We start from the raw sequence: 67,553 nt of genomic DNA, 5'->3' as shown, positions 1-67,553 counted from the left end.
TTCTCGTCCTCGGTGTTGCGCCGGTCCTTGGGTATCGGGGGCGGGGGCAGGGGGTGCGCGGCTATGGGCACCCAACCGACGGCCGCGGCCCGCGCGAACGGCAGCCACGCGGCGACCGAGGCCATTCTTTGTTTTTCTTTTTATTTCCTCTCTCTCACTCTATATATATATATATATGTATATATCGATATACCGCGTGTGTAGAGTTGCTTTTTTGCCTTTGATAAACTTTACGTCTTCGCCGGAAGCCGTCCTTGGGGAGAGCTCTGTGGACGACGTTGCCCCACCTCACGCGTGGCTTCTCCGTCCCTTGGCCGCGAGGGCGCCTCCAACGACCGGGATGTCCCGTCCGCGGCGGCGACGGCGATGACGGCGATGACGGCTGCGTCGGGCCATCATCATCACCATCGTCATCATCAGCATCATCGTCGTTAAGGTGGCGACGCGCGCGACCACGGGAGGAGTTGTTTGATTGTCGTGATCGTCCAACAAACAAATAATCAGGGAGGGAGGGGGGGGGTACGATGGGCCACACCGGGCTCTTACTCGCGCTCGAGTTTACCCCTTCGGGGGCACGATTGGCCGCTCCTTGTCGGGGGCTGGGGACGCGGGCGGTACTGGTGCCCCGACGGGGGGGTCTCGGCAGCGGCAGGAGCTCGCGGGCAGCGTGGTCGTCGAGTCTCGGAGGTACGGCTGCTTATACTGCCGGCACTCCTCCTCCATCCTCCTTGGATCCAACTCGGAGGAGCGGCCCGGCCGGAGGAGCAACGATCATATTTTTAACCAAAACCCGCTACTCCTCCACCGTGTACGTCTTTTGTGGTCTTTCACTCGTAGCTCCCGATAAACGGCCAATGATGCGACGCGATGACCTGCGTGCCCTCGGCAAACAACATCGTCCAATGTCCTATTTTGGCAATTCCCCACCACCACCACCACCTTCCTCCACTTCCTGCTGCGCTTTTTTTCTTCCTTCGCTCTCGTGCACCTATTGGGTATGTGCAACGTGCACCATCGCAACTCGATCCCGAGGGATGATCGCGCAAGGTGATATTATGCACGTCAATATACAGTACCAAGACGCCCCACTGTACACAAATATGCACAAAAGGAACACTATGTACTCTCTCGTGGGTATACAGAGTGTTTCTTTCTTTTTTTTTTTTTTTTTTTTTCACCACTCGATGGTCATATCTTGAGTCGTGCACGCGTATACACACGCACTCGCGCCCCAAAAGGGGGACCCCAGCTGCGGGGGTGTAGCAAGATATAATATATGCGAGGAGAAGAGGATACTCTCTCTCTCTCTCTCTCTCTCCTTTATCTCGATGTGCGGGCGAAGCGTACGGTGTGCGTGCGGGTTAACAATAACCCACGATGATCCGCAGGGCGCACCGGTACAACGAGCAATGACAGCCGTGATATGACGTGTACTCGTATATAGTCGTATGTATATATATATATATGTACGGGGGTGTGTGTGGGTGTGGGTGTGTGTGTGTGTGGACACACGCGCGCGCGCGCGCTGGCGACCCGCTCGATGAGTTGGGCTACTCGCGACTGCCCGGCGGCCCGTCTCCGCCGAGCTTTCACGGGGGCTTGCGGGAGAAAAGAGCTTGCACGAGGAACAAGGAGAGAGCCATAGCTCCCTCTACTACGCGTTTATATATATACATGTACATGCGCATCAACGCTTCGTCACTGCCGTGTACTCTATATATACATACATGGCGCGAAAGCTGCTCTCTATGTATGTATATACCCGCGCGCGCATATCGTATGTGTATATGTAAGGTGTGGTATATGTGGCTCTATATGTATACGGTCGTCGACGACGCTCCCCCTTTTTCGCTTGGGACGTGCAGCCAAAACGATCTGCTCCCATTCGTTCCCTTTCCTTATCATTTCTCCATCCCCCTCGCCCCGATGCTCGTGCTCTTCCTGACTTTTGTCCCAATGATCGATGCGCTTACACGTATACACGTATACCGCGCAGTAGGTGGGAGCGACAATGTCTCTCCATATTTGCGGCAAACGCCGAGAGAGAGAGAGTCCTTATTGTGTACGTACATCCACTCGAAATACCATTGGGTCCTCTCGTGCGTGAGAGATATCCAACGCGGCTACATAAATGTATATTATATACTGGACCCTGCACCATCTGTATATTGGAGAGGGAGAGAGCGATTGCGCCCAAATTGATTTTTACGAGGAAAGAACGGCCAGCAACCACCCCAAGAGCCATCACGCTCGCTCTCTGCCGGCTCTCTCTCTCTCTCTTTTACCCCGTGCGCGCCCTCCCCCGCCCCCCATGTATATGTATATATACCTCCCTCGCTGATCCTCGACCGTGTGTATATTATATCTCTCGCCGCGCGTTGCCCGGGCAACCGTTATACGGTGACGTCAGAGGGGATAAATATACATGTCTATAGCTGCCCTCCTGATGCGCGCCCACCCCCTTGAGCTTGGTTTTTTTTTTTTCGCGACTGTTTTTTCGTCCGATGTCTTTTGGGCGAGCTTTTAAGGAAAAACAACAACAATGCATCTTCTGCGGTGGGCTCTCGTCGTTCCGACGGCGGTCGAGCCGAGCTGTTGATTCGTTAAAAACGCGCCTAAAGCTCTCGTTTGCAAGTTTTTCCCATGGTTTTTTGAATTAAAAGAGCACCGATGTTGGGTAAACCTGTGATGAAAGCAAAGTGATGTCCCATGCCCCCCCCCCGAAAATCATTGAGCGTTTTCGCAAATGAAATATATATGATATATCTGGAAAACCTATTTGGTTGCGCTACCATCTACGAGGCGTTAAACAAAAGATTGTCGCTCGTGCAGACTGTACGAGAGGAGGAAAAAAAAAAAAAAATTTCCATTATGCAATTTCACCAACTCTGCTCTTATCCGAGGAATAATCGAGCAAGTTGGCCCGATAACGAGAGCCGATCATCCGATTGCACGCCCAATGAGCTAATATATATATACATATGTACGTATACAATGGTAGTAGGGGCACCCTGAATAAATACTCGCTTCGGTGATCCGCGATGCCTATAAAACACCTGGTGTACAGTGGGAGAGGTCCCCAACTCGAGTAACACGGCAATTGAAATTCTTTTCAAGGCAAACCCCAAAAAAAAAAGAAACACCTGCCATGTACCGAGGTGTTTTGTTCCTCGCGCTGGTGGCGCTGGCCCGCGCCGAGGAGCGAGTCAATTTCCAAAACTACAAGGTCTTCGAGGTGACGCCGCAAAACGACGAGCAGCTCGATCTTCTCAAGGAGCTGGAACTCAATTACAACGACGTAAGTCCTACTCTCACCCCTTGTGGCACTTTGCCACCATGAAAACGTATTTACGTGAAAGCCAACCCCCTTTAGTACGAGTATTGGCGGCCTCCGAGCGCATTGTCCCAGCCAGCCGAGGTGATGGTCGGCCCGAGTCGCGAGCCCGACTTGGTCCGGCTCCTCAGGGGCAACAACGTCACCCACCAGCTGCTCGTCGACGACCTCCAAGCTCTGATAGACCAGCAAAATCCCGCGACGACCTTCGCCTCGTCGAAACGCAGGTTCACCTGGGACAGGTACCACACCCTCGAGGAGATATACGCGTGGCTGGACACCCTGCCGCTCAAGTACCCCAACACGGCCCAGGTGGTTTACGGGGGTAGCACCTACGAGGGCCGTCGGATCAAGGGAGTCAAGCTCACCTTCGACGTCCAAATCAAGCCGGGGATTTTCGTCGACGGTGGTACGCACGCCCGCGAATGGATAGCCCCGGCCACGGTGACTTACCTGATAAACGAGCTGCTGACCAGCGACGAGCCGGAGGTACGGGCCCTCGCCAACGACTACTACTGGACCTTCTTCCCCGTCGTCAACCCCGACGGATACGTCTACACCCACACCACGGTAAACCCTCTTTTGTTGTTACATGCGTATCTGGAATTGGTAGGGGGTATATGCAATGTGTGTCTCGTTTTCAGAACCGACTGTGGCGCAAGACCATGTCCAGGAACTCCACGGTGTGCAGGGGCGTCGACGCCAACCGCAACTGGGACTACAAGTGGATGAGTGAGTTGGCGAGCCATTGAAAAAAAAAAAAAAATAAATAAATAAAAAATAACAACGAAAATTGCTGGGCTTGAAAATATGGTCATCTGGTACTTTTTACTCTCCAGCCTTGGCCAAATGAGTAAAAAGTCCATTATATAGCGCAGTAAATTGTTATTGTATTTTGTTCTTTTCTCTCGGTGCGTGCACATACTGTATGAACTTTTGTTCGAATAGAGGGAGGTGCGAGCCAGATCTCGTGTATGCCCAACTACGCCGGTAGGAGGCCGTTCTCGGAGATCGAGACGAAATCGCTGTCGGACTACATGAGGTACATCCGCAGGGACCTGTTCGCTTATGTATCGTTCCACAGTTTTTCCCAGCTGCTCCTCTTCCCCTACGGCCACACCACTGCCCACCTGGAGAACTACGACGAGCTGGTGAGCTGTTGGTTCCCACCCTTTGAAAAAACAAAAAAAAAAAAAAAAAGCTCCGCAGTGACGGTGTCGAATTTGGGTTTTTTCAGAGCGCGATCGCCAAGGCGGCGGTCGCGGCGTTGGCCAAGAGCCACGGGACCAAGTACAGGTACGGGGGAATCGCGGAGACGCTGTACGTGGCCACGGGCTCGTCGGTCGACTGGGCCAAGGCCGTGCTAGGACTGCCCATCACCTACACGTACGAGTTGCGGGGGAGGTCGCCCATACCGGGCTTCCTCCTACCCGCCAAGCAGATCGTGCCCAACGGCGAGGAGGTCCTCGATTCTTTGGTCGCCATGTTCGGGGAGGCCAGGAAGTTTGGGTACCCCTAGGATTGCGCTTTATTAATAATTTATGACTTTGAATGTTGAAAACAAACAAAAAAACAAACAAATGACTTTTTGAACCTATACAAATTTCGTCTTGGTTAATTTATACCCAACTGCGTAGCGATGGTCATCAAATGCATCTCATTGCTTATGGGGGAGTCGTTGATACACGTTTATTGGAGAAATGGGACGAAAAAAAAAAAGAAAGTACGTGTGAAACTAATTACATGCTAGCTTTTCCAGGTTGTCGATGATTGCGTACACTTATTGTATTGCTAAGTTGAACACCATGTCTTTCAAGTATAGAGACGGGCATGATCATTAAATACCAGAGTGTGTTTTGACTGAAGTTAATGGAGTAGCAGGCGAAATCAAAAATCTTTGCGTTACAAAAAAAAAAAAAAAAAAACTCCTTCGTACTTTGCGTCTATTTCAAGTGGAAGATTAAAATCCAACGATTTCGTGTCGTACGTAATATAAATTCTTATCTGTGAATAACGCCATTCGTGTACGAAAATTAAAAAAAAATTTTATCTGCCATAGTTAGAACCCCTAGATGAAGTTGGTGTAGTTTTTTATTGACTTTTTCAATACACAACGCGTGTGTACATAAGTCTGATAAAAAAAAACGGTTGAATTAGGTTGTCATGATTTCTATAAATTACGCAAGTGCGTGATGCTCTCGAGAGACTGGAATTAAGATTTAATATTATATTTGTTGTGTGATAAAATTGCGAAACCACGGTTTCCGAGTATTTTCATAAAATATATACCTTCAAGTAAAATATGTACCTTCAAGTTAATTTGAATTTCATATTTTTAATTTCAACGATTTAAAATTGTATCTAATGTTCATTAAATCTTTTTGTTTGCTGACCAAAATAAATTTTCGTTATTAAAGTACATTATGTTGTTGGACTTGATATTCTTTGTAACTAGTTATTTTACATGTATGTTTGATAAAGCCTCGGGTGGTTATTTTAATCATCAGTGACAATTGATTTTTATAAATTTCGGCAAGTTCAAGTGCCAAATGTATGTTATGCTTAACGGTATTCAAACACGGTATTGTTTGCACACTTGTTGGTACGGTAAATATTTGAGTATAGATTCAATCGGTGTAATTTTCTTGATACCCTCGATTTTTGTACCAATAGACACATTTGAGTAAACAAGTATTTTGTTGGGTGCCTATATTCACAGCGGAGTAGTGGCAAGATTTACTTGCTTTGATTTAATTAGGGTAATCAAATTTGATATCAAAAAAAAAGGCCGTGTTAGATAACACTTTACGTGTGAACTCTAAGCCTCGTGTTGGATTAAAAAAAAAAATACATTATTAGATATGGGGACACCTTTTGGGTGATGAAAAAAAAAAAAAAAAAAAAAAAAAAAATTGGTAACGATGGATATTTTATGTAAACTATTAGTTAATTAGTAAACTTATTTGATTACTGACAAGTGTTATAATGTCTGCGTGTTGATGCTATACTATTCTGTGTAAATACATGACTTTGTATATCTATTAAATTATCTTCAATGCGGGAGTATTAAAAAAAAAGTTATCTCTGCTCGAGTTCTTATCGACGAGATCTATATACTTATACGCCACTAAAGATATTATTTGATTTTAAATATGATAAAACTCGTGTAAATTGTGTAATTCTAAAGCCGCAAGAACAAATACTATTTTTTTTTTTTTTTTTTTTATGTTAAGGTTGTAATTTTTTTCTTTATAAAAAGTGCTTGGACGCAATTGTGCTAAACTTGAACCTAGTTGTTAAACAAATTATTCGATGTTTTTAAAAAATAAAAATAAAATCTTTATATATAATTAGCGTTCGTTGAATGAAGAGACATTACTGTGGTCACTAAAACTTGGTGGTTGAATTCATAAATTTTGGCGTAATCTCGTAGTTTTTTTACTATTGAAAGATGCTCGATTAGTATTGTCAAATTTGTTAAAAAAGCATAAAAAACGACTCGAACGAGGTCGCGCGTATCGGATAAGGTATTTTAAACTGATTGAATAACGGGTAATCGAACGATGCGAATGACATTCTTATCGATTTCACCGAACAGGTACACACCGGTAAACACGTAGTGCACTGATTACACTACAATTTAAAACGACGATTGCGAAAGTGTATGTATCATCAACGGAAAAGAACGAAAAGTGTACGTGGGTGGGATTGCTTTGATAAATACGAGCGCGCGGTGTGCCCAGTGCTCACATTCGTCTAGTTTCGGCCCGAGGTAAGTACCCTAAATTGTCTCCTTAAAAAAATACAAAACACATCAAGTTGAAATTTTTTTTTTTTTTTTCTATTATGTAATAAAACGGCGTCGATGAATTATCGATTGTTTAACCATATCTACGAAACTATACATATACACTCGAGTAATACTTTTCTAAAATCATCGAAACAATACACAATAACCCAGAAAAAACGAGACATTTCTATTATACAGATATTGACGCGAAATGTAAAATCGAGAAAAATCAAGTCATCAGTCGGAGTCAATAATATCTCGCAAATAGAGAGTAATTTTTTTTTTATAGTTGTATTCATGCAACGTTACCCACTATTTGGAAAATTATAGAATAGTAAGAGTTTATTGACTCGTATAAGTTCATTTTAATCGTTATCAATCGTTTTTGTACAATAGATCATTAGTCAACAATCAACAACAGATCTGGTTAAACAATTTTTCAACTAATTCAGCAACTAGTACGCATTTTGCCAATATCGCGTGAAAATTGATACCTTTTGTTGTTGTTTTTTCCTTTGTACAGAAAATGCTGAGAGCAGCAACGATCTTTGCCCTCGTGGCCCTCGTGGCGGCCGAGCAGGCCAGCTACGAGAACTTCAAGGTCCTCCGAATCACCCCGAGGAACAACCGGCAGCTGGAACTCCTCGGCGAGCTCGAAAACCACGAGAAATCGGTGTGTATACACATTATTTCCTACACCCCCGTTAATGAGATGAAAAAAAAAAAAAAAGAAAGAAAAAAAAAATACTCACTCTCGGCTATCAGTTGGAGTTCTGGCGGGGCCCCAGCTACGTGGACCACCCGGTGGACCTGATGGTCCCGCCGAGCAAAGGCTCCCAGATCACCGAGTACCTGGACGTCCACGAGCTCGAGCACGAGGTATACATAGACAACGTGCAGAGTCTGATAGACGGCGAGAAGCTCCGGTCGATCGGTCGCTACTCAACCGCGAGTGGGTACGACTTTGAGAGCTACAAGACCATCGAGGAGATCCACGGGTACCTGGCACACCTCGCCGACAAGCACCCCGACAAGGTGGAGCCGATAGTGGCCGGCAAGAGCTACGAGGGCCGGGAGCTAAGGGGCGTGATGATCAGCCACGGGCCCAACAGATCGGCCATATTCATCGAGGCCGGGATCCACGCGAGGGAGTGGATCACACCGGCAACCGCCACCTACGTCGCCAACGCCCTGCTCAACAGCCAGGACCCCGACGTCAGGGGGCTCGCCGAAGCCTACGACTGGTAACAACCTATACATACAACGTCCATTTTTTACCCCCAAGTTAATAACATAACAAGCGTGTGTGTGTGTGTGTGTGTGTGCAGGTACATCGTGCCCTCCGTCAATCCCGATGGATACGTCTACACCCACAAATACGTAAGCTCTCACTCCTACTTACCCCATTCTCTTGTGTACATGTGATTTTAAAATGCATTGTGGCTGTAGGATCGGCTGTGGCGGAAGACGCGCTCGGGGAAGAGCGACTTTTGCAAGGGAGTCGACGCTAACCGGAACTGGGACTACAAGTGGATGGGTAAGCCGTAAACAATAAAAAAAAAAAAAAAAAAAAAAAAAAAAAAGAAAAATATATGAAGACTATATGCGTGGTTGGTTACAGTGGCGGGTGCTAGTAATCAGGCGTGCAAGGAAACGTACGCGGGTAAGCACCCCTTCTCGGAGATCGAGATGAAAACCCTGTCCGAGTACCTAAAGTCCGTGAGCCACAGGGTATTTGCGTACATATCGTTCCACAGTTACTCCCAGCTGCTCCTCTTCCCCTACGGACACACCACTGCCCACCTGGAGAACTACGACGAGCTGGTGAGTTTTCTGCAATTCTCTAGTCCTAGTGTGCGACTGTCTCGTTTATGATTGTGGTGTGTTTTCAGTACGCCATCAGCGCCAAGGCGGTCAATTCTCTTTCCAGGAGGTACGGCACCAAGTACTCCTACGGCAACATCGCCGAGACCATATGTACGTGTTTTCTCTTCGTCTACTCTTGACTGACCATGTTCGTGTGCGTGTGTGTATAATATGTGTATTTACTCGGTTCCAGACAAAGCTAGCGGCAGCTCGATAGACTACGCGAAGGGTGCCCTCAAGATACCTCTGGCCTTTACGTACGAGTTCCGGGACAAGGGGCGTCATGGTTTCTTACTCCCGGCGGATCAGATCGTGCCCAACAGCGAGGAGGTGCTCGACTCGCTCGTCGCCATGTTCAACGAGGCCAAGAAAATCGGCTACCCCAAGCCTTAAATTATTTTTGTTGTTGTTGTTTTTTTTTTTTTATTTACTCGTGTTATGAATATTTAAGCTAAATACAGTAATTTAAAGTCTACTGTGGTGCCATTTTTCCGATCGGTGCCTGTATTTTGATCCAACCATATCCTGCAATAATCCGATTGTGCGTTTATGATCGTTTTCGTGTGCTGGTAATACTCTGAAAAATAAGTGTATATATAATACGTGGTTGTTTGGGGGCATGTCATGTGACGTTCACTTGAAATTTTACTTACCGATTGCTATACATTTTTCGATCATTACATTGTTTTTGTTTCGTAGCTGCTCAGCGAGCAAAAAAAAAAAAAAAACTCTTGCCTGGATACAAAGACAACGTTCATCTTTTCTCAAGGTGCTTTGTCTCCTTCTGATATTTGAGCCGTACTTTGACATTTTCTGAAAATAGTCTGTAAATAAGTGTTTTTACCATTTTCCTATCTAAATCTCAGGCCACCTCGCAATATGCTGTAGTCAATAGCAACGATATACACCAAGTTGGCTGTGACGAATATGTTTTACAATATTGTAGAGCGAACAAAAAAAAAAAAAGGAAAAAAGAAGAAGAAATGCAGTCACGTACAACGAAGACTCGGGACAAAAGTAAAACAGCCGCAACGAGGAGTAGAGTCAAGTGGCTGTTGTGTTTTCTTCTCGCGATTTTCGTCCCCTTTTACCAACGTCGCTAATGAACACGCCGACGTTCTCACCCCTTTCTAGTTTTGCGACAATGTTCGTGATGACGTTTTTTTTTTTTTTTTTTTTTTTTTTTCATTTTTTTTTGGTGTCGTCGCGTCGAGGCACAAGTACCTCAGACGAGGGCAGCGTGTAGGGGAGTTGAAAACGTCGTCGTTTCAGTGCACGCTCCACAAGATGACGACCAAAAAATGGATCTCGATACGAAATCAAGCCAAACAAATTATCACAGAGTTGGCTGGATCTGCAGTTTTGCTCCAGTAGATACTGGAATCTTGCAAACTTTCCAGGAGCAGTCGTCTCGCGGAAGAGGAAAACTTTTTTGATTGAGCGTCGAGTCACCGCCTAATACCCATTTTCCTTCGATTTCCTCGCGGACCGACTTCCACCACACGCGTTTCTTCGTCCAACTTCATTTTGGCCTACATTTTTTTTTCGCCCACCTCGATTCCATACTTTTGAGAGTGGAACTGAAGTTTTTTTTTTTTTTTTCTCTCTCGTGGTAAATGATACAACTCGGCGATGGTGGACAGCACAAGGATACCCGTTTGACCTACAATGTGCCCGGTGGCACCTCGATCGCTCTATCGATTTCGCGGGCAATGGTAAGTCCATCCGACGCACGTACACGCACTTGATAAACTTTCAACCACTCGGCTCGCGCGCGTAGAATGGTAATGTATACACTTGCGCAAATCGCTGCTGATAAGCGAATAGGGAAAAAAAAAAAAAAACGATAAAAGTACCTTTCTCGGTGATTTTTTTTTTTTTTTTTTTTTCCATCGCGAGAAGTTTTGTTGGCTGGTTGCTACACGTGTACACAACATTGACGCTGCGCGCGAAAAAAGGGAGCCGATGCTTACAATCCGAGGATTTAGTGTCACCGGAAGTGGCGGGATTTAAAATTCGTATCGCTCGGCGGGTGGGCTACCCGCAGCTATCCGGCGGAAATTTGAAAAGCGAAGCTCCGCGCGCACCGTTTCACATTTTGCGTCTCGTATATGTAGCTTGGTGTCGGTGAAAAATAAATTTTTTCGAAAAACGTGTTTCGTTGATGTGTCGTTTTCAGCCGATCGATTTTGATGATTCCGAACTTACGTAAAAGCTTCGGTTTTATCGATTTTGTTTGTCATTTCAATTTTCCTGGTCAATTCAACGCGCGTGTTTGATCTGCTTGAGGGATAAATTATTCGACCCGCGAGGCCTCAAACAAGACTATATACGCTTGGATACTTTATTTGGACTTGGAACACGTGATCTGGTATATTTGAGGAAAAACAAAGGTGGAGTAAAAGTATACGAAACAACGCAAATATTGGGTAATTTAGACATCATTTGCAGGTGATGGTGAGGAGATTTTTATCGAGAGAGCCATAGGGGAGTATAGGATTAGAAATCGGTAAAGTAACAAAGAAATCAAGTATACTTATAAGTAGATAGTTGGGTTTAGAGGGTAGAAATAAAGACGCATTGCAAATTGAAATTGTACATAAAGACGATTTTTATTTTTAAATACTTCTTGGACACCAATACTTTTTTGTGATGTGTATCTCTCGCACACACACTTTCACACTCCACACCTGACCGTTTCCATCTTTATCTTCTTGCGTGTGCACCATTCAATCGCGCAGCCTATGTTTCCTGTTTTTTTTTTGCTTTTTTTTTAAAAAAAAAGAAAAAAAGCTCATGTTGCATTACAATATTTGCAAACATGTATAAAAAAAATTCAATGAGCAATGCTAAAATCGTTAAAAAAAAATCTTTTTTACATCGTGTCGCTTTTCCAGCTTACGATTTTTTAAAAAAGCTTAAAAGGACGGGTCTGAAATTAAATAACACGAATTCAATTACGTGTATATAATAAAAGTCATTTTTTTTTAATGCACGCGTTAGCTCGACCAAACCATTACAATGTCTCAATCCCGCAAGAATCACTCACACACACGCAATATAATAATCGGCTTTCGCTAATAATCTTTGTGTTTCTGGTTCTTCTCGTCACTTTCATCTCATTTGGAAAAACCGCGATATACATATTAAGAGCGGCGGAACGCAAGCAACAATATATACACATGAAAAAGCGCCATTTTTTTTTGTTATTTTGCTTCATTTAAATTACGTTTGAATCCTCTTCACTTCATTACCATTTTCTTTTTTTTTTCTTTTTTTTTCTTTTTTCTTTTTTTTACTGCGACCGAGCGTCGCGCGAGAGACGTGGGAGATCGTTTATTACTAATATTATTATTATTGTTATTTTTTTTTTTTCATTTTCGCTCTTAACATTGTGCTCTTTTATTCTTTCGGTTTTAAATATATATACGAATTGACTGATTTTTCAAAATCTTCGCATATACAATGATTTTCGGAGGCTTCTTTTCCCCTTGTCACATTATTTCTTATTAGTATTGACACTTTTAGGCGACCTGGAAACTCGGCTTTTTTTTCTTTTCTTTATTGTATACGATATTATTTATGTTATTTAGTTATGTGTAAAAAATTGAAAAATTTGCTTCGAAAAACGGAAAAAGGTTATCATTATTATTATATAAAATGCACCTTGGAAAAATGGCAGCCCTCGCAAATATTTTACACGTGTCTTCATGTTATTCATCGTTATTATTTTAGTTTACTTTTGTGTCGCTTAAGAGCCTACTTACAATCTAAATACGAAAATCTCGGCAACAGTACAATATTGCAACATTGAATCGATTACTTGTTTTTGTTTTTTTTTTCGATACATTAAAAAAATTTTCTCACTCCACTCCACTACCAAAACGTATCGTGATCGGGTACAAAACAAAGACTTGTATGATCGCACTGATATGCAACATTTCACGTTTGCATAAATACATTTGTGACAATTAGGGTTTTACTGAAAAAAAAAAAAACACAAGCGAAATGCAAGTATATGTTAAATTATACAAGTTACATTACCGAAAAATTGTACGATGCAAGAGCCCACAGTTATACAATGATAAAACGTTGTGTATAAAGAACATACGTCTCCCCTGGATCCTCGAGTATCTTCTTCGCACATAAATTTAATTGAATATATATATACACATAAATTTGTTCTCTCTCGCTCATTCGCACACAATACATTTTTCGCACCCAACTCCCGCATCATCTTCACTGCCGTTATCACCTCATTTTAACAAAATTTCCCAGTGCACTCGCGCTCTCTCTCTCTCTCTCGTCGCTTGTTTTTTTTTCTCTTTGTTTTTCATCGTTTTCTTGCTTCTTTGTTTATTTATACAGAGACGGAAAAAAGTGCGTTTTTTGCTCGATTTTTCAAAAGTTATTCAATGGTCGCCTAAAAATTTTCGCTCGTCGAACGAATCCGCTTGATCACGGTTTTTTTTTTTTTTTTTTTTTTTTTTTTTTCACGTCCTTTGGTACTAAACAACCGTTCCACTATGAATTCGTGTATATTTTTCCTTATCAATAATTATTGATTATATCGTTACAGGCTATAAAAAGTTAAAAGTGACAGGTTTTCTTTGTGCGATTGGTATTGTTGAATAAATTTCGTCCATCAAAGTCCGAAAGACTCCGGAGGCCCACATTGCATTGGCATTACTTACAAAACGTGTAATTAGTTTCGTTGTAATGTGATATATTAATGGCAATGAAACGTCAAGTTCGTGTTGCGCGAAAAATAGCAGTCACCTTCAAGTTTTTGGCACCAAAACCGACTCGCTGACATAAAACTGAAAATCGAAACACCAGCAATTCACTAGATGAAAATTTTAGATTGTAAAAACACGCGCGCGCACTCTACGACGCTCGCAAATCTTTCGGACTCATCAAAGACCCAATTCAAAGCGGAACAGCCTCGCACCAAGTTCGCGATCCTCGATTCCCAAAAAACGCCTCCTTCGTCGTTTTCAAAAAGTATTTAGGCCCACACATTGATGCATTTTAAGAAAAAGACGCCGATCTCACGGCCGTTTAGGAATAGAGAAACATACAATACAAATATACGAAGATACGCCTTCATTGTTATCCTCCTCGTATGCGTCTCTTGATTACTTTTTATTTTTTTTTTTTTTTTCTATTTTACTTATTTTTTTTTTTTTTTTTTAGAAAAAACAAGCCAAAGGCCCTCACTACAAGTATCTCTTAGCTTCTCTCGCGAAAAAATGTGTATCACTTGTACAAAAAGCATCTGACTTCGAGGTTCCTCCAAAATCTCGTCGCTTATTTTACGCGCGGGTAGGTTATTTTATTTATTTGCTTAGCTAGTCTCTCGCTTTGCTTAAAGAAGCCGAGTAAAATCACATGGGTTATTTATTATGATCGTTAAATTAAAACGTAGCAGTGAATGATTGATTTTTTAATACAATTTTTTTGTTCAACTCGTCGTGTATTTTGGTATTTTTTCAATAACAAAGAAAAGTCTCGTGCGTTTAAAATGTATTGGAAAATTAAAATAAAATGGATGAAATAACTTAAAATAATATTTTTACAATTGTTAATTAAAATCACTAACGTTGTTCTTTGCTTAAAAAGTATATGTATAAAGTTTTTTTTTTTTTTTTTCTTAAATAAATGTTACCGCCAAAAGTAGCACTAACATATCAGTCGATAAAAAAAGAAATATACACATCATCCACGTGCGACTTATTAATTCGTATGAACAAAATCAATTTGTACAATTCTTAAATATAAAATATATATATATTCATTTATTTGTATTAATTCAAACTAAGGATGCTAAAATAAATTACGGCAGGAAAAAAAACGATTCCCTTGTTTTATTACGCGCTATAAAAAAAAAAAAAAAAAAAAAAAAAAAAAAAAAAAAAAAAAAAAAAAAAAAAAAAAAAAAAAAAACAATCATATAATCCTCGAAAAAATTATTTTATACGACCGTCAATGATAATTACCTAACTAAGGGTTGTTGCTTTGAGATAAAAATTAAAATTACGACAAAAAAAAATAATAACACGTTCATAGAATAAAGATTCCTGCCCGCACACGGTTTCGGGGACGGAAAGAAATAAAAACAAAAAATAAATCAGTTTGCTATGGTCTCGGATTCTTCCCCTCGGATATATCCTTCTCTCCTTAAGCAATCTTACCACGAAGATTCAGCCCAGCTCTGTCGTACGTATGGGTATATATCATATATATACGAAAATGGATGATGTTTGTTGTATCCTCCTTCCCCCCGGAAAATCCTATAGATATATATGAAAAAAAACACCTGCGCGGGACTCGATCCTCTCTTAGGCTCTTGCTTGCTATTATTCTTATTAGTGTGTTACACTTATATTTTATTTGTATTTATTAATCATCCTCCAACAGCTTCCGACACTTAATAAATTGTGTAAACGTTACGTACGAATGTATAAAATCCGCGGAGGTCTACCGGCAGTCGCTGAATATTACACTTACGTCTGGCTCCCTTTATCGTTAATATTGTTCATGAAAAACGTTTTTCTTTTTTTTTATTATTAAATTTTTTTTTTTTTTATTTATTTATTTATTCAATATATGCTTGTGCTTGCTCTTGGTATCATCTTGGTGTAAAACACTGTAGAAACACGAACAAAAAATATCCGCTAGGGAAGTTAATGTGCCTTCCCTATTTTTCAATGGCACGAAGAATTTTCGTGCACCTATATATCGTATTAAACGTGATATACAAATCTTCAAAGTGAGAATGCACCAAAAAAATATTTATTTAAATTCGTTGTAGTCCTTCTTATTATTTATTAACGATTATTTCCTCGAGAATAGGGGAGGGACGAAACTCAATACAACGACATTTAACTAAATATTTTTTGCCATGGCTTCCTTGACTAATTCAAGTACTTGTAAAAGAACACAAAAAGGAGATTAGAAAGGGACGGACCGTCAAATAATAAAATATTAAAAGCGAGAGGGCTGTGGGGGGGGACTAATTGTCGCATCTTCACACGTAACGATTATTATTTTGTTTTCTCTTAATACTCCTTAGGTACGTATGACTTACTAGCGAGTATACAAACGCTTCTTCACTTACGTTCGCTCTTTTTCGTAATAGATGAAGAGTGGGAATGCTCGGATTTAGGATTTTTTTTTTTTTTTTTTTTCGACATGGCACTAACTAACCGTGGAATGATTATGGCGCGATATTCTTTCCGTTTCATCGAAAGTATAACAATTAAGCGTCGCTTCAATCCTACATCTTTTGTTTACTCGTTCCTCTTTCACTTCATCATCTTAAGAAGCTTTCACGTTAAAAATCGTTAGTGTCTCACATTGGATCATTGTAATTTCTCATTTCTTTCATCACGAATATTATTTTTCGTCTCTTCTTCTTTTGGTATAATTCATCGTATTATACACATAAAATACCGAGTGAATGAAGCCAACCAACACAATCCAATCGGTATATGGAGTAGTTATCGGGCACCCATCCAATTAATAACAATTCTATTGACTGAATCACGCCAGCTGATAAATATTTATATACACACATGTATTTGTATATATTTAAAATGCTACCTAAAAATCTTTTACTCTCGACAGACGATGAGCTAAAAGTACACCTGATAAAAATCCACTGTCATCTTTTTCTTCCTCATTGATTATAAAATAAAAAAAAAAAAAAAATGAGGTAAAACTGTTTTTTTGGTACAATAACCCTGCCTTATAAGTCTCACATGGAAAGAAAAAACTTAGCAGGACGGTTAAAAAAATATAATAAAATATTTGTTTCGCACGTGAGATAAAAACATCGAACGAAATACGTTTAAAACATTACAGACTAAGTTTCTGTTCTAACTCAAAACCTTTTGGTTGGGTCATTTTGTAGGGAGATGGTTATACCAAGAAAAACAATATTTGGGTGAAAAAAAAATCAAGTAACCTAAACCATGACGATGGCCTCCTTGCCGCAGAAGAGGAATGGGTACTGATCAATCATCGTCTGGACCACGTCTTCGAGGTAAGGCCTCATCGCCTCGAACTTTCCAAGATCCTCAAAGGTAATTGGTAACAACGTCGGCCACCAGCAAATCGCCAAATTTTTGCTGTCCATACTGTTCAGTTTGCAGTTCTCGGCCACTCTGAAAGATAAAAAAAAAAGTGAAGTGAGAATAAAATCACTTTCCTCGTAAATAAAAATCACTTTTAAAACTGCATGTGTTAAAATACTCACTTGACAAAGTGCTGGAATACAAATTTTAGAACGTCAAAGTTGACAACGTTGAGTTTGTTCAGCATCATGCGTAGAGCCAGCAGCCTGCCGCTTCGATCTAGAAACGCAGCAGTCGCAGAGGAAAGTGGAGAAACAAAACGTTATTTGCGACATCGAAAGCCAACGAGCGCGCCAAGTTCATAATTAAGGTGGTGGATACGTGAATGAAAAAATAAACAACTACACTATTCGATTTTTTTTTTTTTTATATATTTTGATGCATATCTACCGCCTTAAGTACGTGTTTGAAATAACAACTAAATTAAAGAAAACCAACCTTCCATATTCATGCATGTCGCGGACATCGGTTTGCTGATACCACGTGCACCTTTTCATATAAAAAAAAAAGAACAAAACGACAATTGTCAAAATAAATCTTTGCTAGTTGATTTTAATGTATGCATTAAAAAAAAAAAGAAAAAGTGCGAAATTAAACAGCACTCTGCTAATTAAGAAAATAATATCTAAAATATTGCAGCGCAGCCTAGATAATTACTTTGTATAAATAAAAGAATAATCATTCAATAATGAGATGAGTAAAAAAAAAGCGTGCCTTGTAAAAACAACAACTTACCCGATATATCCTCAAGCTGGCTCATACTATCTTTATCGATAAGGGGTGGTAGCCTCTTTGAGAAGAAATCTTTCAGTGCCGTGGCAACGGCGTTAACAGGAATGTCCAAAGAGTGTATGTCTACGTTGCCATCTACGAAATATCACTTTTTAGTATCCATCGACCGGATTACTTTGTATCATTTAAATCAACGAAACGCGAAAATTATTTACCTTCTTCAAACTTTTGGAACAACAATTCGACGTGGGCGCGATTACCAGGCACCCTGTATATACCCTCGGAATCGAGCCCTTCATCCTCGATAAATCTAACGCACTTCTCGAGGAACAACGGAATGGGATTCGTATCACTTTGAGCAAAATCTTCGATCAGCGTTTGAGACATAGGCTGAAGCGCCATGTTAATGTTACCACCGCCCGAGGCCTGCTTAGTCTGCTTCGTTTTTTCTTGCTTCTTTTTCTCACGCTCGCGCTCTTTTTCCGCGTGCTTCTTTAATTTCTCCTCTTTCAGTCTGCGTTTCTCTATTTTCTCGTCTTCTTTGGCCTTTTGTTTGTCCCGTTTCCGCGTCAATTTATCTTGTCCATCCTTGCTCTTGGTAAGTAGACCAAAACTTGGTGAATTGATTTCACGGGGGGACGACACGTCTAAACTAGATTCATCATCGGGTAGGAAGTTGTTCTCGCCCGTGAGGCCTCGCTGTTTTGCTGACATCGTGCTGAACATTTCTTGAGTTACGTGTTTCAGGTTGAATGGATGCTGGAGACTTGAGGCCAAGTGCTGGGGTGGCAGAGAATTACCGAATTTATTTTTGCGTGGATTCGTCGTCGGGGCCACCGGATACTGCTTCGCATGCTGTTTGCTTCGAGATCTAGATTGCTCCTGGTCGCTTGACTCCGAACTGTCTGGAGTTTCACTCGACACTGTAAATTTCAAAATGACAATTTAAATATCTGTAACTTCAAACTATTAAGCGTTTTCAAGTTTACCTCGCTCAGTGGAATCAACTCGCCAGCTTTTATCGTCTTTTACACTGTAATTAAGACCGATAATACCATCGGTAAGTGGCCCGCCTCCTCCTGATATGCCGGACAACGACGGCACCTTGGGAGTCGCGACCGGTATGGCGGTTCGCTTTTTACGCGTGCGTTTGTGCGACGAGATCTTTTTATTGTTTAGTTTTCCCAATGCCTCTGCTATCCTTTGGCGCTCCAATGAACTCCACTCAGAGTCTGAATCACTATAGGCCGTCGAGGGAGAGTCTGAAATAAATTTTCAAACATTAATTACCAGTTTTTTCTTTCAATCATTTGTGCAAAGACACTTACAAGGGTGGCCCTTATCTTTTCTGTGTCGCATTTTTGATTTATTATTCAGAGAATCGTGTACCAGGGTGTACACATAGTCCCCATCGTAGTGGGAATATAGATTTGGTACAACATCTTTGACCTGGACGAGGACAATTATAAAATTTAACACAACACCGTTCATAAAAAAAAAAAAAAAAAAAAAAAAAAAAAAAAACCATTCAAACAAGTTTAAACTCACTTGTGCGTATTCAGAGCCAAGATCAACCATCTCGGGTGTAGCCAAGGGCGCATGTCCCAGACTCATTTTGCCATGCTCATCCTTTTCCCCAATAGCCATACGCGATATCACTTCCGACACGTTGGCGAAATCTTTAGAATTGATTTTACCGGGCTGCTGTTTTATGAGAGTTTGGCTGTTTCCCTTGGGTCTAGACTTAGTCTGGGGTATGTTGCGTCTACCCGTTGTGAAAGCGCGATGAGAGTAACTGTTTGTCACACCGTCCTGTTGCTGCTGCTGGTGCATGAAGGTGTCTTTCACCCAGCCTGAAACCGTGCGAAAGTGCTTCATTGCTTTTCGCATGGCAGGGGAGAAAGAAAAACAAATGTTTGTTGTAGTATCGTTTGACAAGTATTGGCTTTGGCATTTATGTTAAGTGATTTATGATGCATCAAATGGTTTGATTATTGAAATAAAGAATTTTACGCTATGTCGTACCAGACAGCTTGCTAGTGATGTCGCCACCTCGACCGTAGTCCCGATCTCGTTCTTCGCGATGATAGTCAACTTGGCTGTAAATATCGCTATCGTCGCTTGGAGTCGCCCGATTGTCGACAAAATGCTCGTTCAGGCCACCTTCGCCCAATTCACCGTCGGGCGTCAACTGTTCGTACGATTCTGAGCCACTTCTGAAAGTTACCGACATACTACTTCACGTTAGACGAGGGAGATTACAGTAAAGTTCAAAAAGACAGAGGAACCATATTGTCAAAGATAGGAGAGTCCAAGGAAAAATGAAAGTTAAAAGACAAGAGAGTACTAACTTACCCGTCATCGGGTGTTTGCAGGTGGTAGCTTTCGTGCCGAGGTGGTGGCATAGGATGCAGAGCTGAATATTCGAGAGTGCCTTCACCACTGTCATTGAGATTCCCAGGTTCTTCCATATTAAAAGCCTGCTCGATCTCTGGCTTTTTGTCCCACACCTCCTTGAAGAATGGCGTATAGAAGGCCGCTAATAAAAACACATTGATTTTTTTAAATCGAATATTGTCACATGAAATTAGACGGAGTGGAAATGATGTACTTTTTTGTTGGCAGGATGATGACGAGGTCATAAAGTGAGCCTGAAGCTTATCAGCCGTGGCATTTCCTTCGGTAATAAGATGATGGCTTAGGTCATTTGTAAAAAATGCATTAGCACCTCCGCTGTCGGTCACTGCCATTATCTGAATCGGCAGGTTTGGAATGTTGTGCGAAAAAGCGCTGCAAGATGAAATGATGAGCGATATAGAAAAACCAAACTAGGAATCAAAGATAATTAGTCCATGTAATGCGAACGTACTTTAACGTGGCCAAGGAAGCTTTTCTTTTGGTAGAATAAACAAGTATGAAACCGTGCACGAGCTCATCTCTAAAAGCATTTGCCCCGTGAAAACTCGATATCGTGACCTCGACGCGACGCTTCGAGTCACCGAGGAAAGTTTCCAAAACAATAGAGCGCTCGCTACTCAGGAAACAACACTGATGGCTCAACAATGGAGCGAGCACGTTCTCAACCGAATATGGGTCCCCGCAGAACATACACATGATTATTCTGGAAAATTATGAAAAACCATTTTTGTAACATTGTGAAACGAGAGTATTTCGAAAAGTGTAATTTACCTGATATCTGGTTCCAAGCACTCTATGACGCTTTGGTAAATATTAAGAAAACCAGCTCTATGGTTGATCGCTTGGACGAGCTGTTGAAGAGCTTCTTTAACCAACGACGATGGGAATCTCTTATCCTGTTCAAGATCTTCGAGGGCTACGTCAATAAATGGACATTGCAGACTGAAACAAGCATTTATATAGATGTGCAGTCCTCAAAGCCTTAGAATTATTATTATTTTTTTTTTTATTTTACAAGTAGTTACCTGTCGGACAGGTTTTGCCCTTCCTCCCGAAGCCTCATGGCTTCGAGCTCGTCAGTGTGCGAATCCGGAACGAACAGAATAACAATCGGCAAACCCTGGAAGGGTAGTCGATCTTCTTGTTCTAAATTCGAGAGCAACGTCTTCTCCAACGAAGAACGGACGTACTCATACGTCTCTTCGTTCGAGTATATGCAAAAGGAACCATGAGGCAGAAAGTCGGAGGTGGTAAAGGAATTGTGGGGCAGTCCGACGTCGCCGTCGATCACGCGGTAACCTAGTGTGTACAATTGGCAGTCGATTTCCACCTCGTCGTCCTCAGTCTGGGAGCGAATCTCACGAGCGAACTCCTCGCTCAACCCACTACCACCCAATATCACAAGATTAAGTTGGTTGTTTTCTGAACTCAATTGCCACTGACTGCTGTGATTCCACGAGGACGGCCTGTGAGCTTTGGTTCCCAAGATTCGTTCGATCAACGGATCCATGCAATTGGGAAAGGCTGGACAGTGCTCGCGGATAGGACAATGGACAAAGCCTAAATGCTGAAAGAGCATTAACTTTCTGTCTTGATCTAATCTATCCAGGGCTTTGTACCTGAAAATTAAAAAAAAATAATGTCAATCCACACTACTTACCGTTATTCGATGTACTTAAGTGACGATTTACCTGAAATCGTCGATTAGAGCGTCGATAATTTCTTTGATGTCATCTTGTGTGATTGTGCCAGTGGGAGCAATACTTTTGTAATGATAAAACAAATCGGCGTGCTCCAATAATAATTCCTGAAAATTGTGCTTGGCTTTCTCGATAATTTCTTTTTGATGCTGATCATAAATTTCTTGGCAATCGTGTTGTGACAGTGCCTCGAAGCACTCACGTCCCATGAATAGCACCCGCACCTCGGATAATTGCTTGCCAGGAGTAACGTAACCTGTCTCTTCGAGTAGTTGCTTGAACTGTTTTTTCCACCTACGATGAACAAAAATGTCATGCTTTTAAACTATTTTTCGCTGTGAAAGAGCTTTTTAAAATTTTTTTTTTTTTCTCAAAAACATTTACTTGGTTACCCCGTGATTGATTGTCATGTGCATGATTTTTGAATTATAAGTGTATGTACATGTATGTATGTGTGTTATTGCAGTAAATATAAAATTAAACTAAAAAAAAAAAAATTAATTTGTCATACTATGTAACTGATCCAAGCCAAACACATAAGCCCCCAGTGCAGGAAGAAAAGTTTGAAGGTACTAACAACTAATAGCGATAAATTAGCGTGTAGTTACCTTTTTGGAAGTCTTCAAAAGAAAGACGCCACCCAGAATAAAGCAAAAGCATTAGTATGCTGCAAATATAATCCTTTGCCAGCAAAATAACTTTTAATTACATCAAACGAGAAAATTTCGAGGAAAGGTGTACTAATAAATTTAATCGTTTGACTTTCAGCCATAATAAATTCAATAAAACCAATGGTTAGTAAAAGCTACAGCACACCCTAGTATCTACGCGTAAACACTATGTGCGCATTAAAATAAGATTCGCTTCAATTTCTATTGTTTATAGCACCTAGTAAGGAAAAATCAATGACTACTCACTCAAGTCGCCGTTGCTCTTGCTGCAATGCATTTACATGATTCTTAAATACTGTCTCAGCCTCGGGCGTCTCTAATACATCGTACGGTATTTTTGATGTATTGTTCTCGCCAAAATCGTAATCAATCCAAGGTATGTCTTCTGGACACTCATAAAAGTAACGATCAAAGTCAGGATGTTCTTTGATGAACTGTTGGACGTTTGACCATTCCCTGCAACAACAAAAAATTTAATTTTTACACAGGGCTCAAAAAAAAAATCACTCCAAAAAACTATTATTTACTCGTTAATTAAATTTGCAGGATCCGGACTAATCTCGTGCAAAATGTCGGGCAACAATTCAAGGTAGCCTGATATCTTTTTAGCCACTTGCTCATCCTTGAGTTTTTTTATATGCCGGCGGAATAGCCGCTGCGTAGCGTCTATACCGAATAGATCGACGAACGTCGTAAACTCCCTGTGTTGAGCAAGCTTTTTTGACGCCTGGGACCAGATTGCTCGATAATCCTGTACGTGAATGCGTATGAGCCTCTGAAGCGATTCTGTTGATGCATCCATGAGCTCTTTGCGCTGACGTGCTGCTTCAGTGAACGGTAAAATCTGTTGAGAGTACAAACAAAAATCAATACTTCAATTTTTACAATTGGTCGTATACACAAAATGTTTCATTGAGAGTTTGAAACGTACCTTTGTGCGCAACTTTGTTTTATCGACGAACTGAGCTATAGTCATGAAAGCGAGATCTACGTTAATATTCTCGTGCGCGGATGTCTCGACCATCAGAATCGAGCCTTTATATTCCTTCCTCATGACCAGCTTTTCAGCTTCCTTGACGTACTGCTCATTTGCGTCGTCGTTCTTTGTCGTCACCAAAACGATCGGCTTCTTTGTTTTCATGAGGTTGTTCAAAATGTTCACCACATAATCAATCTGTTTTTCCACCGACCTATTGGGCACGGCGCTCACGTCAAACACACACAAGAAGCCGTCGATATTCAATTTGCCATCGGGAAGAACTTTCTGCTCGTATTCTTTCTCGATACCCAACTGATTCTTGCAGATGTACATGAGCTTCTCGGCGCTCGTAATTTTAGTGGCAGCACAGCGCTTGTAATACGGCTCCATCTTCCCACCTTTGAACGGTTGGAATGACGAGTCATCAATGAACTCTGTATGCTCAATGACTTGGAACGAATAATCTGTCGAACCGTCCTCCATTGGCTTCACGACTTCACCCCAATATAAAAAGTGGTCATTGTTCACTACCCGACCACTGAAGTCAGACTGTAAAAAACCAATTTCCATAAGTAAAATGAAGACAATAAAAATTTTTTCAAGTAAATGGATCATCAGAGAGAATTATACCTGTGACAGTACAGATATGTGATCTACACTGTAGTCGTCACTATGTGAGCGCATGAAGCGATTACACAGGCAGGACTTGCCAACGCCTACGGAGCCTTCGTTGCCAGACAATCCGACCACCGCAACGTTGATGCTCTTCAAGTTCTCGTTCTTGCGAGCCATTTTTATCAACTGCTCCTTTCGAGCTAATGCTACTTTCCAATGATCTAAACTCAGGCTCGATGTTCAGTAGACACTTTTGCATTTCACTTCGGTGGCTCCTGGATTTCGCTGACTTTGGATATCATTGCTGCGTTGCTCTAAAACGAAAAACGAAAGAAGAAATTTTTTGTTTTTTTCAAAAGAGCATAATCAAAACGGTTTCCAACCCACCTTTCAGAGCTTTACTGACTTTTTTTGGTAACATTTTGTCTGTCACATAAGGCTGAACTTAATAATGACATCACAGTCAAGTTAAGCTAAACATTTCAGTGGAGTACAAAAATTACTTGTAAAGTACAAATATTACTTTAGAGTTTATATCACATTCAGTTGCAAAGAATATTATTTGATATTCTTGAGCACAGCAATGTTTTTCTTCTAAAATGGCACTGGGTATCTGAAAATAAACAAACGTATGATGTAACAATTTATAATGATACTGCAATGTTACACTAAATTCTATAGACTTATATAGTTGTTTTATCATCAAATCTTTTGTCAAATATTTATTGGCTCGTAAAGGCTATTTTAATGCTTAAAGTCTACTGTGTTGAGTTATAAAATTCGCTAATGATGTCCTGTCTGAGTCAATCAAAATTTAATTTGTGTACAAGAGTAAATGCTTGAAGAAAAAAAATCAATGTACCACAATGTTTAGAATATATTTACACGTGTTAAAAAGTATTGTCAGAAACTATGTTTAACCAGCAGCAATTAGCAAATGCCTCTTAAATGTTCACCTTCACACCTGAAAAATTTCACACTTCAAGCTATATCTACGTCATGAGTCATGCTCTTTAAAACTCAAAACCAACAATGTTGACTATACCTTGCAGATCGTTTTTATATCATCAAAAAAAAAAGTTAAAATATTTTACGAAATTATAAACCATGTTAACAACAGAACATATACCCATGACAGAACTTTCAAGGTGTCATCTCACAAACAAAAAAACAAACAAACACAAAATGGCATCAAAGAAGTGTCATTAAAGTAAAAATTAACTTTTGGAAAATCCTACCTGGTTATTAATCATAAAAATGCCTCTTAATCACCATTCACGAGTACCATGCATGTAATTCATAGAGCAGGACTGAATGAACCTGGTGCATTCGTCGTTGTTCTCTCTGTCGCAATCGCACACATACCACCCCGGTACCCCCCGATCAATCATCTCCACGGCACACGTAAATAGACGCCCCGAAGCACGTCGTCTAGTCCCAAGAAAAACACACACCATTCGCCTGCCCAGGAGTCTGGACTTCTGGAGTTGGCTTGTACTACAAAAAACCTACACGCTCAAAAGACACAGACAGCACCACCCACACACACATCCCCCGCAAAGTCGAGAAAATCCTCCGAGACACACAAAGGATATCTGTACAACTCTCGTCGTCCTCCTCCTCGACTCCTCGGTCCTCACCTTTTGTTCATCAAGATTCCTCAGCGCGCATCAGCACAAAAACTCTCCAGCCCCATCCGCTTGCGCAGCACACAGGCAGTTGGCTCTCATATCCCGGCCAGCAACCCTATATAGGTGCGATGTAACCCCCAAAGGGGTTGAAGACTTCCTGCCAGAGTAGCCTAGCTGTAGCGTCGCGCTTGATACACACATAGACACATTTTCGCGTACGCGCAGATAAATATATACGCGTGACACCGGCGCTTTCACTATCGCACGGGCTCTCTCAGGATGTTATATGCAGCGCAGCAGCCAAGCCCCCCCGGAGAGCTACACCGCGGTTATATACTAAACGGCTCGTCTCTGCGACCTTATGTTGACGATAAGTAAAATGTCACTCCGATGATAAAAAAAAAAAAAAAAAAAAACAACACTCTGACTCACACTGTTTTCAACGTAGGTATACGTAACTTTTTATACATAACATAAAACGATAAGGTCGCTTTCGTTATTCCAATGTTCAATTTTTAGTTGGTTGGTGGATTTTTATGCGAATAAAAAGACTCGGGTAATTCTTTCGCGGATCAAACACTTTACGTGCACCTACCCCCAATCAGCCCCCAATACGTCAAGTCGCGAAGAACAAACACTGACTGTCTCGCCGAGGAGCCATCTTTGATGTGTGCGGGGTATGTACTATATATATATATATATATACACCTCTCCCCCAGCCCCCTAACCGCGACAGCTCGAACTACCGTGGTGTCCTTGTTGCTCCTTCGTGGGTAAGAGGAAAAACACGGGGGGGGGGGAGATTACACACGATTTTCTCTGATATGGGCTCTCTGAAAAACGTTTACTCGAGTGTAATTTTTTATTAACTGTTTGACTTTGTTAATCATAATATGTGAATGCAAATCCTTACTTTTTGGAGTTACATGTTGTTATGTATTCTGCAAACAAACAAAAATTTCTTGCAATTTCATCAAGTTTTGGTACGTATAAAAGTTATGAGAGCATACATTTCATTTGTTAGAATGATGTGATATAAACGGATGAAAAAAATAAATGGGTAAACAAATGAGGCTTTTTTTTGCAGCTGACGAATTTTTAGTTGCCACTCGAATCAAAACAATAATGTTTTTTAAACACTTGGTAAGTATGGTTTTTTTTTTTTTTTCTATAATCACAGTAGTCGGTAGTGGTGTTTATCGCACTGTCCAATGTTTAACGTGGTGCAAATGATTTTTCTCCGCCTGTCCGTTTACCCATTGTTTTAAAACGTTGTTGATGTAAAGAAAAAGCCTCAATGCGATCTCATTCCAAGAAATTGAACAAAAAAAGACATGTAGCTTAATTACGAATAGGTCGAATGTATATATAAATCATCAAAACGTTTATCATAAATGATTGTGCACGTTAATGTGTTTACGTCCAAGTTAAGCCTCCGTCTCCCTAAATATATGTATCGATCCTCCAAAGAATGCGACGTAATTTCCTCTATTGCGTCGCGCACACGTCCCATATACTCGTTGTTCTTCTTCTAGATCTCCGCTCCTCCGCTGTTGTAATATTTCATAACACACACCATATCGAAGTATAACACAATTGGATTGATTTTTCAATGTACATTATTATCAGTAAATAGTAACCATTGTTTATTAAAGTAAGAAAAAAAACTTTAATTTTGCTACTCAGTGACGTGTAAAACAAAGAAAAAAAAAAAAAAAAGAAAGGATATGACATACAGTTTAGGGCGTTTGTCAACAAAACATGAATCGTCCTGGTAAAAATGAACAATATTTATTGTTTCGTGTACAAATGATACATATAAATAAAAGCCTAAGTCTATAGTTACAGATTATCGTGCGTGTGCGCGTGCAAGACGCAAAATAAAGTAAAAAAAGAAATCAATCTCGAAAAATCAATACTCCTCGGCCCCCTCGCCCTCCCCCTCGATCGAATCCATGCCAACTTCCTCGTAGTCCTTCTCGAGGGCGGCCAAATCCTCCCGCGCCTCCGAGAACTCGCCCTCCTCCATACCCTCGCCCACGTACCAGTGGACAAAGGCCCGCTTCGCGTACATCAGGTCGAACTTGTGGTCCAGGCGCGCCCACGCCTCCGCTATCGCCGTCGTGTTGGACAGCATGCAAACGGCCCGCTGCACCTTGGCCAGATCACCGCCCGGCACCACCTGCACAACATTATTCCCCAAAACCATCAAATTCCCTCCTTCCGGTTCCCCGTCTCGTCCTTCCTCCCCCAAAACTTACCGTGGGCGGCTGGTAATTGATCCCGACCTTGAACCCGGTCGGGCACCAATCCACAAACTGTATGGTCCGCTTGGTCTTGATGGTCGCGATGGCCGCGTTGACGTCCTTGGGCACCACGTCGCCCCGGTACAGCATGCAACAGGCCATGTACTTGCCGTGTCTCGGGTCGCACTTGACCATCTGGTTGGCCGGCTCGAAGCACGCGTTGGTTATCTCGGCTACGGACAGTTGCTCGTGGTAGGCCTTCTCCGCGGATATGACCGGGGCGTAGGTGACCAGGGGAAAGTGGATACGGGGGTAGGGGACGAGGTTGGTCTGGAACTCGGTGAGGTCGACGTTGAGGGCACCGTCGAAGCGGAGGGAGGCGGTGATCGACGAGACAATTTGGCCGATCAACCGGTTGAGGTTCGTGTAGGTGGGCCGCTCGATGTCGAGGTTGCGCCGGCATATGTCGTAGATGGCCTCGTTGTCCACCATGAAAGCGCAGTCCGAGTGCTCGAGGGTCGTGTGGGTGGTGAGGATCGAGTTGTACGGCTCGACCACGGCCGTGGACACCTGGGGGGCAGGGTAGATGGCGAACTCGAGTTTCGATTTTTTCCCGTAATCGACGGACAAGCGCTCCATGAGGAGGGAGGTGAAGCCGGAGCCGGTGCCACCTCCGAACGAGTGGAAGATCAAAAATCCTTGGAGACCGGTGCATTGGTCGGCCAGTTTGCGGATGCGATCGAGCACGAGGTCGACGATCTCTTTGCCGATCGTGTAGTGACCGCGGGCGTAGTTGTTGGCCGCGTCCTCCTTGCCGGTGATCAGCTGCTCCGGGTGGAAGAGCTGCCGGTATGTGCCCGTACGTACCTCGTCTAACGGGGTAAACATTATATATATATGTTATATACGTACTTATGGTGGTTGTTGAGAAAATCGGTAAGGCTAATTGGGGTGAAAAACAGTTCTTACCAACGACGGTCGGCTCGAGATCGACGAAAACGGCACGGGGCACGTGCTTGCCGGAACTAAAAACATCACAAAAAGTCGATTTTTTAGTTCCCCTCCTCAAACGATCTCTCGATTATACATTAAAATTCAAATGTACCCGGTCTCGCTGAAGAAGGTGTTGAAGCTGTCGTCGCCGCCGCCGATCAACTTGTCACTGGGCATCATACCGTCCGGCTGGATCCCGTGCTCCAGGCAGTAGAGCTCCCAGCAGGCGTTGCCGATCTGCACGCCGGCCTGGCCCACGTGTACCGATATGCACTCGCGCTGAAAATCGGTATGATATGCATATTTACATGTATAATATCTAGTATCTATTTTAGGTGTGCGCAAGTAAGCACAACACAGTTGAAATTATACTGTACAAATGTATACCGCGTCACGGTGGTGCAGGAAACCTGGTAAAAACGCCGCAAAAAGGAGTAAGAGATAAAAAAAAAAAAAAAAAAACACAGTGCGCGACGTCGACAGGTGCAATATATCATATTACATCTCAAATAAAACTCGTGAATTTTAATTTTTACAGGTGCTCGCGATCGACTTGTGCCGATTTGTATATGTACAAGGTTGAAATTAAATTTTTCAATAAATGTCAATATCGTTGTTTATTGTTAATTTGAAACATCTTTCCTCACTTGTATTTCTTAAAGCTTAAATATGGGTATACCTTGTTGGAAGAGTCTTACTTACCATGTTGAATAGAAGAGAAAAATCGAAGAGTACTCCTGAATATCCAAACGCAAAACTGTGCTCGGAGTCTAAGTACGTATATCTTGATAATATACTCGTATGGAGGAAAAAAAAAAACGCGTCGGTGTATAAGCGCAAGCCGTTTAAGCGAAGCTGGCAATGTTGCTTCTCCAAACGATCCCTGCGTTTTAAGGCGAGTCCGCGCCGAGCGCGGGACCTTTATAGACTCGCCTCCGTCCGACTCGCGCCGGCGCTCTTCTTTACCCCGTCGCAATCCATGTTGCGTATATATTTATACACATGTATGGTTACCTGCGTGTGGAAAGTATTTCGTATGGATGTATTATATTCCCTCCTCCTTTGCTTCGTACGTTATATACTAAACGGAGTCAGCGAACGACCCACGCGTGTATATGCCCACATTTTTTTTTAAAAGGCCAACACAACGCACATTTTGTATACAATAATGCGCGCAGCATCACTCACTACATCTACTGTTGCAGCTATTTCATGTTTTCGCGAAATATCGCTTCACACCGCACTTTTAGACACATGGGAAAACTCAATTTCCTTTCGGCCTTGCATAGGTTGCTATTATGCGCTTGACGATGCGGTTTCCGATCAAGAAATCCAATACCGATCTCTAATTACATGATATCCGTGCAGTACAATGCACACGCCTGCGCGTCAATAACATACAACACAACAACGATGATTGCGTGAATCCATGTGCACGTTCATGTAGATTCATTGTGGAAAATATGATTTTTCCGTAAACGGATACCGATTTTTTTTGTAAAATGGTACCCTTCGAGTATACATGCTTTTTTTCAAGACGGACCAAGTTATTGACGACACGATTTTTTCCATGTCAATTCCCTCTGAAAGCCCATAAACCACGTGCTATTTGATGTTGCATTCGCGAAAATACAAAGGCATCCCATGGGTCTTTCGTTCCAGAAAATCGCACGGCAACAGCCGTAGCGGAGACTCCCATAGCGGGAGCGTGGGTCAGAAATAGTATACACGCGAGTGCGCGGATACTCGGAGGCTGCGGGGAAAAAGAAAACGTCAAGCTTCGCCGTTGTCGCGACACTTCTCCAGCTCGGAGGCCTTCTCCTCGCACGCACACTCCGTCCGGGGACGTACCAATTTTAGAAGAGCCAAGCAATTGTGCTATTATTGTACTTTGGGCTTGCCCATCTGTACTACAAGTATATATACACAATATATTTGCACGTATGTGGATTATTATTCACGTTTTGATGATGGATGTTACTTTTCCGTATATTTTTTTTTTTTCTTTCCTCGTAAAGAATACGTTTTCATCAAAAGCGTCGTACCATTTAAACATCCGCGTGTTTGGTGCAAATTGTCAAATACACTCCCATTAATCCAACACACGGACCCGTCAACAAGGCGTATGTCTTTATTTTATTCTCAAGAGATCCTGAAAAAAAAAAAAAAAGAGGTAAGTTATACGAGCGGTCTCGAGTCGTTTCCCTTGGTCGCGCTAAAACTCGCTCTGGAGGTACATGTATATATGCATTATCCATTCCCGCGCGTAGGTTTGTACACGGCAAAAGCATCATATGGACAAACACCGCGTATATATATATATATATATACTTACACCTATAGGTAGGGCAGCAAAAAAAAAAAAGTGGCAGAACAGCTCGGTGTATAAGAGATCAACGGCCTCGGCTATATACATATACCCGATCCGAGACCGCCTATACAATTATATATATGTTTACCGTATATTTTTATGTGAGACATATATATATAGGCGTGTTTATAATATATACAGGCTGATGCGCCAATTAGTTCCGCCCCGCGTGCCTTTTAGGCTCTAGAATACGCGCCAGCAGCAACGGCACACTTTTTGTTACTGCATATTACGTTACGTATATACATCCGCAGCTTCTCTTCCTACTCGTCGTTCCAGCAGTGGGTACCTATACCTACTTACAAAGTTTTTTTTTGCTATTATATATATTATATATTAGATATACCCATCGTACGTTTTACCAACAAACATTAAATTTAATATCCAGAATATGGTGTACATGTAGGAAGCTCAACCGATCCCGCGGAATCGGCGCGGTTTCTCGTGTCTCGCAAACGATCGACGAAGCATTTTTTGTAACGGGAGTACACGAAAATCCTACGCTCCGAGGAAAAAAAAAAAAAAAAAGAAGTAAAACACCTCTGGCGATGGTGCTCGTAGAGCGTAAAATCGGGATAGCGGACAACCGATCGCGCGTGAAACGAGAGAGGAGGGGAACAACGCGTAATACGCGGAGGCTGACAGCATCGGAGGCGTTCGTCCCATAAATGGACACATGTGTGCCCGTACGCACTACTTTCGCTTCTATATGGTTGACTTGTTCCATCGATGTGCACGTAACGTATAAAAAAAAACAACTACGCTATGTATACTATACACATAAGTGGAGGGGACCTTAATTGTTATGATACAAATACGTTTGAGGCTGTACAATAGAGAAGGTGTGTGTGGGACGCCTTTTTTGATCATCGGCTCGATTTATTAAAATCGCTTACGTGCATCAGGTTTTGTGCAAATGAGGAGACAATATATATATATATGCTACCGATCGTGGAAGGTCGCGTGTATACAATAGCCGCAGCGTCGATGGGTGTGTTGTTGATTCAACTGCTCTTTTGGACGGATGACTGGATCATCGTCGAAATCATTGAAATACACTGGTAGTAACACGTCACTATAGCTCATATTTTTCCATGATAAAAATAATGAGAGGCAGCTGCAATAAGGGGTGAATCGCGGACTTGAAAACAACCAAAGTTATCCCTTCTCAACTAAAAAGGGCCGTCTAAATAATTAAGGAGGGTAAAGTGAAGTATTTTTAAACTTTTGAAAGAACCTCTCCGCTCTCGCTTTTACTGTTTGTCGGTAACGTCGATTTCACTCAAACCAATAGCCAGTGGACTTGTCGATGAAGTAGCGAACGACACTGACCATCATAAGGTTATAGAAAAAAAAGAGAGCTCTCTTTCCTTTTCGTATGGTTAATAAAAAAAATTCGCCAACATTGCCACATAGGTGTATACATTTATACTTATTAGTGAGTATTAGTTCCAAACAACGCTATCGTCGCTAACGCAATGATCGCAACACATTACTCATGTTACATCTCCTATTTCTAACCTAACGAGCAGCATCTGCATGTCACATATATATCACATCAGCAGAGAGAGCCTGTCGGAGCTCAACACACAACTAAACAGCAAAAGCACAAAGGATTGTTTTATATACAGTGTACAGGTCAAACCTAGAGAGCGGCAGTGTCCTCCCGAGAGGAATTTTTAATTTTTCTATCAAGAAGTTTTGACCCCCGGACAAAAAACATGCCACGAGGTAAGTCTCTTATCGCTGTCGCCTTGTAACCATCCTCATACGATACGCGCCCCATCCGCGAGAATGTCTTCGTACTCCTTCTGGCCAACTGCGTCGTGAAAAAACATCTTTGGTAACGCGTCACACGTTTGAGTGGCCTTGAACGCTAGAATCTCTTGTATTTTTTTGGCGGCGAGGTGCGTCATGGGGATACTTTTCCACCCTCGTCGTTGAACATTTTTGCTTTAGTACCTACTTTTTCTATTCCTCTGTTTTGGGTCCTATTTTTGGATTGACTATATATATACATCTGTTTTGTGTTGAGAGCAGAAGTATTTTCAAGGGGAAAGCCAAGTTGAGCTCAGCTGACTTGTATTTTTCAATGTCAACTGTGTTGAACTCTCCCTCACAATGATATCCTCCAACGTTTACATTTGATCATTATCCAATTTGTACAAAGACAGATGATATGCATGTACAAGATTTGGCTGTACATCATAATTGCCACTACTAGTTGGTTGCATTCATTGATCAACATTGAAAGACAGTTGAAACTTTCTCTTATTCTAGCCAGTCGATTTTTTTCAAGTTACCTTACAATATTTATAAGGTGCATTTTATCTGGTTACAAAATTGTTCTTGTTATTTCTAGGTAAATTTGTCAATCACAAAGGCAGGAATCGACATTTTACCAATCCTGAAGAACTAGAGGAGCAACGGAGACAGGAAGAAGAAAAGAAGAAATGGAGGAAAACCCAAGATTTATCAACGAGTGAAGATGAAGAAGAAGATGATAAGGCTGCTGGCGGCAAGAAAGGCTCCGATGACTCTAGTGATGAAAGTGAGAGTGAATCAGAATCGGAAACTGAAGATGTATGCAATTTTCGATTTAATTGTGAATCTTATTAAAATTTGTTACAATTAATCTGATTTTTCTTTAATGGAACTCCACAGGGAAAGAAGAAAGGAGTAGGAAGTTTAATTCAAATCGAAAATCCAAATAGGGTACAAAAAAAAGCAAAAAAGCTTTCGCAGCTAAATGAGGTACTGGCAAATGCTTCAAAGCCTGAATTATCTCGCCGAGAGAGGTATGTATCTTACATAAAATAGAAGCTACGCAACTGTTAAAGTTATGAAAAGTAAAAAAAAAATTTTTTTTTGTGCAGAGAACAATTAGAAAAGCAAAAAGCAGCGGCAAACTATCAAAGGCTGCATGCTGCCGGCAAAACAGACGAGGCAAGAGCGGATCTGGCGCGATTAGCTATAATTAAACAGCAGCGGGAAGAGGCTGCGAAAAGACGAGAGTTAGACAAGAAAACCAAGGAGCTTGCTACTCAGAAGCAAAAAGAAATGACGCAAAAGGCTCTGGGAAAGCGAACTTAGACTCAAACCGTTTGAGACGGTAACCTCCTTGCACTTTTGGATGCCTTGATGATCCAGAAAAAAAAAAAAAAAAAAAAAAAAAAAACAATTTTGTCCCTGGATAGAAAATTCACAATTAACAGTGGTTTATATTTACATAACTCATTACTTGAACGTCGTGACTTTGATTATTGTGTTTGAGATATATATTCTGTACACTTTTCATTTTTGTATGGCTAACCAAAAAGAATAATTTACGCATTCGCATATAGGCAAACGCGAGCAACAAAAAATGTGAAAAGCAACTAGTTTGCTGAAAATAAGTGAAAATTCTGTCAAGAGGAGCAAGATAAAATCGTCTGTGACTGCAATCGTCGGTCTTTATTCAATATATACTATTAATGATAAATTTCTCTGTGAGCGTAAGATAAAAGAAGCTGCTATTTAAAAAATTTCTTTTTATTACGTGATTTCTAATAAAAATATTGAGAGCATTAAAGCAATGGCCTTAATGATTCCTTGATGATGTACAAAAAATTTTAATACATTTATTTCAGAATAAATTTTCAAACTTTTACATTAAAAAATGCCACAATTTCGTTACACATGTATACAAAACACAACTCTGGTTTGAAATTTGTTAATATAAACGTGTCAAGACTATCAGAATTCGTGAAGCTTTAAAGTTATGAATACTTAATTTCCAAATTAATGGTTGACCTTATCCATCTAAAAATTCAACATCAAAATGTGTTGAATAAAAATTATGAAATAATACATTCACAAGTGAACAAACGTTTTGAAGACAAAATAAGCTTTCGTGTTAAAAATTTTAAATCCTTGCATAGTAGTAGAAAGCTTGGTCCGCTTCGTGATTGCGTAACACCGATAACGATAATGAAAAACTGAAAAAGTTCAAGAAAACAGCTTCATTAAATGAAAGAACGAGCAATAACTGCATGCAGATTAATGGATATTGGAAAAACGCGATTCTGGTGTCTGATTGTTCAATTTTTTAAGCAGTACATATTACCTACTACTACCTTCTTATGTATACATTAAGTGGAAGAAAAAAAAACGTTAAATTCAACACTGTTATTCTTATTTACTAGCCAAAATTTGGCTGCCAAATTGAAGTAGTAAAGTAGTATACAAGCTCTGGTATTTCACCCAAATAGAAATATAAAATTGAAAAAAAAAAATGAGATTCCTCAGCACAAAATTTTTGTTTCAAAAGGCAATACGAACTACTAAAAAAATAGAGTATAATTAAACAACCGATCAATAATATGACTAACACACATATGAAAGTGTATCGTGTAATATCTCTGGTGTACAGAGAAACGAAACTGGCATCTATAGGAACCTTCCACCTTCGGTAAGTACCTCTACTTATTATTGATAAAAAAAAAAAAAAAAAAAAAAAAAAAACTATTATTCAACATATTTAATTGTTTAGATTTGATTTATATTGATTTGAGCAAATACAGTAGTGTTGTATCGACATTAATTAATGTTATTTAAGTCATTTAAGTAAAAAAATGTTTTTTCTAAGAAAATCAAACAAATTTTAACCACTGAACTGGCAAAAAGAGGTTTTGCGTAATCCTATAAAAATTTAAACATTATTGTTGTCTCTACCAGCTGTAGATAACTAACTACAACAGGTTGTCGCAATCTTAATGAAGAATTTTCTCAACAAACTATATAGTATTGTACTGTTTGTTTATAAACACGAGTCAGAGCAGACAATTTTCGAAAAGTAGCAGAAGAAAAGCATATAATATATATATAGGAGAGGAGCTCTCTCTCCTCCCTTCACTTCTTTTATGTAAACTTTTGCTCCGAAAAACCCGAAAGAGGAGCAGAGACGGCAAAGAGAAAGAGGGAGAGAGCAAAGGCAGAGAGCGCGGAGACGAAACGGCCGCGGGCCTACCTCAGTGTGTGCAGTGCGTTTCTCGCGTGGCAAGCGCACATTCCTCCGTAGCCGTCGTCGTCTACGTCGATCGTAAGTATATATACTTAGTTTCGTTGCACGTCGTCGTTCTCATCACCAAAAGCCGTCTGTCCGCACGTTTTTCCTCTCACCCTTCGGTGCATGCTTCGAATGCCCTTTTTCACCAACGAGCAGACACGGGAACAACCCCCCCCCCATGTTTTTTTTTTTTTTTTTCACTTTCACACATTCCATCATACATGCCGTTTCACTCGGGGGATGCTTTTGCTGGTGGTTTCATTTTAATTTCTTGAAAAATTGTAAGCTAACGAGAGGACGAGGCCGTTATTTCGGAGCTATACTTAATCTCTTTTCTAAGCCAGTCATCTACGGGGTGCAGTGAGTCAGCGTGGGTCTACTGATGCCCATTGGAGCACCACACATCATTTTCTTTCTCTTTTTCGTTGCTCCGAAATTCCTTGGTGCTCCGCCACACTGCCGTTGGTCAGCTGATCGACTACTCGGTGGTGGAGTGCCTGTGTTGGTGTGTGTGATTTTTGGTATAAGCTTAGCAGTCAAACTCGAGGCGTTCGACGAGTTGTTTATCTCATGTGCAACTTATCTCGAACCACGTAAAAAAAAAACTCCGAAACTGACCGATTGTCCGCGTTTTTCTTCTTACCCAACTCGCGTTAGCTCATCAATTCACTGTCCGGATATGTTAATTATTTTATGCTATTCAATAAGCTGCACTCTCGCTTTCAAACGATGATCCGTACTTGCTGCCTCTTCAGTCAATAAACTGAGATTTCATAATTCCTATCTTGTTTGTCTCGAGCCTCATTATCAAAATTTCACCAGAGCGGCAACTCACGAAAATATTCGGCTCTTTCGAAAACTTCACTCAACTTTCACGATGCAAATCATTATACTTGAAAATGTCCAATGAAAAATACTCAAGCTTGTAACTATCCACAGAAAAACTCGGAAAAAAGGAACAGTAGAAAAAAAACAGTCGAAGGAAACATGCTGTTCGCAAGAGGACTGGCCCGCACGTCGGCCACCCTGAAGCAGCAGAACCAGGAGGTAGCCCAGGCAGCGGCGGTGGCCCTGCAGTGCCTGCAAAGCCGAGGCTACGCGGACCACCAGATCCCGGAGAAGCTCCAGGAAGTGCCGACGTCCGCGAATCCGAGGTTCTTCGACATGGTGGAGTACTTCTTCCACAGGGCCTGTCAAATCGTCGAGGACAAGCTCGTCGAGGACGTTGGCAAGAGGTCCCGGATGACCCTGGAGGATCGGAAAAAAAAGGTCAAGGGCATTTTGAAGATGATGGAGCCGTGCGACCACATCCTCGAGACCACCTTTCCGCTGAGACGCGACTCCGGGGACTACGAGCTCATTACCGGGTACAGGGCTCAGCATTCGACCCACAGAGTGCCTTGTAAAGGAGGTAGGCCAAGTAGATCTTTTTTTTTTTTTCTCCCTAATCCTTGTTTGGCCTCCAAAAGGTATACAGGCAAAGCTACTTTTCCAATTTGTCATGTTTGCTTGGTCTACTTACGTTTCTTCAGCTCCACACTTATAATTCTTCACGAAGCAATGCGACCCTAACTTTTTACAGCATAATAAAAAAAAAAAAAAAAAAAAAAAAAAAAAGTAGATGCAAAATCTAAAATATACCATTTACCGAAAACATGTGAAGACCCACACACTGCTTCAATAACGTTCTCAACTATATTATGTGGAATTCCCGAAGATTCAAATAGCTGATTTCTCGAAACCGAGATATACAAGAAACGTAATTAAATTACCAATGATGTTTTGTCCAACTTGCGCGTGCTGCAATACGATGATTCACCGGAAGAAAGCTGAATAGTATTTTTTCTTCTCGATCACCCATATTAAAAAAAAAGTAACCACTTGGCTCGACAACAGATCAGAAACTAACGAGCATGCAAAAGCGCAGACGATAAAAAAAAAAAAAAATTCGCATCACATTACCTCTATCGAGCGCGCCGCACGCGACTTGAGGACGTGCAAAGCTTCGTCGCTCTTGTCTCGCATCGCTAATTCACGCGAAGGTATACGACGCTTTAAAACAGTTTACATGTGGGTTCGTGCACACTTGCAGCATCGATTAAGCAAAACAAGCGCCTTGAGACGATGTCGATAGCACCTGTACTTAAATTCTTATCTTTGAAGTGCATCGGTGAAAAAAAAAAGAAGTTTAGGGCTAAAATAAAAAAGGGCCGAGAACTCTGGCGCGCCTTACTCGACGAACAAAAGCGCCTCGAAAGCTTTCTCCTCTTTTTTTTTGTGTCGCAATCTGTTAACTATCGCTAAACGCCTTGATCTTGACCTCAATTCGATGCGTGTAGTTGCAGGAGCTTGATTGTAGCAAACATTTTTTTTTTTTTTTCTATACGTAAATCCATAACTCGGCTTACTTAACTGTTATACTTTATCAAATATCACAATGATTACCATACGCTCTATATCAAACGGACATCGCGTCAGCAAGTGGAACTAGGCCATACTCTTTTTTCTTTTGATACCCACAACAATTGAGCGCTTGGTTGGGAGAAGCACGGAGTTTTAAACAAATACGTGACCCTAAACAAGCTTATTCACTGCAGTTGTGACAGACTATTAAAACAAAGCCGTGACGTGTTATCGCGTATGCAAAATCCATGATAAATAACACACGGGCATCGATGCGAAAAACGTGATCGGCAAGTGAGAAGAAGATGGCAAAGACCGATCTTTCAAGAGCACTTCACTCGATCGCACGTCGGCCACTTTGAGTTTGTTATAAATCGTCTCGAGGCTGGTGGATTTTTCTTCCTCTCATTGACATTCGGAGTGGACAATGGGTAACCGATCGCCTATATTTATATATTTATGACCGTATCATAAAGGACATATTCAAAGAAATAACTTGTACAGGTGCAATCGGTCATTCTAGTTTTACAGACCGGATTAGCCTCGGATCGGTTTAAGCAATAAAAAAAAAAGAAAAAAAAAATTCTTACAATCAACTCTGTCAAATAGGTCGAGTTACATCATCGTACCCCTTAAAGTGTAATCCACACTCATGTGGGCGTATTAAAATAAGCTAGTGAATTGACGTAGAGTCAAATAGAGAAGAGAACTAAATGTATAAAAGAGACGAGAAGAAGAAAGAAAAAAAAAACTGTTACAGAGACGTGGCTCGAGCACACGTGGTCCATTTTTCTAGCGCAAACAGCCCCACACTGGGTTCTACGCACTCATACATCTTACACCCATTATTTTGTTTTTCTCTTCCCTCCCTTTTTTTTATCATCGCGACATACGATCGTAATAACTCGCTGCACGCGGTCACGTTGATATTTTTCATGTAAATTGCCATTAGTGACATTAACAACTCACGATTCACGTACATATATTCACATAGACGATGCAATTCGCGTTGATTCAATCAATCAGGGGGTATAAACGCATCCCTTATTTGTACCGTTATTTTATCAAACGGCACAACGGAGCTATTGTTGAAACAACTTCGGAAGAGAGGAAGTTAAAAAAAATAACGTCGCGCGCGATAAGCGAGCTTGTTTACCCGATTACGTCTTTGCCTCCGACTTGGATGAGGTATATATAATATATTGTACACACACTCGCGCGCATACGTAACACGAGAGAGAGAGAGAGAGAGAGAGCGGTGACGAGCCTCCTCACGAACTATTAAATTAATAGTATTAATACGACCACCGCGCGAGTACGCACGTACAGAGCTTTGGTCATAGTGTGTATCCCTCTCTCTCTCTCTCTCTCTGAAATTTGAATTATATCGTCCAAGTGCCCGCACTCGGTCTGCGTTTTATAATTTAATGGCCTATATAAGCTCGGATTTTAGAAAGCCACGAGTTTTTCCATTGTCCGGCACACGTATTTTCTCTCGACAAAGTTGAAATCGCTTTACAAGCCCTACTTGTGGGGGTTAGCTTGAACTCATCATAATATTTGTTCGTGTGGTTTCAACCCCAATATTAGATTAGCAAATACTTAACGGATATCTGGGAAAGCATTCGTGATATTCAAAGTAGGTGCGCTGGCGTGCCAAGATACTCGGGCTTCTTGAACCTATGTAAGATGGGAGATATCGAGCGACCGATAAATCGTTTGGCAGAGAGAAAGACGCGTGTCCACATTGAACACACCTGTTTCTTTTTTTTTTTCCGACTTATCTCGATCTTTTTTTGTTTTCCCCACTCACTAGCGCCGAATTTTCGAGAATAGAACCACCGGCGAGCCCGGGCTTTAGAAAATGTATACAACCACGCGGGAGAAATTTACGTAAAAATAGCACCTTTGCTCATATGAAATGTATGATCGATTGTTTCAGGTATCCGCTACTCCCTGGACGTCAGTCGAGACGAGGTGAAGGCCCTGTCCGCCCTGATGACCTTCAAGTGTGCCTGCGTGGACGTGCCGTTCGGCGGCGCCAAGGCTGGCATCAAGATCAATCCCAAGGAGTACTCGGACAACGAGCTCGAGAAGATCACCCGCAGGTTTACCCTCGAGCTCGCCAAGAAGGGCTTTATCGGTACGATTTTCTTCCCCCCCCCCACCCTCTTTGTGTCACAGTATGTTCTTATCTCATTGTCTCTAGGTCCGGGAGTGGATGTGCCGGCTCCGGACATGGGTACAGGTGAGCGTGAGATGTCCTGGATCGCGGACACGTACGCCAAGACGATCGGCCACCTGGACATAAACGCTCATGCCTGTGTCACCGGCAAGCCGATCAACCAGGGTGGAATCCACGGTAGGATTTCGGCCACCGGCCGAGGCGTCTTCCACGGGATCGAGAACTTCATCAACGAGGCCAACTTCATGGGCATGATCGGCACGACGCCCGGCTGGGGTGGCAAGACCTTCATCGTCCAGGGCTTTGGTAATGTCGGCCTACACACGATGCGCTACCTGCACCGTGTTGGCGCCAAGTGCATCGGTGTCATCGAGCACGACGGCTCCATCTACAATCCCAATGGCATCGACCCCAAGGTACATATATTATGGTGCTTCTTTTTATCATGGCTATAGGTTGGTTTTTTTTAAATATACATGAAACTTTTTTTTCGACGCCGGTCTGCAGCTACTCGAGGAGTACCGTCTTGATAACGGCACGGTCGTCGGGTTCCCCCACGCGCAGCCCTACGAGGGTGAGAACCTCATGTTCGAGCCATGCGACATATTCATTCCAGCGGCCATCGAGAAAACCATCACCAAGGACAACGCCCACCTTATTCAGGTATATAGTTGTGAACGTAGCGCCTTTGTACTTGTTCGCTCGAGCGTGATAATTGACGATAACGATGCTACAGTGCAAAATCATCGCCGAGGCTGCCAACGGTCCAACGACGCCCGCGGCCGACAAGATTCTCATTGATAGGAACATTCTCGTCATCCCAGATTTGTTTGTCAACGCCGGCGGTGTCACGGTCTCCTTCTTCGAGTGGCTCAAGGATCTCAACCACGTCTCGTACGGTCGTCTCACCTTCAAATACGAGAGAGAATCGAACTATCACCTACTGGGTAATATTGAGAAACGAAAATTTCGCGTGCTCGTGTATAATGGAATATTTGAAATTCTTATACTTTCTCGACGAAACGTGTGTTACAGAATCCGTGCAGGAATCTCTCGAACGTAGGTTCGGACGCGTGGGCGGTCGGATTCCTGTTACACCCTCCGAGGCCTTCCAAAAAAGAATCTCCGGTGCTTCCGAAAAAGACATCGTGCACTCCGGACTGGACTACACCATGGAGCGATCTGCTAAGGTGAGTTTCGTCAAACATCTGCACGAATCATTGAACCGACGAAAGGATACAGTGAATTGTCGTTTCAGGCCATCATGAGGACAGCGATGAAATACAACCTCGGCTTGGACTTGAGGTCTGCGGCGTACGTGAACTCTATCGAGAAAATCTTTACGACGTATAACGAGGCAGGTTTAGCTTTTTAAGCTCGCGAACCTAAGCGTTGAGCGATGCGAGGATAGGAGAGTAATGTAAACGTAATTGCTAAAACATGCGAAGCCATCGCGTAAGCAGTATTCGTTAAAAATGCATGACGACGTAGGGAAAAAAGAAGAAAATCAAAAAACACACAAGAGAGGCGAAAGCCTTTTTTTAACAGTCGAGATTGTTGCACGCATTTAAAACACAAATTTACAAAGTTGCAAAGTGAGGGTTGTTGCTGTTCTTGTTGTTGATGTTATCCAAGAGTGAATAGAAACCGCGTTTTTTTTCCAAATGAGATAAAGTTACGAGTTTGAACAAAGAAACACGGCTTCGATGTATTTTGCACACCATTACAAGGACACGACTGCTTGATATGATTAACATAGTCATTCAGCGTTTTTAAAAGGAATGAAATCACAATAAACGTATGTAACTATTATTATTATTATACACCGAACAAACGTGTTGAATGTGAAAGCGCATTTTTCGCGTGCATTTTATATATAAATATACAACCACGTATTTATGAATGAATTTTTATCATCAACAGATTTATTGTCGTTTGCGTCGTTTGTTTTTCTCTGTAATTTTTTTTTTTTTTTTTTTTTTCTAACGAAAGTCTCGACAACACCAAACGAACGACTTTGATCTGCGATTTTGAGATTCTGTGCGCAATATAAGAATCCTTATCTAGAATAAAAAAAAAAAAAAAAAAAAAAAAGAAACAATATGAAAGTTACTTAACTGATAACGTACTTGTCTGCCCACGTTCTAATGGCGCAGGTCCACTCGTATTACCTTAATTATAATAACGAATGAGAAATGAACTACACAAAAAAATATTTGTTATGCCGACTGCAGCAGATAATATGTTGAATAAATATTACACACGTTGCAACATAATCTTGAATTGTTTTTTTCATTTTTTTCATACCAAACTTTATTATTTTTTTTTCTTTTTATAAATCATGAAAAATTGTTTAAAATAGCTAAAAGCTCACATTTTCAAATCCATAAAAAAAAAAATTTTTTCTTAAAGGCATTAGCGCGGCTATAAAGCGCGCATACCCAAGCAAAGAACGACACAAGCAAAAAGTGCAAGAGGCGAAGACGGAGGAGGGAAAACAAAAGGTCGACCGGACTACACGTGACGGCACAGCTGATGGTTTTATTGTGTCTGATGACAGAGGATGTAGATCGTCCGCTAAAAAAAAAAAATTGCACAGAACAACGAGCCTACTCGACTCTTGTAAGTTATTAAAACAGCGTGAAACTCCAGCGATGAATCTTTTTTATTATTACCGATTTCTCTCAATTGTATCGTGCAATTGATTTGTTTTTTATCGGCCGTTGAGTGAAGTGGACAAAGAAAGTACATCCTCGTTTTGGCACTCGTGCGATTCTTTCAAGTTCAAGAATATAATATAGGCTCGATAATTTCACGAGATATAGAGATAAAGAATGTACAGTTAACTCTGGTCGCCACGACATAATATATTACTGATCGGTCGTTGACTTATAAAAAAAAAAACCAACAGATTCAGCTGAGTGAAAAAAAAATGTATTCTAAAATTTTCTGAATCACAGTTGTAGTACGTGGGGATTAAACTTAAACAGGTGAATGTTTGATGACAAAACTTGTTTTTGCTCTCAAATCAATAGAGTTGCAACAAAATGATGTACAGATAAGATTTACCTGTATATGATGCACACAGAGAGAGATTAGGATAAAAAAAAAAAAAAAAAAAGATAAGAGCCGCATGTAAAGAGAGGAAAGAAGAGCCGACGCGCACACACATTAATGTACCGTTGCGACTCTTCTCCCCGTATATGTGTAAAAAAAAAAATACACCCATAGGTCGTCTCTTTCCCTCTCTTTAGCGCTTCTTCTTCTTCTTCTTCTTCCAAACCAGTTCCGCTCCTCCTCGTCCGATGTGTGTGCCCTCGCACAGAGTTCGCGAAGACGCACCAGCGCAGATCAGCACTCTACTGCCACGCTGCCAGTTTTGTCTAACGTGGAGATCGCTCGCGACCGGCTTTTTTTCTTTCTCTGGGATTGTTTGTTTATTGATCGAAGAGACCGGTTTTTCCCACCCGCAAGACGATCTTTCAACTTGAGGACAAACTGCATAGTACTCGGCCGAGATGGGCTACTTGAAGTCGGTGGGCACGAGCATCATTTGGATCTACACGGCCCTTGTCGTCATCACCTTTTGGCCTGGACTACGTCCATATGGGGATTTTAAGGAACACGAGTACGTACACGTTGCGCACTTTCAAAAAAAAAAAAAAAAAGAATAAAAAACAATTGTCAACACGTATAAGGTGTCTTGAAGAACATAATGACTAATGGCTTTTCCGTTGGCGTGACTTGTAATTGGAGTTGGTTTCCGTGGAACTACACTTTTCGTTTCATAATCTAAAAGTACACACAAAAAATTTAAATAGTAATGGTGTTACGATGAAAATTAGTACATTTTCGAGGAACGCGGGAGTGTGTAATTTATTACGTTACCATACATAGTAATTTTTTACTATGCTCTCAATGAATTTTTATCACTTATAAAACTGTTTATAATGCGATACAATTAAGATTCTCATTAAAAAAAAAAATATATAAAAACCTCGTTAAATCATAATATTGAACCTTGTCTAGTAATCTTGCAAACTTTGCGCAACAATTTTTTACTAAAGTGGAAAATCATCGTACAATATACTCACAACAGAGAAGGATTCTTTCGATAAAATAGCTAGGCATCCAAAACGCGGATAAAGAGAAAACTTCACTGTCTGAGCTGAAAAAAAAAAAAAAAAATAGGTAAACGACAATAAATTACAATAAGTAAGGTAATTTTACGCGCACGCAACTACAACAGGTACATCGAGCCAAAGGCACTGAGCGGCAATTTAGGGATCAACCAGAGACTCGACGGCGTGGAAAAGCTGTTCGAAGGCCGGGTTCGCGGCCCCGAAGCTTTCGCCCTCCACAAAGGCGAGGTTTACGCCTCCCTGCTCACCGGCGAGATCGTCAAGATAACCAAAGACAAGAAGCTCGAGACTGTCTTCAAAATCAGCGAGCACGGCAAGCACCCCCCAATTTATAACCCACAGTATAACAATAGACCCAAAATCAAATACATTTGTTTTGTTTTTTTCCATCATCACAGACCCAGAGACAAAAACATACCGCAATGGCAGACCACTCGGCCTACAGTTCGACAAGGCAGGCTTCCTGTACGCGGCGGATCTCTTCTTCGGTATCTTCAAGATAGATCTCACCACCAAAAACGCCGAACTGATCGTCGACACGAGGAACAGCAACATCGAGGGTAAACGCGCGGTCGCCAACGACCTCGCGATAGCGAGCAACGGCGACATCTACTGGTCCGACAGCTGCGCTGGTTTCGAGTTCGACGGCACCTTCATGCCTATTGTACTGCTAAATCCGCGCGGCAGGTATATATTTGTCCCTATATATTACATGTATGTATACTAAAACTGTGACATTCAACAAAAACAAAAAAAAAAATGTGTCTCAGGTTGATAAGGTACAGCCCAGAGACAGGTCGCAACGAGGTGCTGGTGCGCAACCTGGGGGTGGCCAACGGGGTCGCTCTGGCGAAAGACGAGAGCTTCGTGCTGGTGGCCGAGTGTCAACTCGCCCGCATCGTCAAGTATCACTTGAAGGGGGCGAAAGCCGGTCGGCACGAGGTGTTCGCCGAGGCACTGCCGGGTTTCCCCGACAACATAACCCCCGACGGTGGCGAGGGCTTCCTGGTGGCTCTGCCCATGTACACCGACGCGGTCAACTGGTCGTACCTCACCCTGCTGGGCCGGCACTTTTACGTCCGGAAGTGCCTCGTCCGGCTGATCTACGTGCTCCGGGCGCCCTTCGAGTACTTCCACATGCTCTACCCGGCTTACGATCCGGCGCCCATGGTGCAGGCCGTCAACGGGTTCTTCAATGGGTTCATGGTAGGGAAGACCGCGGCGGTGCTCAGGTTGGACGCGAACGGTAAAGTTACGGACGCGGCGTACGATATGAGCGGGCGCATGCCGGGACTGAGCGCGGCCCACGTTTTTGGGAACGAGCTCTGGCTCGGATCGTACATGGCTCAGCACATAGGCAAGATACCCTTGAAACAGGCCCTACCGACTCTGGGGCGCTGATCTGGTGCAAGGGCTTTGGTTACTTTTTTTGGTCGTACTGTGAGCTTTCGATATATTTATTTATATATATATAGTATGTATATATTATTAATACGAAAAAGTATTAGATCTATCAAAGTACGTTATGTATGAATAAAAAGAAGAGTCGCCTGCGATAAGCTTGTTGATACGTTTCTTTCTCGGGATTAAAACAAAGGGTGTGCTGTAAGGTAAACCAGACCAAGCTGAAGATGAATATTGTATCCCCATGACATTAACTTCATTATTGTGTAGGCGGTGTACTGTGCAAATATGTGCATATTTTTATTTTGTTTATTTTGATTCTTAAAAATCGCGTGATTTTATGTACTATTTTACATGTACGTGTGTACTAATAAACGAAATCTAGTCACAGATGAATACATGCGCTCTCTAAATTTTTTTCTTCTTTTCAATCTTTACAAGCGAATAAATTTTAAATATAGAAATTGGAATGATTTTTTTCTATTTAAAGAAAATCCTACAAAATGTGTGTCTCTCAAACATTATCATAATTTTGTAAACCATTGTATTAAATATTTTAATTGGGGTCTGCCGTATACTGGAGTAAATAAATAAAATAATCATTCTTTATACTAAATGTGTATACATAAATATCTTTTTAATAAAGGTCGAATGAAAATTATCTTTTGTTTTCTTTTGATTCACTGGAATTTACGTTTGATTATTGTTTCTACTTACCATTTAATATAAAAATTTGATATTATACTTGATTATGATACACATATCACAAGTGTGCGCATCAATGACATTCACACTAGAACACAATAATATGATTACATCATTATACGTACCATTTATTCTAGTCTCAACATTTAACTTGCTGCCTCTCACAAAGTACATCAAGCATTAATGAACCTTTTTTTAATTCTCATTTCCGAGGGCAAGGGGACATAGTACGCTCGATCTATTTTTTTTTTAACAGGAATAATCGATGAATCAGAAGAAGCTTCCTACCCCTTTTTATGCACGACAAGAGTTAAGATAAATGTTTCCTTGACGTTTCATCAGTACTTGAACATGTGCACGCACAAACTTTACGAGAAACATAACATAATAATTGCAAATGAAAACAAAAAAAAATATTTTACATCGTTCTAATGGATGAATACTTAATAGGTGTGCAAATCGAACTACTCTTCAAAATATAAATAATAAAATAGTTTTTAAAAAATGAAAATTTTTATACACAAAGCAAATATTTAGATTAACAGAACTTACTTGTAAGTACTCCAATGTGGTGTAGTATAATATGTGATCGACCCTTTAGCACACATTAATACAAATGTATATAATATGTAGAATCACATTACAGATTCAATTGCTGGAATAATACCACACTAAGTACATGTTAGGTATTCTTTTTTATTGATAAAATTTTCGACAATTCTAAGAAAATTTACTAGTAGATACTTACATATGAACTTCACCTTCGTGGCACGACCTAATCTCTCCATAAAAAAATAATGCTATACCGTATATATGCAATTGCAGGGTCTTATTTACTTATTTTTCCCAAAAATCGAAATTGAAAAAACAGTTATTTAGTAGTTACAGCCTGAAGTGTGTGACAGTATAGCCTTGCATCCCTAGCACCAGGTAGTACTCTCGCAGCAATGCAGCGTTCGCAATTTCGCCGCTCGCTGTGTATACTTATACTTCTGAATTCTGAATTCTATATACGGAAACTGATTAGCTGATAGGTACTGAGATTTCTTTGCTGAGAGAGAGGTGCGACGTGCGAGAGAGATAAAAAGAAAACAAGTGTCAAAATTTGCCTCGCCTCAGTAATTATTGTATTTTTTCTCACGTGTACTTCACTACTTTACTTTAGGTTGTATAGCTTAGTAATTTGGTATAGGTACCTGCTTCCGCCATTTTCTCACTTCCACAGATGGAGTTCCACTTCGAGTCACTCTCGAGAGAGGTGGCAAACTCGCAGTTCCTATACCTACGTAGTGTCATCAGGTGTTTGGTAGTGTCCACCGGCCGGCAGGGCAGAGCAGCGCAAAACCATCTTCACGAAGAAGAATATTGCGTTGCCAAGGATTTCTCGAGTCGCTCGTCGAGTGTTGTGTGTTTTTCTTTCGCGAGTTTGTCTTATTGATGAAAAGCGACAACACCGCTCAATGTACAAGGTACACCTGAAACAAAAGAAAACGAGAGAGAGAAAACAGCAAAGGTTCGGACACTCCTCTCGCACACTACGTCAAGAAGTTTCGCTTCGTCTGTTGTGACGATGTCCAGCAGCAGCAGCAGCTTCACGTACAGGCACAGTAGACCTGGGCCTTTATGTTCAAAAGTAAGTACTTATTTAATATAAATACTTACATGGACTACATTTGGCGACAGACTAATTGGTTGATCGGCTTTTTCACACTTACGTTAGACTGTTGTTGTAGACAATGTGTAGGGCATAAAATAGACAATTCAGTAGGTTGAATTTTGTCTATTGCCATGAATGATTAGTTTTTCATAACAATTTTTAAGATTCTAAAGCCATGGGTTAGAGGAAAAGATATATTTTGACTACCTTGTGTTGCCATTGATTTTTTAAAACTAGAAATAAATATAATTTACACTTATAAATCATTTGGTATCGGTTTGGGGGTCTTGTGATAGAAAGTTTTTAGTTTTGTAAAGATAGATTTTCAAAATTTAGCAACTTTTTAAATGTTTTAATCATACTATTTGGTCTAGGAATGTAGCCATTTATTTTATCATGCAGTCATGCTCGTACTCACTTAGTGATTTTTTTATTTTCTTTAGATGGTTGCGCTTAACGAAAGAAAAGAAAAGAAACCAGTGCTGCCTCTTGTGACACCACCAAAACTACGAAAAGCGGTGCACAAAATTATGACTAAGTATCACAAAAATCCTTTTTATCAACCTATTGATCTGGTCCATAAGGTGATAACCAAATTAAACTTAAAGAATATAGTTTCTGAGAGAAGGAGGGTAAAGCTATTGATTAATAAGTGGATCGACACTAACACGGAGGTAATTAGTTGGCATCAATCGATTTTTTGAAATTTGTCTAATAAATAATGATGGTCTTTGATTCTCTGCCGCCAAAGGCTAGCAAGGGCAGTGGACAGCAAGGCGATTCCAAAAAAGAAGTGATCAAAGAAGCTCAACAATTAGGTAAACAATTTCAAACATTCCTTTTGAGTTGTACTTTTAATAATCAATTCTGTTTTTTCAGCTCATACTATTAATGAAAACCAAGAACCTAAAGTCACGATTCAAAATGAAAACCCAGCAAAAGATGATGCAATGGAAGTTAAAGAATCCGCGGCCAGTGTGGAAAAAGACAAGGATATCTCCATAGGAGCTTTGACTCAGCTGCTGTTGGAAAATAAAAATAAAATTGACAAAGATTTAATCAGTCAGCTAGCAAAAGAGTCGGAAAAAGAGCCGGAAACAGCGGTGCCATCCTGTACGTGTAAAGGAAGTCAAGAGAAAATAATCATAGATTTAACCGAAGAAGAGGAACCACAAGTCAAGGTGGAAATAAAAGATGAAGTATCAAGTAGCCAATTAGTTACTTTAGTGGATTCTACAAAGTAAGTAATTGTGTAAATTAATTTAAATATATTGAATTAAAACGAAATTTTAATATCAAAAAATTCCTTTTTCAGGATTAGTACGCCTCAAGTACAACCACAAGAGAATAACATTCAACCAGTTTCCCAAGAATCTTATGCTGAGTTGTGCAATCAGTGGTACAATCAGTGGTACTATTGGTATTGGTACCAAGCTGGGTACACTCAGTACCCAAATGGGTACCAGTACTAAAGATTTTTTGATCAACCACAAATTTCTATGTTATGTGTTGATTGCGTTAAACTTATTTTACTAAGTAAAAAAAAAAAACATGTACGTTTGTAAGTATATTTGTGAAAAGAATTTTGTGACAAGTATTGTGAATGTTCGTGTGCAATGTGTGTATATATATATATATGTGTTTGAGTAAACATTTTTTGTAAAAAAACCATAATCTTTTTTACTTAAATCTATAATTTATTTGTAGAAATATAAATTATCCTATTTTAAAATTCGTTGATTATTGCACATGAGAAAAATACGATCAGTACAAAAGTTCCATCGGATGCTATTTATATAACTTTATCACAATGTCGTCACAAGCATTGGCCTTCGTGCTGGTTGCACCACTCGGGAGCAAGGGCATCCGGGTGCACGGCTCTCCTGCCGAGTCGGTCGATGTGCGCCTGCAGCCGTGGCTCGGCATCGGCGGTGCCCATCTTCGAAGCCGGTGGGTCGCTCCAGAGCCTCTCGGCGACAGCAGCCGTCCTCGGCCAAACGCGCGAGTGCAGAGAACCTTGGTTAACGTATTCTCCCCACATGGCCGCCTCGCCTCCCAGGACACCCGGCTATAAGCATCGATCAAAGAGGTGAATATAGCGTAGGCAGCGAAAAGTTATTGCGCACAGCGGTGTATACGTTACTTTTTGAGGAATGATGTTTTTGTAGGCGTCGCGCCAGGTATGGTACTTTGTTATGCCCCAGAAGCCATGGTCCAGATACCAGGCGTCCTTGGTTGAAATGATGAGCTTGTAGCCGAGATCCAGCAGCCTCTGGTTGAGATCTTTGTCCGCCTCCACCCAAGTCTGCACAATGAACTTGCTCTTGTCCAAGTACGTCTCTATAAGCTCTGGACTGGTGAGCTGCGAGCTCCAAATTATGGCTTTGTCCATGTTCTTGTCCAAGCCCTCTTGGTTGAGAATCTCAAGCTGCTTGTTGTGCACGTACGACCAGATCTTCAGAAAGTCCTCGTTGCTGCGTCCCAATCCTATTTCTGACATCCCCGTGACAATCTCCTCCGATGAATTCCAGCAGTTTATAAATAGCTAGTAATATATTATATTGTTTGTTATAAAAATCGAATCTTGTGCTTGCAGGTACGAAAAGTGTCGACAAACCTCGTCACCACCAAGGTGCATCATGCCGTTTCTTCCAAAGGTCCCGAGCAGCTCTTTGTACAGAGTCCTCAGCACATCGTAAAGATCCTTGTTCATCGGATTGAGTTGGCCACAGGGAGGTTGGATGCAGTACTGCCGCCAGGGCTGCTGATTGACGCAGACAACGAGATTTCCCTTGTTCTGAGCTGGACCCCACTCCCAGCCGGCACATGCGTGAGACGGTGAATCGATTTCCAGGATCACTCTGACCCCCCTTGAGTTGGCGTACTTTTTGATTTTCTGCATGTCATCCACGGTATAGATGGACTCTGGCCCGTAAGCTCCATACCTATGTTCTCCAAGAAAATTAATTGAAACGAAAGGCTATTTTGTATTTCACAGTTATAAGCTCTACTCACACGGACATGAGAGGCAAGCTCTTGATCTCGAGGGGAAAGCTTTGGCTGTCGGTGGCGTGCCAGTGGAGAACGTTCATCTTGGATGCGGCGAGGCCGTCGATCGTGCGCAAAATGTCGTCAACCGGCAAAAAGTTCCTCCCGGTGTCGATCAGCAGACCTCGATGAGGAAACACCGGCTTGTCTTTTACCCAAGCGTAGTTGATCATTACGAGTTCTGTGCTGTTTGCTGTTTTTATCGATGGGACTATGAGCTGGGACAGGGTTTCCAGGCCATGGCGCAACCCGTAGACCGTTTGCGACTCGATGAAAACTTTTATCTGATAGGACGTTTCTGCGTACGGAGAAAAAAAAAGGTATGAAATTGTTTCCTTTGCTTTTAAACTTTAAAGTGAAAACTCACCCGGGATTCTCAGATCGTAGCTCTCGTTTGTCTCCCAGTCGAGGTCAAGACTGGAGGACTTGACTGTCAAGTACACCACGATTTGCCTGTCTACTGGACTGCATTCCAAGCCACCGCAGGTTGATTTGACGTTTTTCAAAAACACCTCGACTGCCTCGGACGCAAAGACTCGCGCGGGCTCCTCAAGCTCGTCGTTCATGTACACAAACATAAAGTTCCTCGGATGGACAGGAACGTACTGGGGACACAAAAATTCCGCGAGCGTTGAAAAATAGAAAATTCCGGGCTATAGAGACTCACGTTAGTGCCCATGGTCACCAGTCCAGTTGGAATCGGCCAGAGGCCAGAAGTCTTCGAGCAAACGAGCCGGCAGGCTTGCAAGCTGCCGTGCTGGCCTATACCGATCAGGCGATCGGACTCGATCGGTTGATCCGTTCGCTCGCACCGGTTGCCCGCCTTGCACTCGTACACCCTTAAAAAACTACCAAAAACAATTTTTTAATTTGACGAAAAAAAAGATAATAAACAATGGACTTACGGCTGTTGCCGAGCAGCATTTCGAGCATCGCTGTAACTTCCTGTCAGCAATGATAGGACGACCAAGACTACGGAAGAGCGCATCTTTTCCCGCGATCGAATCTGAATCACGAGAAACAGGTTTAACGTTTCAATTAACGACTCAGTAGTCGGTGCTCCACTGGATCGAATCGAGAGCACACTGTGCATCTCAATTGTTTGCCTTTTATTTTGTACGAGCAGCGATGAGTATTTTGTTGATTATAATATGACTTTTGTTTGGACGAAGATAACGCGTTTGCGCGATAAACGCAACGATGCCGACTGAACGTGCATCAACTTATAATCCGCAACTTTTTTTTTTTTTAAACTCGATACGTCAAACGCTCGATCTCGAATTGATTCAATCTGCGTGTATAAGCTCACCGAGACGGCCAAATTGAATGTTCTACCCTCAACGATGATCGGATGTTTATGTATATCGCGCGCGTGCATGAAAAATGTTACAAGCCCAAAGATTCGTGAACGACTTTTCTCCTTCGCCAGTCGCTGCCGGCCTCGTTATTTACCCTCCCAACATGGACACTGCCACCTGTGTTTACGAGAGTAATTTTGGAAAACAAAGTAAAATACACACTCCATCCACCCCCTTTTTTTTCCTACCTCGTTCAATTAGCATATTTCCCCTTTGGAGTCGTGTCTTGAGGGGTTTGTTCATTTTTTCTCATTTCTAAGACACTGGTGAAAAAAACAAAAGTCGGATTGCCGTTGGCGCGCGTCACCGGCTACTATATTTCCGTTATCAAAAGAGGATCAACCGCAAGGGAGTCTGAGAGAAACAAAAGTATCGAGTCCGCCGCGGCTATTTTTGCGCTCTCGGTGTACAGCCTATTAAGATGTCGCGGGCGCTTTTACCCAAAGGGCACGAGGCTAAATTAAACTTGCGCACGCACGTTTATTCTTCAAATAAACAATTGAGTTGTAAAGCTCCGAGTGGTCGTAATATTGATTTTCAAGCACCTCCGCCAACAACTGTATAGGTCGTGGACAATTATTAACGAGCTGCAACGTATATATATATGTACTCTTTTCGCACAGCACATCACTTATACACGAGGCAAAAGAGGGAAGGAGGGTGTATACTTTTGATGGGTATATCGCGTCGGTCGACTCATCGACAGTGAAGAATCGCTTGTTTTTGTTCGACTTGCAACAACAACTCACCTTGAAACAACAGCAATCGAGCAAATATTGGGATTACCGTTATGCGCGTCGCGTCCTCCGATATAACGTTATCGAGGCCTGATAAGCAAACCCGTTAACTAGATCTCACGAGGTGTGCGATCGCGCGCGCGGGTATACTTGTGCGTGCAATAACGTTGTACATACTGCAACATATTATGCACGGGTCGCCCGTCGCGCGCCAACTGAGCCGCTCACTCTCGACGCTCGACAATACTTGTATGTATATATTTTTTACACGTACAGCTCGTTGTCGTCTTCTTTGGATATATAAGCGACTATACGTGATGCACGTTTGAACATACTTTTTTTTTTTTTTTTTTTTTTTTTAACTATGAGCAACGTAATTTTTTAATCTGTTTCCTCGCGCACCCGCACGAAGAGAGTCCTTACACATGTATACTGTAAAAATGGAAAATGTATTTTCCTATTGTGTGTCTCGGGTTTGAAATTATTATACCTTTTACAGGTGCACTCTCAATGCAACATTGTATATCTAATGATCCCACAATCATCAAAGGAAGAAGATAGAAAACAAAAACAAAGTGATCGACTCATCTTCCATCCAATCGACAATGTACTATCACTGAGCGACCCAATTCTTTGAATCAAAGAAAATTTCTTTTTACCCTCATTCCGGTTAAATATTTTCTCATGAGTAAAAAAGTACAAGTTAATTGAAAATAATATTTTATTAAATTAAAATTTTCCTTTTTTTAATTACGAATTTCTCATTTAGTTGTACGAAATGTTTCATTTGGACCGACTAAATTTGTTTCAATTAAAAGAAAATATTCAACGGAATGAGGGTAAAGAAATTGTCTTTGATTCAAAGAATTGGGTTGCTCAGTGATATCCACTCGTGAGTTGTACACCGTCCATTGTGATGCTCGTCATGGTATTCCTTCCTTGTGGGTATATAATTACCCGGGGAGAAGATGAAAGAGAAACACACGCATTTTTGCCGAGCTCGCTCGCTATAGTGGGTGTACCGCGATGATGATGATACGCTCGATCCACCGGCATCGAGTATAGTAACGAGAGAATATCGCCTTTGCCTCTCGAGTATATATATATATATGTACATATTATATAGGTAAGTAGGTAATACATATATATCCCATCATGTGCAGAGATGAGACGAAGGAAGGAAAGAAAGGCACCGGTGGCAGGGGTATTTAGCCAATTGAGGTCGCGGCTGCACCTCCGCCGTTGGACTCGACGATGACGGAGAAACTTCTTTCTCCCGCTCGCTTTGCTCCTTTGTTTGTTAATTGCAGTTTTTTCTTTCCTTCGTTCGAAAAAAACATGAAAAAAAAAAAAAAGTGCTTTGAAGTAAGGGAAATCAGTGTAGTCCGGAAAAGATAAATAAATTCGTGCTGGTGCGCGATAAGTATACGGCTATCGCAAGGCCAACTTAACGCAGCTCAAATGTTTTTGCGATAACCGCTTTGTTGTTCTGGAAAAACCAACGCGTCTCTCTACGTATATAGTTTTATTGCGGGTTGAGACTAAACGAAATAGAAATAAAGAAAGTCACGTGTAATAAAACAGCGATTTGTATCAATGTAAGGCAAACCGAGAGGAAAAAATAAAAGGAGGAGCGGAATAGGCACGCGCAAATTGCCGCCTCGTTACGTGCGATTTGCGGTGTGTTATTTTATGTGTTTGTACCGACGCCTCGTAACTGTCGTGTCTGTGTCCCGTGTCCTTTTGTGTGCGCTTGTCGAGATGGTAAATCTGTGATTTGGAAAGAAGAAAAAAAAAAAAAACAATTGAGAGAATGTATCTACTGTTGGGTTTACCCGGATGTATGCCACTTTCTCGGTGTACACCTATTACTCATTTACATGACAATGACTGTGATTTGTAACGTCAAAAGCATTTTTCTGGAAAAAAAAAAAAAAAACTTTGGCTGATTCTCACTTGTGGTGATACTTGAGTATAATACAACGGGGAAAAAACATTTCGCGACTATGAAAAAATAAATGTTTTTTTTTTAAATTCAAGAGTACAAGAGTGAGCAAAAAAAAAAAAAAAGACGTGTGTTATATACCAGTAAAATTTTATTTCAACGCCTATTTTGTTTACTCGTATATCCATACATAGGCGCATATATATATATATATCTTTATCGCTCTATCCACATTGTTTGATTTTTTTTCTTTTACTTCTTAACAATTACATATACCTAACAACTATACAACTTATTACAACCTGTTGCACCCTGAAATATCCGAGCTTCCCTAACATATTGTATATATATGTATGGTACTATATATATATTCCATACGCGCATCCATGCATTTTTTAATTTATTTATATATAACGTAAACGGCTCTCGTTCGTTATTCAACAAGTAAAAAAATCATCGAACGCATCGCTAATACACACAACACTCGCGCGCGCACATCCTCGGCAAATTTTTTCCGGGTACAATATATGTATATAGCCTCTTACATCAATCGCATGCGTTTTATTTACACTCGCTGCAAACTGCACATACATAATATATTATGTGCATTCAGTAACTCACCGCTAGAGACTAGAAAATAATTGTTTTTCATTAAGTAAATTTATATACGCGACCTTGAGATCTTCCGTATCCACACATATGCGCAAACGCACGCGTATACCATTGTGTTGTATATCATATACGTGACATCATATACTTTCTTATACTTATTGCTTTTTCACACTCTGCGCAGACAATAGGAGTAAAAGTATTTGTAATGTTCAATTTGTACACACAGAGACGCGCGCGCGTACGACGGTATATATACTGCGAGTAGTTAATGTCCAACTTCCGCATCGCCGTCTCGTTCCTCGGTATAATTATATATTATATGTACACTGCGCGTGGAGTGTAGATGAGGGTATATTCACAATAGAGTCAGAAAAAAAAAAAAAAAAAAAAAAAAAAAAAACTCGACTAGAGACAAAACTTATTTCTCACTCGAAGTACCGCGCACTGTCCCATCGAATAAGACAGTGGGCATCGGTGGAAAAAAAAAAGGTCCCCGAGCCATTACTTGTTGGGCCCGTTGAGCGTGACGTCGAGCGGCTCGTCGGGCGAGTGCAGGGCGCCCGGCGACGGACTGAGATCGGCCGGCAACTGGTGCTGCAGAAGATGGTGGTGATGAGGATGATGATGATGGTGGTGGTGGAGCTGTTGCTGCTGTAGGTGATGGTGGAAGAGTTGGTGCGGCGGCGGGGGCGGTGGTACAAGCCGAAGTAGCGACAGGGGCCCGCCGGTCTTGTTAACGGTCAAGTCGATCTCCGCCTCCTGGGGCGGCCGGTGGTGGACCGGCGATCGGGAACTCTCGCTCTCCGACGAGGACGACACGGCCGAAGGACTCGCCGAACCACGCGACGGCGAACCACCGCAGCCGCAACCCAACGAACGCTCCGGGGATCGGTTGGTCGTCTCCACCAAAGACACGGCACCGTAACTACGTTTTAGAGCAAAACATTATGTTTATCATGATTTTTGTACACCCGTCAATACAAGCCACCTGTCACGAGCTTCTTTTTTTTTTTTTTTTTTTTTTTTCAACCCAATTGGCACACACATTCTCAAGGTCTCTTGTAGAGTTCTTACTTCTAAAACTTTCCTCTTTCAGATGGGCATTGCAAGTCTACAAGAAGTCTTGAGAAAATGCGTTCACTGGGAAGATGATTGAGATCAATCATCCAGCGTATTGTACTGTTTTTTTTTTTTTTTTTTTTTTCATTTAGTACAACGCAACACTTGATAGTAAATTTTTGTTTCCAGTAACATTCACCCCGTACTTGAAAAAGAAAGAAAAAAAAAAAAATGCTGTACTACATGATCGGTAAAACTCAGGAGCAAAAGGCTGGGGATCGGTAGGTATAGACAACGTGCCCAATGTACCGAAGGTCGTAGGAGGGGGATGTAAAAGCGACAAACCCGTGAGGCGGCGGTAGCGGCGGCAGACCGATCCTGTAGTCCCTGCACTGTACGGGCGGCGCACCGACGTCGGGAACCTTGTCCGTCGCAGTTGGCACACTCGTGGTCGTCGTCGTGGACGTGGTCGTGGTGACGAGTGTTGTGGTCGTTGAGTTCTGCTGTTGAGCCACACTACCGATCTGGGCCGGAGGGTGATGCTGAGGCGGCGAGGCAGCGTCCCCGCGATCCTGAGGTGCGGGTGGCCGGAGGAGGAGAGGCGCCGCGCTACCCAGGCCCAAACAGCGCATACGCCACGCGTCCTGGAGTAACTGGAGCCGGGCCTGCTTGCGCCACTTGGCCCGACGATTTTGAAACCAGACCTGCACCCAAAATCACCCCAACCCGTGTCACCAAAGGATTATCCTACCAAGGGAGAGTGGAGCTACAGCGACCCACGTACCTGAACTCGGGCCTCCGACAGGGAGATCCTCAGGGCGACCTCCTCCCGGAGAAAGACGTCCGGGTAGTGGGTCTTCTGAAAGAGCGACTCGAGCTCCTGGAGCTGCTGGGGCGTGAATGTCGTGCGGTTCCGTCTCTGCGAAAAGGGAAGAGCAAGTATAGAGATTCACACTTACCCCTTTACATATTCTTCTTTGTATATAAGTATGTTTAAGGTGGAGAAATGGCCCGAAATCGGATCAAAGAGAGAAAAGAAACGTACACTGACCTGACGACGACGTCCGAACATGTACTCGGTGAGGAGGTCAGCTTGGGGTCCCAGCGGCGACAGGTAGGGCCCAGCCATTGTACTCGCGCTAACCGATCGAGTTGAGTATATATATATATATGTATATACCGACGTAAGTATATGCTCGTGCGTCGAGTCACTCGGAGCCCGCGCGGCAAGGCCGAACTGAAGGACCGCTCGGCATGGCTGTTGGCCGAAACCCGTGGGCTTTTGGAATAAAAAGCGCGTGTGCGCGCGCTACGGACGGGGTGGACTCGCGCAAGGGGGTGGCTCGCCCAGCCTCGCTATTGGTCCACTCCCAAGCCCGAGGGGGCGGGAATTCAATGCTACCCCTCTTCTCGACGCGCCGTTGGGTTATCTACGTATATTTATACGTACAGAGAGCGCATCTCCGTTTTGCATGTGTGTGTATCTATCTAATTTTTTTTTTTTCTTTTTTCTACGCGTCACGATTCATGTGTAATGTTTGAGGGCGTCGCTGACCGCTCGAATTGATTTACTCTAATTTGGCTCTGCTTTTTTTCTTTTTCGGAGTTTTTTCCTCCCCCCCTCGGTGCGATGTGTGGATAGGGTTTTTTTCGTACCCGCGTTGCGTGAATTTTCGGCCGGCTCGGGTTCGCGTCGTCACCTTCGCGATTTCACGTTTCGATTGAATTTTTTTTTTTTTTTGGCCCAATGTGGTGTTTTTTTCCCTCCCGTTCCTACTCTTTCTTCCATTCGCTTGTGCACGACTGCTGCTGCGCTTGTTATATGTGCTTTCAGTGGGGTGGATTGGATGAAAAATTATCGAAGAAGGGCGATACTGCAAATATTGATAATAAGTGATAATTGGAACTTGTGCCCTTTGAAGCGTGATGATTTGCCAAAAACACCTATACTGTTACTGAATCGGTTGAGGATAATTTTTTATTCCAATCGCATAATTTACACCCATACTCAAAGATCGGTATTGACAATCACTGACGTCAACGACTCGTTTCTGCCTGTAACGGAAAATTTCACAATTATTTACTTCTTTGAACAACGGAGACACGGTTTATAAAATCACAATAATAGTAATTGGATATCGTTAAATTTTACATGTATTTTACGATTTAATTTTTTTTTTTCTTTTCTTTTACAAACAGCCGTTGTATATTTATCGTGAAAAATATTGATGGACCTGTATATACTACAGTTGAGCAAAACAATTCTATCAACTTAATATTGTTACATTCGCGATATCTCGATCCACCTTTTTTCAATAGACTGGTATAATATATACTTGTACAACACACCAAGGAAAAAAAAAAAAAAAAAAAATGCCACCTTACGAGAACCCGAGCACTAAATATACACACGCCCCACTAGCGATTCACCCCCGAATCGCGAACTACCGTCTCTCAGGTGGTGACTGCATATACTCGTGTCCAGCACCCGATTAAATATTAAAAAAAAAAAAAAAAAAAAAAAAAAAAAAAGCGAGAGCCCAAGGAACCACACTTTTTCCGGCGATCCCGCGGAAAAACAAAAGTAGAGAAAAACAAGCAACTCCCGCGGCAGGCAGCCATCGTCGCGGTCCACGGATAGATACATATATATACGTATATAGAAGTAGGGGGGCACGGTCGAACAATGGGCGGAGGAAATTGAAGAATCAGCGAGGCAGGGGGGGGGGGTAGGGGTAGGTTCAGCAGAATATACGCAATCTTTTTAATTATGAAAACGGCGCTTTGTGTTTCATTCTGTTTTGTTGTCCCCCAACCCCCCGTTAGCTCGGTGCTCCGGCACCCTCTTTTCTATTCTATTCGAAACGCTTTTTCTTTTTTTTTTTCCCCACTCATCCTCGCCCCCGCGCCTCTCGCTTTTTTTTTCCTCCCTCTTTATATTATAAGGGAGAGTGGGTGGACCTCGCTAAAAGAGGTAGAAAAACGTGGAAGGGGGGGGGGTGGCTGCGCCGTGGCGAGATTGCTTTAGTAATGAATTACATGGCCCCGGGCTATGTGCCTCTGTCTGATCCTGCGGGCCACGGGGCTTACACCACCGCAACTGAAGCTGCAACCCGATGCGCCGGCGTCCTCGTGTTTACGTAATTCCGCGAGTTGTCTTTTCCCTACCCTCCCTCTTTTTTTTTCCCGCGCTCTTGCTTCTTTATAAATATACATACTGTTTTTTTTCCTTTTTCATACAAACCCCCCCCCCCATCACCCCCCTTTCCTCTTTTCTTGTACCTATACCAGCCCCGAGTAAGAAGCGCCGGCGTCGCGAAAATGAATTTTTTTCTTTTTGTTCTTCGTTGCTCTATACCCAATGTAGGTATATTGCGAGGCGCGAGTCCATCGGGTATGGAGGGTGATGCCGAAGGTGCTTGCGATTAAACGTGTGAAAGAAGGAAAAAAAAAAAAAAAAAAATCACCGTCTATACTCTTTCCGGGTAGGGCAGGGGGTGAGAAAATCGTGTGGTGCAAATACGCCCGCGATTGGGTCAACAATGCCACCGCCCCGGAAACGGAGCAACGCCCTTGGGCGCCGGTATACATATATACATGTGCGGATTAATTTAACGGACACCCTGTGTACTATACACTCGCTCCGCCCACCCACCTATATTATATATATGTATGTATCTCTCCTGGGTAGGGACATGGACACAGGCGATCATTCTCTCTGTGTGTCAACTTTTCTTCGAGATCATCTATCGCGTGGATGTACTTGTACTGTTTTTCAAGTGAGTAAGGAGGGGGTATATGGGTGTATAAAAAAAAAGAAGCCTCTTTTACGATTAAAGCCACGTATTTTATACGTATGGATAAATAAGCGAGCGTATAGTATAATATATATATATATATATATATATATATATATATATATATATATATATATATATATATATATATATATATCAGTCCGGGTGGCGACAATGGCTCAAAGGTATGTCATCATCCTTGATTTGTCTCCCCTTCGACTGTTTTTTGTTTCTCTGTTCCCATTCGTTCGCAGTTATGGCGGAAAAAGAAAAGAAAAAAACCACAAAGTAGCTGCCAATGCGCTACGGGGGGTGTACGCGTTGTTTTTTTTTTTTTTTTTTTTTTAGGTATAGCGCGAGAGGAAAGATTTTTCTCCTCCTTGCGTGCGTGTGGGCACACAGACGTCGCGAGTTTTTCCAACTGCCTTTGTCTAGGAGGAAACGACGAGACTCCCCGTTATTGATCATGCGATTTTTTTTTTTTTTTTTTTTTTTCATCGTTTGTTCCTTTTTTCTTTCCACTGTAGTGGCGATGCGTGAGTATCGGATCGCGGGGACGCAGTACATTTACACTCTAACGAAAAGGAATGTCGTTAAACAAAAATTGTTCCAATTTCAAAGGTGGATTCAGTTGTCTCTTAACATATTTGCTTTCGCATTTGAATAAATATTATTGATGGTAAAAATCAATCATTTTATCCATTGGTTAGACCCTATCAATTCAAACCCTTCGATCTCGTCCCACGGAGGTGCATCTAAAAACAACAAAAAAAAAGCTGCAAAGTTAATCAAGCATCGATTAGAGAAATTCTCGCGCGTGCCGTATACCACGCGTTTTCATCCAAAAAAGCTCAAACAATCATGCAGTTGGTATATAATTGACTCCCCTACAATACGCGAGTTGGACTCCCTTCATTTTTTTTTTTTTTTTTTCATTATTCGATCACGCGTGTATATGCAATCGGAGAGGCTGCGCAACAAAAAAACAGGAGGGGGGAGGGGAATGACAGGTCCCCGCAGCGATCGTTATACTTTTGCCCCCTTTTGTTTCGCGGTCAAAGGAGGCCCGGGTACATTATATGGGCGTGCGCGGGTAGGTACACAATGATTACTTCGTCATACCGATCTCTCGGCTATAGCCGGTATAATTACATATACATACACTGATATACATCGTTCGGGTGGATTCGTTCAATTAATCGCAGATGCCTCGGCGGGTATATCGGTATAGCGTATACGTGTATATACGTGACATCTGTGTACCCACTTGCTCTTTGCGTATCTGATGTGCGCCCCTGATTTCACTTTTTTCCCGAGGACCGTGCGTTGATGCTTATCACCCGCACCAAGTGCACTGGCGAAAGAAGCGAAAATAATTACGTTCGGATCATTTTGGCGATTGAGAAGTGCTGATGTTCACATTACATTATAAAAACTATTTTTTCCACTCCCCGATACCCCGCCCGAGACGTCCAATCAACCACTGGTGACAGACAGTATCGTTTATGTCAAATTTTATCAACTTTTTAAGTATCGATTTACTTCCTCAATTATATAATTAATTTGAACATTCTATACTATACTGTTTTTACATAAATTATCTTCTTTTTTTTTCCAGTATTATTTTTGTTTTTACATCACACAGTTTATTCACACAGTTGACGCAGCACATACACCTGTTCCTGTAAACTTTGCCGGTGCCATGACCCATCGAATCCATAAATAAACAAGCAAATATTAACGCGTATTAATCAATAAAAAAAAAACCTCGGAAATTATTTTTTCTTTCGGCGGTGGAGGGATAGAAGATGTACTTATGATATACACAAACTTTGAGGGTAAAATACATATGTATATATGCTTAGGCATCGTGTATAGCCTTTGTTCTCGAGGCCTGAAAAATTTTTAATACATACACACACATCCCAGAGCCGACTCGCGTCTTTGATTAAAGAGCGACACACCGCGGCGGGTGGCGGTTCATCCTCGAAGCAGATTTATTGTGTACATAGGCAGAGCGTATTGTATTTCGCGTATATATACGAAAGAAAAGGGGGGGGGCGGGGAAAGCTCGACGGGCCATTTTGCCATCGCGAGGAGGAGGAGAGGAAGAATCTCATCAGCGACGGGAGCCAAATGTTGCGGAAAACAATGCGAGGCGACCCCTCCCCCCCTCCTTTTCAACCATCATCTCTGTTTTCACCTTCCGCTCATTGTCTCCCTCTCCTTCCGTTGCAGCGTAGTTTCGGATTTTCCGTGTGTCTCTGTGCGTCTAATGAAAATGCAGTTTTTTCTCTCTTACTCCTCGACCTCTTTGTCATTGTAAACACTTTTTTTTTTTTTTTTCTTTCCCTCCGACGAGTAATTTATTGTTTTACACATCCTTGCCTCCGCGTCTTTCGATCTTAAGTGCATCCTCGAGCTTTTTTTTCCATTGTCTCTCCTTTTTTTCATAACAAGCACACACTAGTGGAATTTCGATGATTAAAACTTTACCGGATATGGAGCTTTTGTTTGTTCGGATCCGCTAATCATCGGAAATCGCGAAAAAAAAAAAAGAAAAAGAAAGTTAAATGTTTAACGTTCATACTGTTGCAGAGAGTAAAAAACACTCGAACCTTTGGGCCAGGGGTAGGGTTGGAAAAAAAAAAAAAAAACCTTCCCAGTCCTGTCAAACGGAATAGAAAAGCTACGTACAAGCATTGTACATACACGAGAGCAGTTGCGGGGGGGTTACGGAGTCGTTGATTAAAATAAACCTCGTCACAGAGACTCTATACACGAGTGCAGCACACGAGGCAGCGATCCGAAAACTAAAGCGCGAGCACAACTCTTTTTTTTTTTTTTTACTTTCCATTCTTTCACGAGCGCCTTCGGTTTAATTTCATGAGATGCTCGTGAACAATGGGTCGCGCGCGGCCCCTGGGTTTATATGTGTCCCCCTCGCGTCGTGTAGGTCGTCTCCTCCTCTGCAATTGTGCATGTTTTTTTTTTTTTTTTTTCTTTTTTCTAACGGTACAGGCACACGGACGAGTTGGGCGGTTTTTTGCCTCTTTTGTCGTAGTTTTGGATAATCGCGAAATGTAATCCGTTGGAGAGATTTCGCCCTCTTTTCTTTCTCGACCTTGCAGGGCTCAATACTACATTTGCTACCCTGAAATTTTATGTTTTTTTTTAAATTTTTTTTACTTTCAATTATTAACTTTAATAAATATTCACGGCAAAAAACGACACAGGTGTTCCTAAAAATGTTTGAACCCCAACAAAAGTCAAGCTAAATTATGACACTTTTTTTTTTTTTTTTTTTCCCCTTATACTTTGAGCAACAAAAACATACCGTTGTAGTACAACATTCACAAATTCAAAGTTTCAAAAAACCGCCGCGTGCGAATTCCCACGTAAATGCTTCCGAGACGAGGCGAATCCCACCCCAGGAGCTTCCTAATCGAGGGACCTTGAGACCCCAACGCAATATTTACACATACACACACACAGGTATACACACAATACGCGTTATGGAATATAAGGGGGTAGAAAACATTAATCTGTACGTGTATATATATATAGTCACGTTTCGCAATATCTGCCCTCCCGTGCTCACTCCCCCGTGTACTCGCAGCTTCCTCGCAATAATGGAACTCTGTTATTCATATTGCGTTGTATGTATATGATAATAATAATACACCGTCACTCCATCCGTATACAACCGCACGCGCAGTCGTTGGTGTACGCGTCGCGCGAAGCGAGATTAATATTTTCCGACGCGGAGGGAAAAACAATTATGCGTTGGTACACGTCAGACCATCCTTTACTTCTATATAATATTCCCTCCGAAAGCTTCCTATTATTGCCGTAGGTTACTACCCCTCTTTCTCTTGGCTGATGCGCCACCGACAGATTATTTTTTACGATTATACATTAACGTGGGAGGGTTGGCTTGTTTTACTTACATCGAGGCTCGGCATATATATATCTGTGTTTTTAATTAGACATTGCATTTGTATTTTACTGCAGTGTTCGGCCCGCCCCCCCCCCTTTGCCCTTTGCATTTTGCAAAAAGACAGAGCAGTTCAGAGCCCAAAAAAAAACGCGTTGTCCTCGAAATACACAAGGGGCGCTCGGGCGTCGTATTCCACATCGAGTGACTTTTTTTTCACACCTGATATCGCCGAGTGTGTGTGTGTGTGTTTTTTTTACACCTGCGTCGGCACCGTCGCAATCACGAGCATTATATAGGAGCACAACGAGAGATGAGCAAGCGTGAAAACATCGGCAAAACGCGGATCATCGTCGTAGTCGTCATTATTCGTGCTTACGGGGTGTGTCCGGAGGAACAACAACTCCCTTGTCCTCGGAGGTGCGAGCCCGTGAACCTCACGCGTGGACACCTCCTCCGACGCCACGTCCTCTCATTATCGTTATTGCACAAGCGGGCCGTAATCACTCCTCCCCGAGACCATTGTTTCCTTTCTCCCACCCCAACTATTCCTTTCTCTCTCTCTCTCTCCGGAGATAAAGAAAACGCGAAAGAGCACCTCCTTTTTTTTCCCCAGATAGAAGTAATTCCACGCGCAGGTACATGGAGAAACACTCGCGTGTACACGAGCCACGAGAAATCCGATATCCGAGCTCTCCCCCCCCCCCGAGGCTAATTGAACCTCAAATTATCCGTGAATACACGGCCAATTTCATTACTCACCCCCTTCGTGCGTAACGCGGCGCAGATGAAATATACATTACGAACTTGTTGAATCGCGTATATATTACCCGCGATTGCAAGCATCTCCAAATATTATTTCTGATGCGTGTGTACGTATCAGCCGGGAACTCATTAGTCCGGGAGCGCCTCCTCCCTCGTATATTTCTACCCTTAATGCGATCCGTCGCTTTGCACATACACATACGTTTCCGAGAGAAACATTTCGCCCCGTCTGGCCGGAATCCACGTGTGTGTATGTATGTATATATGTGTGTACTCTCACATTAGATCTGCTCGAGGGGCTATATATGTACATGCAGAGTAGGAGGGAGCAAAAGGAGAAAAGCATCACACGGTCTCTCTCCCTCTGCGGCTTGCACCGTGATGCGGTCTACTGCATATATAAACGCACGCGCGCGCGCCCGCTAATGTGACTAAATGAATCCACTAACGGGGTTGGTCGTTCCTGTACCTCCCACCCATCCTCTCTTTTGGCTTAATGGCTAGGTAGGGGTAATTAAAGCCATCCCCCCCCCCCAACCCTGGCGTGCTCTTCCTCTTTCAACTGTGTTGGCCCGACCGACCCGAGCCTTTTTTCGTCTGAACACGCGTAGCTCGTACTACTGCGGGAGCTAAAATACGTGCGGTCACATATTATTATGAGGTAACTCCTTCTCAACTGTGATGAATATATACATATATATAATTTTGATCGACATTGTTTTTACTTTTACAATAGCAGAGACAAAGTAAAAGACAGCCGTGTCTCTCTTCCTCTCTCTGGAGAGATAACTCGCGGGCGAAACTAATTACTGCGCCAACCCCCCCCCCCCGTTATATCGTTTGTATACACGCGTGCGCACATTTATGTGCTCGTTCATCGAGCCGTGGGTGAAAATTGCTTCAAAAATCCCCTCAATCACGATAATTGTAATTAGCTTGATTATTCTGTTTCAGCGCACGCGTGTTCTTTTTTTTTTTTTTGTACCTGGATACGATATATCACGTTGACTGATCCGAATGGCTGATTCGTTAATTAATCAAATGCTTCGCTTTGCCGTCGCGACCCGAGTTTATATAACACGGAAGCAGAGGCAAATTGAATACCGCCTGATGGAAAATTAATTTTCTGGGTTCTCGATCGCGTTAAACGAGCCTTTTTTTTTTCCCTCCCCAATCGCATCGGCAACTCGATTCTCTCTTGTGTACACGAGGAGGACTCGCCGCAGAAAGCTGCACATAGAGGAACATTTAAATGGATATCGAAGAGG

The 67,553-nt window shown here is 42.0% G+C and overlaps 11 protein-coding genes across 13 annotated transcripts in view; 6 read left to right on the top strand and 5 right to left on the bottom strand.

The window, feature by feature from the left end:
* Shal (potassium voltage-gated channel protein Shal) overlaps positions 1-140 on the bottom strand; it is a 70,673-nt gene extending 70,533 nt beyond the window's left edge. Inside the window, exon 1 of the mRNA XM_023390801.2 lies at positions 1-140. This exon is cut by the window's left edge and continues 986 nt beyond it. Coding sequence (XP_023246569.2) covers positions 1-125 — 125 coding nt within the window. The 5' untranslated portion in view covers positions 126-140.
* Positions 141-3,148: 3,008 nt separating this feature from the next.
* On the top strand, positions 3,149-4,853 carry LOC106642655 (zinc carboxypeptidase-like). Its single transcript, XM_014357494.2, has 5 exons — positions 3,149-3,298; positions 3,374-3,904; positions 3,979-4,066; positions 4,283-4,485; positions 4,572-4,853. Exons 1-5 carry the CDS (start codon positions 3,149-3,151, stop codon positions 4,851-4,853), a joined length of 1,254 nt encoding a protein of 417 aa, XP_014212980.2.
* Positions 4,854-7,650: 2,797 nt separating this feature from the next.
* On the top strand, positions 7,651-9,406 carry LOC106646358 (zinc carboxypeptidase-like). The gene is made up of 7 exons (XM_023392026.2): positions 7,651-7,797; positions 7,890-8,368; positions 8,453-8,504; positions 8,574-8,661; positions 8,746-8,948; positions 9,017-9,101; positions 9,184-9,406. The coding sequence occupies exons 1-7, from the start codon at positions 7,651-7,653 to the stop codon at positions 9,381-9,383; spliced, it is 1,254 nt and encodes a 417-aa protein (XP_023247794.2). The 3' UTR covers positions 9,384-9,406.
* A 5,411-nt stretch (positions 9,407-14,817) lies between these two features.
* Positions 14,818-26,181, bottom strand: RhoGAPp190 (Rho GTPase-activating protein 190). Of its 2 annotated transcripts, XM_014357510.2 has the most exons (22): positions 25,884-26,181; positions 24,631-24,856; positions 24,259-24,557; positions 23,581-24,177; positions 23,177-23,493; positions 22,896-23,105; positions 22,587-22,598; positions 21,970-22,272; positions 21,304-21,897; positions 21,050-21,220; positions 20,730-20,981; positions 20,472-20,650; positions 20,216-20,399; positions 19,886-20,094; positions 19,409-19,713; positions 19,189-19,309; positions 18,850-19,122; positions 18,076-18,783; positions 17,864-17,995; positions 17,567-17,617; positions 17,251-17,347; positions 14,818-17,158 (listed from the first exon to the last, which is right to left on the bottom strand). In XM_014357510.2, exons 3-22 carry the CDS (start codon positions 24,418-24,420, stop codon positions 16,960-16,962), a joined length of 5,076 nt encoding a protein of 1,691 aa, XP_014212996.2. In that variant the 5' UTR covers positions 24,421-24,557; positions 24,631-24,856; positions 25,884-26,181; the 3' UTR covers positions 14,818-16,959. The 2 variants fall into 2 exon arrangements, with proteins under 2 accessions (XP_014212996.2, XP_089451652.1); XM_089595526.1 differs by lacking the exon at positions 22,587-22,598 and having other exon boundaries at positions 19,409-19,740; positions 19,886-20,076.
* A 1,462-nt stretch (positions 26,182-27,643) lies between these two features.
* On the bottom strand, positions 27,644-30,018 carry LOC106642695 (tubulin alpha-1 chain-like). The gene is made up of 5 exons (XM_014357540.3): positions 29,816-30,018; positions 29,226-29,392; positions 29,090-29,145; positions 28,136-28,992; positions 27,644-28,056 (listed from the first exon to the last, which is right to left on the bottom strand). The coding sequence occupies exons 1-5, from the start codon at positions 29,816-29,818 to the stop codon at positions 27,787-27,789; spliced, it is 1,353 nt and encodes a 450-aa protein (XP_014213026.1). The 5' UTR covers positions 29,819-30,018; the 3' UTR covers positions 27,644-27,786.
* A 2,920-nt stretch (positions 30,019-32,938) lies between these two features.
* LOC106642687 (28 kDa heat- and acid-stable phosphoprotein) lies at positions 32,939-35,055 on the top strand. Of its 2 annotated transcripts, none has more exons than XM_014357530.3 (4): positions 32,939-33,215; positions 33,847-34,067; positions 34,149-34,282; positions 34,361-35,055. In XM_014357530.3, exons 1-4 carry the CDS (start codon positions 33,206-33,208, stop codon positions 34,575-34,577), a joined length of 582 nt encoding a protein of 193 aa, XP_014213016.2. In that variant the 5' UTR covers positions 32,939-33,205; the 3' UTR covers positions 34,578-35,055. The 2 variants fall into 2 exon arrangements, with proteins under 2 accessions (XP_014213016.2, XP_014213015.2); XM_014357529.3 differs by lacking the exon at positions 32,939-33,215 and adding an exon at positions 33,644-33,782.
* Positions 35,056-36,458: 1,403 nt separating this feature from the next.
* On the top strand, positions 36,459-43,100 carry Gdh (glutamate dehydrogenase, mitochondrial). The gene is made up of 8 exons (XM_023390817.2): positions 36,459-36,564; positions 37,471-37,942; positions 40,877-41,077; positions 41,144-41,535; positions 41,627-41,782; positions 41,856-42,066; positions 42,155-42,309; positions 42,378-43,100. The coding sequence occupies exons 2-8, from the start codon at positions 37,519-37,521 to the stop codon at positions 42,492-42,494; spliced, it is 1,656 nt and encodes a 551-aa protein (XP_023246585.1). The 5' UTR covers positions 36,459-36,564; positions 37,471-37,518; the 3' UTR covers positions 42,495-43,100.
* A 918-nt stretch (positions 43,101-44,018) lies between these two features.
* Positions 44,019-47,326, top strand: LOC106642683 (adipocyte plasma membrane-associated protein Hemomucin-like). Its single transcript, XM_014357524.2, has 4 exons — positions 44,019-44,747; positions 45,369-45,574; positions 45,660-45,948; positions 46,032-47,326. The coding sequence occupies exons 1-4, from the start codon at positions 44,638-44,640 to the stop codon at positions 46,660-46,662; spliced, it is 1,236 nt and encodes a 411-aa protein (XP_014213010.2). The 5' UTR covers positions 44,019-44,637; the 3' UTR covers positions 46,663-47,326.
* Positions 47,327-48,585: 1,259 nt separating this feature from the next.
* Positions 48,586-50,645, top strand: LOC106642656 (uncharacterized). The gene is made up of 5 exons (XM_014357495.2): positions 48,586-49,003; positions 49,471-49,701; positions 49,779-49,845; positions 49,907-50,267; positions 50,343-50,645. The coding sequence occupies exons 1-5, from the start codon at positions 48,941-48,943 to the stop codon at positions 50,497-50,499; spliced, it is 879 nt and encodes a 292-aa protein (XP_014212981.2). The 5' UTR covers positions 48,586-48,940; the 3' UTR covers positions 50,500-50,645.
* Positions 50,646-50,752: 107 nt separating this feature from the next.
* On the bottom strand, positions 50,753-56,904 carry LOC106642678 (chitooligosaccharidolytic beta-N-acetylglucosaminidase). Its single transcript, XM_089595284.1, has 8 exons — positions 56,737-56,904; positions 52,981-53,081; positions 52,743-52,923; positions 52,443-52,680; positions 52,043-52,373; positions 51,645-51,972; positions 51,171-51,572; positions 50,753-51,095 (listed from the first exon to the last, which is right to left on the bottom strand). Exons 2-8 carry the CDS (start codon positions 53,061-53,063, stop codon positions 50,844-50,846), a joined length of 1,815 nt encoding a protein of 604 aa, XP_089451410.1. The 5' UTR covers positions 53,064-53,081; positions 56,737-56,904; the 3' UTR covers positions 50,753-50,843.
* A 324-nt stretch (positions 56,905-57,228) lies between these two features.
* On the bottom strand, positions 57,229-58,967 carry LOC106642657 (uncharacterized). The gene is made up of 4 exons (XM_089595494.1): positions 58,838-58,967; positions 58,571-58,705; positions 58,132-58,490; positions 57,229-57,652 (listed from the first exon to the last, which is right to left on the bottom strand). Exons 1-4 carry the CDS (start codon positions 58,913-58,915, stop codon positions 57,229-57,231), a joined length of 996 nt encoding a protein of 331 aa, XP_089451620.1. The 5' UTR covers positions 58,916-58,967.
* Between the last annotated feature and the right edge of the window lie 8,586 nt (positions 58,968-67,553).

This window comes from Copidosoma floridanum, unplaced genomic scaffold (genome assembly GCF_036245765.1).
Source record: "Copidosoma floridanum isolate Cflo_tuat_1 unplaced genomic scaffold, Cflo_Japanese_pri ptg000025l, whole genome shotgun sequence".
Classification (NCBI taxonomy): domain Eukaryota; kingdom Metazoa; phylum Arthropoda; class Insecta; order Hymenoptera; family Encyrtidae; genus Copidosoma; species Copidosoma floridanum.
Note: the sequence above shows the minus strand (reverse complement) of the source record. Positions and strands in the feature narration are given on the sequence as shown.

Bases quoted from the DNA above. Each gene is read 5' to 3' on its own strand.
- LOC106642655 (XM_014357494.2), top strand. From the start codon at position 3,149: ATGTACCGAGGTGTTTTGTTCCTCGCGCTGGTGGCGCTGGCCCGCGCC. The intron at 3,299-3,373 runs GTAAGTCCTACT...AACCCCCTTTAG, and splicing joins TGGAACTCAATTACAACGAC to TACGAGTATTGGCGGCCTCC. The intron at 4,067-4,282 runs GTGAGTTGGCGA...TTGTTCGAATAG, and splicing joins CTGGGACTACAAGTGGATGA to AGGGAGGTGCGAGCCAGATC.
- LOC106642678 (XM_089595284.1), bottom strand. From the start codon at position 53,063: ATGCGCTCTTCCGTAGTCTTGGTCGTCCTATCATTGCTGACAGGAAGT. The intron at 51,973-52,042 runs GTGAGTAGAGCT...TGGAGAACATAG, and splicing joins AGCTTGCCTCTCATGTCCGT to GTATGGAGCTTACGGGCCAG. The intron at 51,573-51,644 runs GTTTGTCGACAC...ATATATTACTAG, and splicing joins TGCACCTTGGTGGTGACGAG to CTATTTATAAACTGCTGGAA.
- LOC106642683 (XM_014357524.2), top strand. From the start codon at position 44,638: ATGGGCTACTTGAAGTCGGTGGGCACGAGCATCATTTGGATCTACACG. The intron at 44,748-45,368 runs GTACGTACACGT...CAACTACAACAG, and splicing joins GGGGATTTTAAGGAACACGA to GTACATCGAGCCAAAGGCAC. The intron at 45,949-46,031 runs GTATATATTTGT...AATGTGTCTCAG, and splicing joins CTGCTAAATCCGCGCGGCAG to GTTGATAAGGTACAGCCCAG.
- LOC106646358 (XM_023392026.2), top strand. From the start codon at position 7,651: ATGCTGAGAGCAGCAACGATCTTTGCCCTCGTGGCCCTCGTGGCGGCC. The intron at 8,505-8,573 runs GTAAGCTCTCAC...TTGTGGCTGTAG, and splicing joins ACGTCTACACCCACAAATAC to GATCGGCTGTGGCGGAAGAC. The intron at 9,102-9,183 runs GTACGTGTTTTC...ACTCGGTTCCAG, and splicing joins CAACATCGCCGAGACCATAT to ACAAAGCTAGCGGCAGCTCG.
- LOC106642657 (XM_089595494.1), bottom strand. From the start codon at position 58,915: ATGGCTGGGCCCTACCTGTCGCCGCTGGGACCCCAAGCTGACCTCCTC. The intron at 58,706-58,837 runs GTCAGTGTACGT...CCCTTTTCGCAG, and splicing joins TGTTCGGACGTCGTCGTCAG to AGACGGAACCGCACGACATT. The intron at 58,491-58,570 runs GTACGTGGGTCG...TTTTGGGTGCAG, and splicing joins TGTCGGAGGCCCGAGTTCAG to GTCTGGTTTCAAAATCGTCG.
- LOC106642656 (XM_014357495.2), top strand. From the start codon at position 48,941: ATGTCCAGCAGCAGCAGCAGCTTCACGTACAGGCACAGTAGACCTGGG. The intron at 49,004-49,470 runs GTAAGTACTTAT...TATTTTCTTTAG, and splicing joins CTGGGCCTTTATGTTCAAAA to ATGGTTGCGCTTAACGAAAG. The intron at 49,702-49,778 runs GTAATTAGTTGG...CTGCCGCCAAAG, and splicing joins GGATCGACACTAACACGGAG to GCTAGCAAGGGCAGTGGACA.
- LOC106642695 (XM_014357540.3), bottom strand. The intron at 29,146-29,225 runs GTACATTTGAAT...TGATGTTTTTAG, and splicing joins ACCTTCTTCAGCGAGACCGG to TTCCGGCAAGCACGTGCCCC. The intron at 28,993-29,089 runs GTAAGAACTGTT...TTACCCCGTTAG, and splicing joins TCTCGAGCCGACCGTCGTTG to ACGAGGTACGTACGGGCACA.
- RhoGAPp190 (XM_014357510.2), bottom strand. From the start codon at position 24,420: ATGGCTCGCAAGAACGAGAACTTGAAGAGCATCAACGTTGCGGTGGTC. The intron at 20,400-20,471 runs GTACATCATTTC...TGTTTTTATTAG, and splicing joins ATCATCCTGCCAACAAAAAA to CGGCCTTCTATACGCCATTC. The intron at 19,714-19,885 runs GTACGACATAGC...GCACGGTTTCAG, and splicing joins CATCACTAGCAAGCTGTCTG to GCTGGGTGAAAGACACCTTC.
- Gdh (XM_023390817.2), top strand. From the start codon at position 37,519: ATGCTGTTCGCAAGAGGACTGGCCCGCACGTCGGCCACCCTGAAGCAG. The intron at 41,536-41,626 runs GTACATATATTA...GCCGGTCTGCAG, and splicing joins CCAATGGCATCGACCCCAAG to CTACTCGAGGAGTACCGTCT. The intron at 42,310-42,377 runs GTGAGTTTCGTC...TTGTCGTTTCAG, and splicing joins CCATGGAGCGATCTGCTAAG to GCCATCATGAGGACAGCGAT.
- LOC106642687 (XM_014357529.3), top strand. From the start codon at position 33,659: ATGATATGCATGTACAAGATTTGGCTGTACATCATAATTGCCACTACT. The intron at 34,068-34,148 runs GTATGCAATTTT...GGAACTCCACAG, and splicing joins CAGAATCGGAAACTGAAGAT to GGAAAGAAGAAAGGAGTAGG. The intron at 34,283-34,360 runs GTATGTATCTTA...TTTTTTGTGCAG, and splicing joins GAATTATCTCGCCGAGAGAG to AGAACAATTAGAAAAGCAAA.